Source organism: Zea mays, chromosome 8, assembly GCF_902167145.1.
Source record: "Zea mays cultivar B73 chromosome 8, Zm-B73-REFERENCE-NAM-5.0, whole genome shotgun sequence".
Lineage (NCBI taxonomy): Eukaryota > Viridiplantae > Streptophyta > Magnoliopsida > Poales > Poaceae > Zea > Zea mays.
The window spans coordinates 54,136,848-54,208,936 of NC_050103.1; positions in this window are offsets into that span (position 1 = coordinate 54,136,848).

Below are 72,089 nucleotides of genomic sequence, written 5' to 3' on the forward strand. Positions count from 1 at the left end.
TTGTTTTTCAGATATTTCCTGCGCTCTGATCTTCAATGTTTTACTGAACCGGCCTCCTTTCACCCACTCTATCTCCTAATTCTTGTTAAGAACAGGGTGATCTTCATTAATAAAATTTGTTCACCAAACAACAGTCTTCAAGTTTACTATAGGATTCATGGATCAATTCTGCTTAGATTCTCAGATTTGGTGCTCCCAAATCGACTGCATCTCACTGAGACCATGGTGTTCTGAATCTAGCTTTCAGTATTGCCCAGTTCGCATGGCTTGTTTCTGACAGAACAACTTCACACCACTAGTTCTTTGATTTTTGTACAGCAACATAGTAAGTCGACTGTACCAAAGTTACTCCCCTACAAAACAGCTTTAACTTTGTTACAGAGGTTTTAGTTAAACACCCATTAAATCGAGCTCCACATGGTCCTAAAGTTGGTCCTATACAACTGATTTCTCTGAACATCACAGAGTCTTAGTCTTGAGAGCACCTAGAGGGGGGTGAATAGGTGATCCTGTAAAAACTTGAAACTTAAAGCCACAAACTTGATTAAGTGTTAGCACAATGAAATCAAGTGGCTAAAGAGAGCTCTTGTGAACCACAATTGACACAGTGAGAGCAAGCACATGAGACACAAGGATTTATCCCATGGTTCGGCCAAGTACAATACTTGCCTAGTCCACGTTGTGGCGTCCCTAATGGACGAGAGTTGCACTCAACTCCTTTCAAGTGATCCAATGATCAACTTGAATACCACGGTGTTCTTCTTTCTTTACTCTTTCCCGTTTGCGAGGAATCTCCATAACTTGGAGCCTCTCGCCCTTACAATGTGTAAAGCCCAAAATCTGTGTAAGGTAAAAAATAACTAGATAAATAAATATATATATTTATATGTTAAGTGTTGTGGGAATTATTTGATTTTCTTTTCTTTGTGCATACTCAATTAAGGAAAAAAATAAGGGGAAATTTAATTTGTTTAAAATGGATAAATTAATCCCTTAAAAAATATGAAATCTAATCCTTTAAAAAAATATAGTATTTTTATTTGTACAGAAAACCTAGGGGCAGCTTTCAAATCGAATTTGAATTCAAGTATCAAATTTGAAACCTAGGAAGAAATTCAAATAAAATAAAAAAAAGACTAAACCTAACTGGGCTTTACTCGTCCCGCCAGCCCACTAACTCAGGCCGAGCGTCGTGCGGACCTATCGTGCGGGTCCCACCGTCCATTCACACGCGAGTCCACACCTGCCATCGGTCGCGCGCTGGTTTCCTGGTCCCACCGGTCAGTAGCTCGCCCGCGCCCCATCTCTCTACTGCATGAGCCGCTCTGTCAGACGCCTCCTCTCTCGTCACGCGCGGTCTCCATTTCACTAGACACTTCCGTGTGGGCCCGTCGCGTCAGCATTCCCTTCAACCTCCGGGTGCGGACCTGCCGCGCGGGGGACGCGCGCGCCGCACACACACCCATCTGTGCAGCAAGCTGCTATCACGTGGGGCCCACTCGCCAGCAAGTCTGCCCACGCTGCGCAACGAACTGATCGAGCGGGTCTTGCACCGTCTCTCCCTCGGCGTGGATGTCGCGGCCCCTAGATCCTCGCAACTAATCCACTCGATTCCGCGCGGTCCGGCGGGGGCACGTCTGCGCTCGGGCGAAATTCGCGGGCCACGTAACCACCACTTCCTCTGCGCATATAAGCGAGCACCGTCCTTTCCTCCTCCTCCATTTTTTCCAAGCCGTGCAGACGATTTACACCAGCGAACCCATCAGTTGTAGCCGGGACCCTCTGCTAGATTCATGCTACAACCAGGATTGGCTGTCGCTCGCATCGTCGACGCGATAATCCTTAAGCCTGCCGAAGTCCAGGCGCCCTTACTTACCATCTCCGCGGATCCGTGTACCACCAGGAGCTACGTCGCGGTGTCTGGAATTACTGGTGAGCCAATTTCTTGAACCTTATTCTTGGTCCTCGCGGCATATAGAACGGTTCAGGTTAGAGAGAAGGGGGGTATCTGGGAGCTGGTTAGTGTCATCGCGGCCATGGTCTGCTAGCTGAGAGAGTGCGATAGGGGTCGTGAGTTAGAAGATGGGATTTCGCCGCCTAATCGGGGCTCGAATGGCGAGCTCGAAACCGCTCGCTGCCGCGTCCATGCGTTCGGCCGTGATGGATTAGCGGAGGAAGGAAATAGAAGAGAGACAGAGAACCGGGGGGGAGAAGATACGCGCCGCCGCGCTTGGCTATCGGTAGGTGGATGACGGGTGCTCAGCGGTTGATTTTCGTGGCAACGGTCGGATTTGATCCTGAGTCTGGTATCGCGACGGCCGTCGATCCTCCATCGTGCGGTTGGGATTAGAGTAAAGGAAGTGTTTCGATGAATGTGATCCTCGCCGTTGGATGGTAATCCGAGGGATGCGATCGCGTTGCAGTTCGCGGGGCTTGGGATTTAAAATCTGGGGCGTTGACTTTTGATACAACGGCCGTGGCTAGCTCATAACCCTTCGCGGCGTCAATTTTACATACGAACCCCTTCCCTTTTGTTATATAAACCCGCCGTCCCTTACGGCAGAGTACTGAGTCTAGGGATTTATTGCACCAAGGCACCTGGACTTTCTGGTAATGGTACGCTCGGTCCAGATAATTAGAAAATCAAATAAATTCATTAGGAAAATACTTTTAGTGTAAAAATAAATGCTAGAACTTGTTTAATTTATATAAAATGCATACTTGGTCCAAATTGACCCATTTTAGTCTCTATAATTTTGTAATAATAGTATCTATCATTTAGTACCACTGTTTTAACATGAAAATGGAATTAAAATGTATTTCTTAATTAATCTTGTATCAAATACATGGAACCTTCGGAAATTCATAACATCTCCGTTTTAATTCCGAATTGGCTCGTTCTAGTTGCATTAGCTTCGTATGAATATTTACTACGCAGTAACAACATTTATCATACCATGTATTATTCTTTTGTAATTAGATCTTTATTTAACTTATATTGGTTAGTCTCGTTGAACTACTTATCATTATAATCTACTAGAATATAATCTATGGTCAATTTATAACTTATATTTAAGTTGAGATAATTATTTATAAAATAACCTCTCGTATGATTTATATTAACCAAATTATAATATAGTTTAATATTTTAATCACATAGATCTTTTATAAAATCATAACTCCTTAATCGTAACTCCGATCTTAGTAGTTCTCGATCCCGCGATCTCGTAGCGACGTGTAGATTATTACTATTCAGTTTGTTCTTATGTTTGGTGTGATGTTAATTTTATCCATACCATGTTTGCTTGTATTGCTACGACTAGCAGTGCGGTCACGAGGATTTGAAGAATCACCCTGGTAACTGGAATCTCAAGTGCCAGGCAAGTTATGCCCTTGATCACATTTGTTACCCAATAATATTCTTTATTATCATTTATCAATGCATAGGTTTAATTTTGATGGGACCCAATAGGTCATCCTAGACTGTTTATCTTTTTACCTTGTTTACCCCTGAATCACTTAGGTAGTTATGCTATTGCTCTATATGGTTTTGGGATTAATATTTCATTACATCCATGTTCCAATTATTCTGTTATGTTATTTATGTTCATGACAAGATCATTATATTTATTGGAACATGGAGCGACCACCCGGGAAAACAGTGCTACCACAAGGGTTTAATGGGACGCCCTTGGCTGATTAACTAGGAAAGCTAGTGGAGGTCTTCCTTACCTGAAAGGGGCAAGGGCAGTAGGGGAGTGGTCAGTGTAGGGAGGTCCTTAGGTTGTTTTTGCTGCGATGGCGGTCAGGCGAGGGATTCCTGCACTTGAGCTTCCTATAAACTGTAGCGGGATTTTTGAAGCTAGTGGAACTTTGTAAAGGCCTCGTAGTGTTACCCTACCTCGCTTCCTTGGTAGAGGTGTATGGGATTCATGACCCCTTGGCAGATGGGTAACACGGCTTGTGGGTAAAGATGCGCAACCTCTGCAGAGTGTAAAACTAGTATACTAGTCGTGCTCACGGTCATGAGCGGCTCGGACCCTCACATGATTAATTTATGGAACCTAAATTCAATTTGTCATGTGCATTTGCATGGGATTATTTATTAATTTTGTTCTATTATTATTATGGTTGGTATTTACTTACATCTAGTAATTGCTAATAAAATTTTGACCAACTTTAAAAGCAATGCTCAGCTTTAACCATTCCCTTTGGTAAGCCTTACACTTCATGAGCACACACCTTTTGTGAGTTCATGCACATTATTCCCCACAACTTGTTGAGCGATGAACATGTGTGAGCTCACTCTTGCTGTCTCACACCCCCCCACAGGAGAAGTACAGGTGGTTCAAGAGGAGCCGCACATCGAGGAGTTCGATTCGATCTAGGTGGCGTCTCCTAGTTGACTTTTTGGCGCCAAGGATGGATTTTAGATCCTGTTATATTTATCTTTTATTTTTGTAAGTCTTCCGCTATGTATTAAGTACTCTGATTATTGTGACATTTATCTCTATACACTCTGTGATTATATATGTTGTCTTCTTTGGTGCATGTATGAGATGCACCCGGCTTTGTCCCTTAAAACCGGGTGTTACAGAAGTGGTATCAGAGGAATGTTGACTGTAGGACGAAACCTAGATAGAAATGGACAAAACCCTTACCTACTTACCTTACTCTGACTCTTTCTATACTTTTCTTGATCCTGTCTCATCTTCTACTGTTCTACTCTGATTAGCCTTACCTTTGCTACTCTGATTCTTTTCTAAACTCATCTTAATCTTTTCTCATCTATTTCCACTTTACTCTGATTATTCTTACCTCTTCCTTCTAAAGACAACTGTGGATTTCACATTTTTGAAATCATGTGCCTAAAGTGACCTTTAGGAATTGGAGACCTACTCTTAGGAACAAAAAGAAAACTATTTTTATCGGTAACTATACGCTTGATTGTTTGTTCTTATGATATTTGTCTGATTTGGATCTTTGATTGAGTGTGATGAGTTGTGGAGTAACGTCCACAATTACGCCTACATATACGTATAGATATCAATAAATAAGATAACTAAACAACTTAGATTATCCTCCATTAAAGTGTACCAATTCTATATAGATCTCTCTTATCTTAAAAAAATCTTTCTTATCTTAACAGATCCATCTTATCTTAAAAGATTCTTTCTTATTTTAATAGATTCATCTTATCTTGAAAATATGTTACCTAATCCTAATAGATTTAACTAATCTCAAAAGATTCTACCATGATCTTAGAGACTCATCTTGACCTAACAAGCATACTTATCCCCACCACTTTTCTTATCTCATAATATCATAACAAACATGATCTATTCTAAAATAAAATAAGAAGACCCTACCTAATCTAATATGATCTGATCTAATGGGAGTTACTTAAACAAGTTAGTTAATGCTGGGAACACAGATTAGACCATCTTCATACGAATGGGTTCCAAACCTAAACTTGTGTCTTGGACCAACTTGTCCGAGAAACCACGACCCAGCCTATATTATAGGTTTCCCAACCCATTTATCTTACAAGCAAAAAAAACTCGGTTCAATCTACCTATCCCATCTACCCACACCTATTTCAACTATGTCCCTAGTTATGGTAACACCAATACCCATTATCCTTGATGATAACACCAAACTTGACGGATATAACAGGTTACATAACTTATCCAACCAATCTAGAAGCAAAACAACAAGACAGACTCTGCTTAAACTTATTTAACTCATAACCACCTATTAACCTATTTTGTTTACCTAAGAATCTACCTTCACTACATGTCCCAAATTCGGATGACAACTTCAAGAAAGAAGATTGAAGATGGTCGACCTCATCAAATCAAGGAAGGACAAGATTCAAGCCAGATCCTCAAAGGAATCAAGATCCACAATCTTGGATGGAGTATTTCCTTACCCTACCCTTTCTTGCCCAAACCTATCTATGCTTTAAAGGCATCTTCTAACCTACATAATAAAGTGGACATACATATATACACCCATGCTTTCCTAACCATCAGCTCCATCGAGCTACATAAACATATATATAAATTACTACTATTTGTAAGATCTAATTGTTACTTTAGTTAGTAGTCAGTGTGATACTATTGTAGGAGGAATAATAAGGTCTAATTGACCCCGTGTATAGCTAATAAAGTATGCATCATGCTGAGATTTTGTTTGTGCATATGTGTTGAGACAATATTAGTATATACCCTTTCCTTACAAATCTCGAGGACGAGATTTCTGTTAAGGGGGGTAGGATTTGTAAAGCCCAAAATCTGTGTAAGGTAAAATAACTAGATAAATAAATAAATATATTTATATGTTAAATATTGTGGGAATTATTTGATTTTCTTTTCTTTGTGCATACTCAATTAAGGAAAAAAATAAGGGGAAATTTAATTTGTTTAAAATGGATAAATTAATCCCTTAAAAAATATGAAATCTAATCCTTTAAAAAAATATAGTATTTTTATTTGTACAGAAAACCTAGGGGCAGCTTTCAAATCGAATTTGAATTCAAGTATCAAATTTGAAACCTAGGAAGAAATTCAAATAAAATAAAAAAGACTAAACCTAACTGGGCTTTACTCGTCCCGCCAGCCCACTAACTCAGGCCGAGCGTCGTGTGGACCTGTCGTGCGGGTCCCACCGTCCATTCACACGCGAGTCCACACCTGCCATCGGTCGCGCGCTGGTTTCCTGGTCCCACCGGTCAGTAGCTCGCCCGCGCCCCATCTCTCTGCTGCATGAGCCGCTCTGTCAGACGCCTCCTCTCTCGTCACGCGCGGTCTCCATTTTACTGGACACTTCCGTGTGGGCCCGTCGCGTCAGCATTCCCTTCAACCTCCGGGTGCGGACCTGCCGCGCGGGGGACGCGCGCGCCGCACACACACCCATCTGTGCAGCAAGCTGCTATCACGTGGGGCCCACTCGCCAGCAAGTCTGCCCACGCTGCGCGACGAACTGATCGCGCGAGTGTTGCGCCGTCTCTCCCTCGCCGTGGACGTCACGGCCCCTAGATCCTCGCAACTAATCCACTCGATTCCGCGCGGTCCGGCGGGGGCACGTCTGCGCTCGGGCGAAATTCGCGGGCCGCGTAACCACCACTTCCTCTGCGCATATAAGCGAGCACCGTCCTTTCCTCCTCCTCCATTTTTTCCAAGCCATGCGGACGATTTACACCAGCGAACCCATCAGTTGTAGCCGGGACCCTCTGCTAGATTCATGCTACAACCAGGATTGGCTGTCACTCGCATCGTCGGCGCGACAATCCTTAAGCACGCCGAAGTCCAGGCGCCCTTACTTACCATCTCCGCGGATCCGTGTACCACCGGGAGCTACGTCGCGGCGTCTGGAATTACTGGTGAGCCACCTTCTTGAACCTTATTCTTGGTCCTCGTGGCATATAGAACGGTTCAGGTTAGAGAGAAGGGGGGTATCTAGGAGCTGGTTAGTGTCATCGCGACCATGGTCTGCTAGCTGAGAGAGTGCGGTAGGGGTCGTGAGTTAGAAGATGGGATTTCGCCGCCTAATCGGGGCTCGAATGGCGAGCTCGAAACTGCTCGCTGCCGCGTCCATGCGTTCGGCCGTGATGGATTAGCGGAGGAAGGAAATAGACAGAGAACCGGGGGGAGAAGATACGCGCCGCCGCGCTTGGCTATCGGTAGGTGGATGACGGGTGCTCAGCGGTTGATTTTCGTGGCAACGGTCGGATTTGATCCTGAGTCTGGTATCGCGACGGCCGTCGATCCTCCATCGTGCGGTTGGGATTAGAGTAAAGGAAGTGTTTCGATGAATGTGATCCTCGCCGTTGGATGGTAATCCGAGGGATGCGATCGCGTTGCAGTTCGCGGGCCTTGGGATTTAAAATCTGGGGCGTTGGCTTTTGATCCAACGGCCGTGGCTAGCTCATAACCCTTCGCGGCGTCAATTTTACATACGAACCCCTTCCCTTTTGTTATATAAACCCGCCGTCCCTTATGACAGAGTACTGAGTCTAGGGATTTATTGCACCAAGGCACCTGGACTTTCTGGTAATGGTGCGCTCGGTCGAGATCATTAGAAAATCAAATAAATTCATTAGGAAAATACTTTTAGTGTAAAAATAAATGCTAGAACTTGTTTAATTTATATAAAATGCATACTTGGTCCAAATTGACCCATTTTGCTCTCTATAATTTTGTAATAATAGTATCTATCATTTAGTACCACTGTTTTAACATGAAAATGGAATTAAAATGTATTTCTTAATTAATCTTGTATCAAATACATGGAACCTTCGGAAATTCATAACATCTCCGTTTTAATTCCGAATTGGCTCGTTCTAGTTGCATTAGCTTCGTATGAATATTTACTACGCAGTAACAACATTTATCATACCATGTCTTATTCTTTTGTAATTAGATCTTTATTTAACTTATATTGGTTAGTCTCGTTGAACTACTTATCATTATAATCTACTAGAATATAATCTATGGTCAATTTATAACTTATATTTAAGTTGAGATAATTATTTATAAAATAACCTCTCGTATGATTTATATTAACCAAATTATAATATAATTTAATATTTTAATCACATAGATCTTTTATAAAATCATAACTCCTTAATCGTAACCCCGATCTTAGTAGTTCTCGATCCCGCGATCTCGTAGCGACGTGTAGATTATTACTATTCAGTTTGTTCTTATGTTTGGTGTGATGTTAATTTTATCCATACCATGTTTGCTTGTATTGCTACGACTAGCAGTGCGGTCACGAGGATTTGAAGAATCACCCTGGTAACTGGAATCTCAAGTGCCAGGCAAGTTATGCCCTTGATCACATTTGTTACCCAATAATATTCTTTATTATCATTTATCAATGCATAGGTTTAATTTTGATGGGACCCAATAGGTCATCCTAGATTGTTTATCTTTTTACCTTGTTTACCCCTGAATCACTTGGGTAGTTATGCTATTGCTCTATATGGTTTTGGGATTAATATTTCATTACATCCAGGTTCCAATTATTCTGTTATGTTATTTATGTTCATGATAAGATCATTATATTAATTGGAACATGGAGCGACCACCCGGGAAAATAGTGCTACCACAAGGGTTTAATGGGACGCCCTTGGCTGATTAACTAGGAAAGCTAGTGGAGGTCTTCCTTACCTGAAAGGGGCAAGGGCAGTAGGGGAGTGGTCAGTGTAGGGAGGTCCTTGGGTTGATTTTGCTGCGATGGCGGTCAGGCGAGGGATTCCTGCACTGGAGCTTCCTATAAACTGTAGTGGGATTTCTGAAGCTAGTGGAACTTTGTAAAGGCCTCGTAGTGTTACCCTGCCTCACTTCCTTGGTAGAGGTGTATGGGATTCATGACCCTTGGCAGATGGGTAACACGGCTTGTGGGTAAAGATGCGCAACCTCTGCAAAGTGTAAAACTAGTATACTAGCCGTGCTCACGGTCATGAGCGGCTCGGACCCTCACATGATTAATTTATGGAACCTAAATTCAATTTGTCATGTGCATTTGCATGGGATTATTTATTAATTTTGTTCTATTATTATTATGGTTGGTATTTACTTACATCTAGTAATTGCTAATAAAATTTTGACCAACTTTAAAAGCAATGCTCAGCTTTAACCATTCCCTTTGGTAAGCCTTACACTTCATGAGCACACACCTTTTGTGAGTTCATGCACATTGTTCCCCACAACTTGTTGAGCGATGAACATGTGTGAGCTCACTCTTGCTGTCTCACACCCCCCACAGGAGAAGTACAGGTGGTTCAAGAGGAGCCGCACATCGAGGAGTTCGATTCGATCTAGGTGGCGTCTCCCAGTTGACTTTTTGGCGCTAAGGATGGATTTTAGATCCTGTTATATTTATCTTTTATTTTTGTAAGTCTTCCGCTATGTATTAAGTACTCTGATTATTGTGACATTTATCTCTATACAGTCTGTGATTATATATGTTGTCTTCTTTGGCGCATGTATGAGATGCACCCGGCTTTGTCCCTTAAAACCGGGTGTTACACAATGAGATGATCACAAAGAAGCACAGATGTAAGAGTGGGAAGAGCAACACACACAAGCATCAAAGCACTAGCACAAACACGCACACAAGTGACAACTTGAGCTCTAAGATCACACACGGAGTTCTCAACTCAAGAGGAGCTCAAATGGCTATCACAACGAATCAAATGCGCTAGAGAGATGTCTTGGTGCTAAGAGATGATCAAAGAATGCTTGGTGTGCTCCTTCATGCGCCTAGGGGTCCCTTTTATAGCCCCAAGGCAGCTAGGAGCCGTTGAGAGCAATCTAGGAAGGCAATTATTGCCTTCTATCGACTGGTGCACCGAACAGTCCGATGCTGATTGCTTTCCTATTCTGGCATAGCCGACCGTTGAAGATTTGGAGCCGTTGGCGCACCGGACACTGTCCGGTGCACACCGGACAGTCCGGTGCCCCCATCAGACCGTTGGCTCGGCCATGCGTCACGCGCAGATTGCGCGGCCGACCGTTGGCTCGGCCGACCGTTGGCTCACCAGACAGTCTGGTGCACCACCGGACAGTCCGGTGATTTTTAGTCGTACGCCGCCGACGAAATCCCGAGAGCAGCATTTTCACCAGAGCCAGCCTAGCGCACCGGACACTGTCCGGTGCACCACCAGACACTGACCGGTGCACCCAAACTGAACAGCAGTTGGCTGTACACAACCAACTCTCTTTCCTTTTGTCTTTTCTCTGATTCTAGCACTTAGACAAATATGTTAGTACACAAAAACCAATGTACTAAGTCTAGAATCATACCTTTGTATTGATTTGCACTTTGTCCACCATTTGGCATAGTTTAACACATAACCATTTGTGTTGGACACTTAATCACCAAAATACTTAGAAATGGCCCAAGGGCACATTTCCCTTTCAATCTCCCCCTTTTTGGTGATTTATGCCAACACAACAAAAAGCAACATATAGAAGTGCAACATCAATGCAAATGAGAACAAGAATATGTTTTGATTCAAATTTGGCATATTTGGATCATTCTTTGCCACCACTTGGTTTGTTTTTGCAAATCAAACTCAATTTCCTATCTCTAAGTCAAATTCACTTGTTGAGGCATAGAGAAAGGTATTCCTAGAGAAATTGATCAAAGATTCAAAAACTCCCCCTTTTTCCTATAATCAAGCATTCTCCCCACAAGAGACCAACTTTTGACAAGAAGAGACATATGAGTATTTTGACAAATCAAAAGCTCTAACTCTACTATTTTCAAAAATCTCAAGTGGTAGCTGATCCATTTCTTGCTTTGGCCTTAATTTCTCCCCCTTTGGCATCAAGCACCAAAACGGAATTATTTTTGGCCCTTAAACCCCATTGCCTCACCAAAAATCTTCAAATAAGAATAAAAGGCAATAAGAGTATGGAGATGAACTTGGAGTAAGTTACCCTCTCATCGGAGTGCAGTGGAAGTCTTTCATGGTCCAAGTTCACATTTTCCTTTCAATCCACCATTGAGACTAAATCAAGTAAACTCAAGCACACGGTTAGTCTCAAAGGGTCAAGTTGTAGCACATCTCCCCCTAAATATGTGCATCACTCACACATGGACTTTTGAGGTCCGGGGAGTGCTTGTACAACTTGAACACCATAAATAAACAACAATATGCATAAAGGAACATGATCAAAGGCATAAGTCACATGTATGCTATAGATCAATCCAAGTTCCGCGAATCTAAGACATTTAGTTCACTACGCAGCTTGCAAAAGGTCTTCTCATCTAGAGGCTTGGTAAAGATATCGGCTAGCTGGTTCTCGGTGATAACATAAAACACTTCGATATCTCCCTTTTGCTGGTGGTCTCTCAAAAAGTGATGCCGGATGTCTATGTGCTTTGTGCGGCTGTGTTCAACAGGATTATCTGCCATGCGAATAGCACTCTCATTATCACATAGGAGTGGGACTTTGCTCAGGTTGTAGCCAAAGTCCCGGAGGGTTTGCCTCATCCAAAGTAGTTGCGCGCAACACTGTCCTGCGGCAACATACTCGGCCTCAGCGGTGGATAGGGCAACAGAAGTTTGTTTCTTAGAACTCCAAGACACCAGGGACCTTCCTAAGAATTGGCACATCCCTGATGTACTCTTCCTATCAATCTTACATCCAGCATAATCGGAGTCTGAATATCCAATTAAGTCAAAGGTAGACCCCTTTGGATACCAGATCCCGAAGCAAGGCGTAGCGACTAAATATCTAAGAATTCGCTTCACGGCCACTAAGTGACACTCCCTTGGATCGGATTGAACTCTAGCACACATGCATACACTAAGCATAATATCCGGTCTACTAGCACATAAGTAAAGCAAGGAACCTATCATAGACCGGTATGCTTTTTGATCAACGGACTTACCTCCTTTGTTGAGGTCGACGTGTCCGTCAGTTCCCATTGGAGTCTTTGCGGGCTTGGCGTCCTTCATCCCAAACTGCTTGATCAAATCTTGTGTGTACTTCGTTTGGGAGATGAAAGTCCCGTCCTTGAGTTGCTTCACTTGGAACCCAAGGAAGTAGTTTAACTCGCCCATCATTAACATCTCAAACTTTTGAGTCATCACCCTGCTAAACTCTTCACAAGACTTTTGATTAGTAGAACCAAATATTATGTCATCGACATAAATTTGGCACACGAATAAGTCACCATCACAAGTCTTAGTGAATAAAGTTGGATCGGCTTTCCCAACCTTGAAAGCATTAGCAATTAAAAAGTCTCTAAGACATTCATACCATGCTCTTGGGGCTTGCTTAAGTCTATAGAGCGCCTTAGAGAGCTTACACACGTGGTCGGGGTATCGTTCATCCTCAAAGCCAGGGGGTTGCTCTATGTACACCTCCTCCTTGATTGGCCCGTTGAGGAAAGCGCTCTTCACATCCATTTGGAACAACCTGAAAGAATGGTGAGTGGCATAGGCTAACAATATGAGAATTGACTCTAGCCTAGCCACAGGAGCAAAAGTCTCCTCAAAGTCCAAACCTGCGACTTGGGCATAACCTTTTGCCACAAGTCGTGCCTTGTTCCTTGTCACCACCCCGTGCTCATCCTGTTTGTTGCGGAACACCCACTTGGTTCCCACAACGTTTTGCTTGGGACGTGGCACCAATGTCCAAACTTCATTTCTCTTGAAATTGTTGAGCTCCTCCTGCATGGCCAACACCCAGTCCGGATCTAGCAAGGCCTCTTCTACCCTGAAAGGCTCAATAGAAGAGACAAAAGAGTAATGCTCACAAAAATTAACTAATCTAGAGCGAGTAGTTACTCCCTTGCTAATATCACCCAATATCTGGTTGACGGGATGATTCCTTTGAATCGTCGCTCGAACTTGAGTTGGAGGGGCATGTTGTGCTTCTTCCTCCATAACATGATCATCTTGTGCTCCCCCTTGATCACACGCCTCTTCTTGATGAATCTGTTCATCGTCTTGAGTTGGGGGTTGCACCATTGTTGAGGAAGAAGGTTGATCTTGCTCCTTTTGTTCCTCTGGCCGCACATCTCCAATTGCCATGGTGCGTATTGCGGTCGTTGGAACGTCTTCTTCATCTACATCATCAAGATCAACAACTTGCTCTCTTGGAGAGCCATTAGTCTCATCAAATACAATGCCACTAGAGACTTCAACCAAACCCGATGATTTGTTGAAGACCCTATACGCCTTTGTATTTGAGTCATAACCTAACAAAAACCCTTCTACATCTTTGGGAGCAAACTTAGAATTTCTACCTTTCTTCACTAGAATATAACATTTGCTCCCAAAAACACGAAAGTATGATACATTGGGTTTGTTACCGGTTAGGAGTTCGTACGACGTCTTCTTGAGGAGGTGATGAAGGTAGACCCGGTTTATGGCGTGGCAAGCCGTGTTCACGGCTTCCGACCAAAACCGCTCGGGGGTCTTGAACTCTCAAAGCATCGTCCTCGCCATGTCAATGAGCATCCTGTTCTTCCTCTCTACCACACCATTTTGCTATGGTGTGTAGGGAGCGGAGAACTCGTGCTTGATTCCTTCCTCCTCAAGGTACTCCTCCACTTGAAGGTTCTTGAACTCGGACCCGTTGTCGCTCCTTATCTTCTTCACCTTGAGCTCAAACTCATTTTGAGCTCTCCTTAGGAAGCGCTTGAGGGTCCCATGGGTTTCTATTTTATCCTGCAAAAAGAATACCCAAGTGAAGCTGGAAAAATCATCAACTATAACAAGACCATACTTACTTCCTCCTATGCTTAGGTAGGCGACAGGTCCGAAGAGGTCCATATGAAGTAACTCAAGAGGTCTTGATGTGGTCATTACATTCTTGCTGTGATGAGCACTTCCCACCTGTTTACCTGCTTGACAAGCTGCACAAGGTCTATCTTTTTCGAAGTCACATTTGTTAGTCCTAACACATGTTCTCCCTTTAGAAGTTTGTGAAGGTTCTTCATCCCCACATGTGCTAGACAGCGATGCCACAACCAGCCCATGCTAGTCTTAGCAATTAAACATGCATCTAGACCAGCCTCCTCCTTTGCAAAATCAACTAAATAGAGTTTGTCGTCTAGTACACCCTTAAAAGCTAATGAACCATCACTCCTTCTAAAGACAGACACATCTACATTTGTAAATAAGCAATTATACCCCATATTACATAATTGACTAACGGACAACAAGTTATATCCGAGCGATTCTACTAAAAACACATTAGAAATGGAATGCTCAGATGAAATTGCTATTTTTCCTAGTCCTTTAACCTTGCCTTGGTTCCCATCACCGAATATGATTGAATCTTGGGAATCCTTGTTCTTGACGTAGGAGGTGAACATCTTCTTCTCCCCCGTCATGTGGTTTGTGCATCTGCTGTCGATAATCCAGCTTGAGCTCCCGGATGCATAAACCTGCAAGACAAATTAGGCTTGGGTTTTAGGTACCCAACTCTTGTTGGGTCCTGCAAGGTTAGTGACAATAGCCTTAGGAACCCAAATGCAAGTTTTATCTCCCTTGCATTTTGCCCCTAATTTCCTAGCAATCACTTTCTTATCCTTTCTACAAATTGCAAAGGAAGCATTGCAAGCATGATAAATTGTAGAAGGTTCATTACTTGCTTTCCTAGGTACATGAACAACATTTCTCCTAGGCATATGATGAATAACATTTTTCCTAGGCATATCATGCACAATAGAAGAACTAGAAGCAGGCATAGCATATGAATCATAAGAATAATTCCTATAAGCATTTCTAGAGAATTTTCTATCACTATAAATGAAAGCATGATTCTTTAGAATACTATTAGCCATAGGGGCCTTCCCTTTCTCCTTGGCGGAGATGGGAGCCTTATGACTTGTTAAAATCTTGGCTTCCCTCTTAAAGCCAAGTCCATCCTTAATTGAGGGGTGTCTACCAACAGTGTAGGCATCCCTTGCAAATTTTAGTTTATCAAATTCATTTTTGCTAGTCTTAAGTTGGGCATTAAGACTAGCCACTTCACCATTTAGTTTTGCAATAGAAGTAAGGTGCTCAACAGATGCATCAACATTAAAGTCCTTACACCTATTGCAAATCACTACATGTTCTACACAAGAACTAGATCTATTTGCTACTTCTAGCTTAGCATTTAAATTATCATTAACACTTTTTAAACTAGAAATAGTCTCATGGCAAGTAGACAATTCACAAGAAAGCATTTCATTCCTTTTGACTTCTAAAGCAAGAGATTTTTGGACATCTACAAATTTATCATGCTCTTCATACAAAACATCCTCTTGCTTTTCTAACAATCTATTCTTGTCATTCAAAGCATCAATTAATTCATTGATTTTATCAATTTTAGTTCTATCTAAACCTTTGAATAAACTTGCATAGTCTATTTCATCATCGCTAGATTCATCATCACTTGAAAAAGCATATGTAATAGTATTCCTAGTGCATACCTTCTTTTCCTTTGCCATGAGGCTGTGTTCGTTGGGGAAGAGGGATGATTTGTTGAAGGCCGAGGCGGCAAGTCCTTCGTCATCGGATGAAGAGCAATCCAAGTCCCACTCTTTGCCAAGGTGTGCCTCGCCCTTCGCTTTCTTGTAAGTCTTCTTCTTTTCCCTCTTCTTTTCTTGATCTTGGTCACTATAATTATCAGGACAGTTAGCAATAAAGTGACCAACCTTACCACACTTGAAGCAGGAGCGCTTCCCCTTCGTCTTGCTCTTGTTGGGATGCTCCTTGCGACCTTTGAGCGTCGTCTTGAAGCGCTTGATGATGAGGGCCATTTCATCTTCATTCAGCCCGGCCGCCTCAACTTGCGCCACCTTGCTAGGTAGCGCCTCCCTGCTACTTGTTGCTTTTAGAGCAATGGTTTGAGGCTCGTGGATTAGGCCATTTAATGCCTCATCAACATATCTCGCCTCCTTGATCATCATTCGCCCGCTTACGAACTTTCCAAGTATCTCCTCGGGCATCATCTTGTTGTACCTAGGATTTTCACGAATAGAGTTTACAAGATGCGGATCAAGGATGGTGAAGGACCTTAGCATAAGCCTGACGACGTCGTGGTCCGTCCATCTCTTGCTTCCATAGCTCCTTATTTTGTTGACCAGGGTCTTAAGCCTGTTGTAGGTTTGAGTTGGCTCCTCCCCCCTGATCATCGCGAATCTTCCTAGTTCACCTTTCACCAACTTCATCTTGGTGAGCATGGTGACGTCGTTCCCCTCATGCGAGATCTTGAGGGTGTCCCAGATTTGCTTGGCATTATCCAAGCCGCTCACCTTATGATATTCTTCCCTGCACAATGATGCTAACAACACAGTAGTAGCTTGTGCATTTTTGTGAATTTGTTCATTGATAAATATGGGACTATCCGTACTATCAAATTGCATTCCATTTTCTACTATCTCCCATATGCTTGGATGGAGAGAGAACAAGTGACTACTCATTTTGTGACTCCAAAATCCGTAGTCCTCTCCATCAAAGTGAGGAGGTTTACCAAGTGGAATGGAAAGTAAATGAGCATTGGAACTTTGCGGAATACAAGAATAATCGAAAGAAAAGTTCGAGTTAACCGTTTTCTTTTTCTCCTCGTATTCGTCGTCCTTTTGGCAAGAGGAAGACTCATCGCTGTCATAGTAGACTATCTTCTTGATTCGCCTCTTCTTCTTCCCGTCCTTCTTCTTTTGACTCAAGTCAGAGTCAGTGGCTTTGTCGTCCCTCGGCTCGTTGAAGATGGACTCCTTCTCCTTATCGTTAACCACCATCCCCTTTCCCTTAGGATCCATCTCTTCGGGCGATTAGTCCCTTTCGTGAAGAGAACGGCTCCGATACCAATTAAGAGCACCTAGAGGGGGGTGAATAAGTGATCCTGTAAAAACTTGAAACTTAAAGCCACAAACTTGTTTAAGTGTTAGCACAATAAAATCAAGTGGCTAAAGAGAGCTCTTGTGAACCACAATTCACACAGTGAGAGCAAGCACAGGAGACACAAGGATTTATCCCGTGGTTCGGCCAAGTACAATACTTGCCTAGTCCACGTTGTGGCGTCCCTAATGGACGAGAGTTGCACTCAACTCCTTTCAAGTGATCCAATGATCAACTTGAATACCACGATGTTCTTCTTTCTTTACTCTTTCCCGTTTGCGAGGAATCTCCACAACTTGGAGCCTCTCGCCCTTACAATGAGATGATCACAAAGAAGCACAGATGTAAGAGTGGGAAGAGCAACACACACAAGCCTCAAAGCATGAGCACAAACACGCACACAAGTCACAACTTGAGCTCTAAGATCACACACGGAGTTCTCAACTCAAGAGGAGCTCAAATGGCTATCACAACGAATCAAATGCGCTAGAGAGATGTATTGGTGCTAAGATATGATCAAAGAATGCTTGGTGTGCTCCTTCATGCGCCTAGAGGTCCCTTTTATAGCCCTAAGGCAGCTAGGAGCCGTTGAGAGCAATCCAGGAAGGCAATTCTTGCCTTCTGTCGACTGGTGCACCGGACAGTCCGGTGCTGATTGCTTTCCTATTCTGACGTAGCCGACCGTTGAAGATTTGGAGCCGTTGGCGCACCGGACACTGTCCGGTGCACACCGGACAGTCCGGTGCCCCCATCAGATCGTTGGCTCGGCCACTCGTCACGCGCGGATTGCGCAGCCGACCGTTGGCTCGGCCGACCGTTGGCTCACCGGACAGTCCGGTGCACCACTGGACAGTCCGGTGATTTTTAGCCGTACGCCGCCGACGAAATCCCGAGAGCAGCCTTTTCACCAGAGCCAGCCTGGTGCACCCAGAGTGAACAGCAGTTGGCTGTACACAGCCAACTCTCTTTCCTTTTGTCTTTTCTCTGATTCTAGCACTTAGACAAATATGTTAGTACACAAAAACCAATGTACTAAGTCTAGAATCATACCTTTGTATTGATTTGCACTTTGTCCACCATTTGGCATAGTTTAAAACATAACCATTTGTGTTGGACACTTAATCACCAAAATACTTAGAAATGGCCCAAGGGCACATTTCCCTTTCAAGTCTGATAGCCAGACTTCAAACTTATTTATCTCTCATTTCTATGCAACACTAGTGCTTGGTCACTTAATCAAATTTGTTCTCCTTACATAGCTCTACAAATTTGATATACTGACCATTAGCAAAATCCTCAAGAATCCTGAGAGGTAGAGCTCCAAAGTCAGCCCTATTCAACTAATTTTGGACTTAGGCACATAAGAGGTATAGAGTGTCTTTTTGCACATTAGCCCAAATCTCATAATTTAATTTGCAAATCCTCAAATGTGTGAAACATATGATTTGAGGTGCCCTAATACCTTGGTTTTTGCACTTTGGTCCAAAAGTGCACCAATTTTACACTTAGCCCCATAGGGTTCCAATTTAGGGTTTTCCAGGGTCTTTTCAGGGTTTTTAGCACTCTAGGGTTTTGATGCCACTCAAGTCCTTCCAAGAGGGTATCTTAGGATCATTTCTCATATCTTTTAAAGTTTTCTCATGCTTGGGCTTCCCTTAAATCCATAAGCCTAGATTTAGGGTTGAGTACTTTGCACTAGAGTTAACCACACATCAAGTCATATCAGTACAACATATTTGAAATTTTTACCTAGTGAATGCACTCTAGGTGTGACAAACACATGATATGCTAATGCTCATGATGTTATGCTCAAGTTTTAGTGACAGTAACACCAGGGGTGTTACATCCTTCCCCCCATAAAAGAATCTCGTCCCGAGATTTAAATTCCTAGGGCAAGTAGTGGAAAAGGAAACGCATCATATTTTTATTTCCTTATTTCTTGTACAAGGCAGGGGGTGGTATGGGGTCTACTCCTCTTTTACAATAATTGTACATATCTCACAAATTACATGAAGCTAAAAAGTTTGGGAAATTCTTTTCTAAAAAGTCTTGGGTTTCCCATGTAGCTTCATCTCCCGTATGTTGGTTCCATTGGATCTTATAGAATTTGAGAACTCTTCTTCGGGTGATTTTGTCCTTTTGATCCAGGACTCGAATAGGATGTTCTGAATATGTTAAGTCTGGTTCCAAGGTAACATCCATCACTTATATGGTTTGATCTGGAACCCGAAGACATTTCTTCAATTGGGATACATGGAACACATTGTGCACTGCAGACAATGTTTCGGGTAGTTGGAGTCGGTATGCCACTGGCCCACATTGCTCAAGAATGGGGAACGGACCAATGTACCGGGGTGCAAGCTTTCCCTTTACACCGAAACGAGATACACCCTTCATTGGTGATACTTTCAGGTAGATATAATCTTCAACTTGAAAGTACAAGGGTTGGCGTCGTTTGTCTGCATAACTCTTTTGTCGAGCTTGTGCTTCTTTCAAATTATGTATAATTCGTTGAACTTTTTCTTCCATTTCTTTAACCATATCAGGCCTGAAAAACCACCTTTCTCCTGGTTTAGACCAATTTAATGGAGTACGGCACCGTCGTCCATATAAAGCTTCAAAGGGTGCCATCTTGATACTTTCTTGATAACTATTGTTATATGAAAACTCTGCCAGTGGTAAACAGTCATCCCATTTCTGCGGAAATTCTAGAACACATGCCCTAACATGTCCTCGAGTATTTGATTTACTCTTTCAGTCTGCCCACTGGTTTGAGGATGATAGGCCGAAATGTGGAGCAACTTAGTACCCAGAGCTTTGTGGAGTTCTTCCTAGAATTTGGATACAAATTGTGGTCCACGGTCTAACACAATTGTTTTTGGGACCCCGTGCAGACTGAGAATACGAGCAATTTAAAGTTCCGCATATGTGATTACTGGGTACTTTACTTTTACTGGAAGAAAGTGGGCGGTCTTTGTAAGTCGATCAATGATAACCCAGATAGAATCAAATCCTTTTGTCGTCTTGGGTAATCCCACAATGAAGTCCATGCTAATGTCCTCCCATTTCCAAGTTGGGATGGGCAAAGATTGCAGTGGACCAGCAGTCTTCATGTGTATGGCTTTGACACGTCTACAGGTGTCACATTTCGCCACATAGCATGCAATTTCAATCTTCATTTTTGTCCACCAATAATGTTGCTTTAAATCATGATACATCTTAGTGCTTCCGGGATGAATGGAATAGCGACTAAGATGAGCTTCATCCAAAATTTGCTGGCGGACATCATCATTCTTGGACACAACTATGCGGTTATTAAATCATACTATGCCTTGATCATCCTTTCTGAAATAGTTTGCTTTACCGGCTTTTATTTTCTCATGAATGTGTTTCATACCCTTATCATTTCTTTGTGCATCAATAATCTTTTGCAGAAGAACCGACTCAAGCTTCAATTGATTTAAGGTTCCATGTTGAATCATTCCCAGGTTTAATTTCTCCATTTCTTGGCATAATGTGATGTCAGAAGTCTTTACTGTAAGACAATGGCAGGAAGCCTTGCGACTTAGTGCATCTACCACCATGTTGGCCTTGCCTGGGTGATAGTGAATTTCTAATTCATAATCCTTAATTAGCTCAAGCCATCCCCTCTGCCTCATATTTAGTTCTGACTGGGTAAAAATGTACTTCAAACTTTTATGATCTGTATATATATGGCAGATATTTCCCAGCAGATAATGACACCATATTTTAAGGGCAAGAACCACAACAGGTAATTCTAAGTCATGAGTTGGATAATGTTCCTCATGCCGGCGCAACTGTCTTGAAGCATACGCTATAACTCATCCCTCTTGCATTAAGACACATCCGAGACCACTGCCCGATGCGTCACAATACACATCAAAAGGCTTTTTAATATCCGGGTGAGCCAATACCGGAGCAGTGGTCAATAATACCTTCAGCTGCTCGAACGCTTCGTTGCTTCTTGAGGACCAGTTAAATTTTGTATCATTCTTCAATAGACTTGTGATTGGCTTCACAAGATTGGAGAAATCTTGGACAAATCGGCGGTAATAGCCAGCCAGTCCAAGGAAACTTCGAACTTGATGCACAGTGGTTGGCGGTTTCCACTCTAGAATATCCTTGACATTGCTGGGATCAACCGCAATCCCCTTGGCAGACAATACGTGTCCCAGAAATTGGATTTCCTCCAGCCAAAACGCGCATTTGCTGAATTTAGCATATAATTGATGTTCCCTTAAGCACGTTAATATGATCTGTAGATGTTGAGCATGCTCCTCTTCATTCTTGGAATAAATCAAGATATCATCAATGAAGACCACCACAAATTTGTCCAACTCAGGCATAAATACTGAGTTCATTAGATATGTGAAGTGGGCAGGAGCATTCGTTAATCCAAAAGTAACCAAATATTCGAATAATCCATACCGCGTAGTAAAAGCGGTCTTGGGTATATCTTCGGGTCGGATACAGATCTCATGATAGCCCGACCTGAGGACAATTTTAGAGAATACCCGAGCTCCGGTAAGTTGATCGAACAGGATATCGATCCAGGGAAGAGGGTACTTGTTCTTGATTGTGACCTCATTAAGGGGTCTGTAGTCCACGCACATCCGAAGCGTTTGATCCTTCTTCTTGATAAAGATTGCGAGACATCCCCAAGGTGACGAACTGGGCCGAATGAACCCCTTCTCTAGTAGATCTTGTAATTGAGTCTTGAGCTCTGCCAACTCATTTGGAGGCATACGATACGACCTTCTAGAAATAGGAGCCGTATCGGGTTTCAATTCAAACACAAACTCTACATCTCTTTCTAGAGGTAATCCAGGCAGATCTTTCGGAAAGACATCCGGGAATTCACATACTACCGGAATATCTTAGATTTCTGGTATGATAGCTTCATAGACTCTGCCAAGTGGTTTAGCTAGAATAGCTACTGGGATGGACAAGAGAACCTCTTCATGGCCATAGCTCAACCTGATGGTTCTTAAATTAGTGTTGAGGATAGCTTTGTGCTGGGCTAACCAATTCATGCCCAGAATTAAATCTATATCTTGGCCTTTCAGCACAATCATATTGGTGGGAAAATCCCGTTCAGCCAATGTTACTGGCACATTGAAGGCCACTTCTTTAGTAAATATTTGTCCCCCAGGCGAATGAATAATAAACCCTTCCCTTGATTCAGTGCAAGGAATGCAATATTTCTCCACGAATTTCTTGCTTATGAATGTATGTGAAGCACTAGAATCAAAGAGAATGACTGCTGGGTGATTTGCCATAAGAAACATACCCATCATAACCGGCTCTCCTTCCGGTGTAGTGGCCACTTGAGTGTAATATATCCGCCCAGTCTTTTTGATATTCTTGCCCGCTGAATTAGTAGTCATGTTTCCCTTGCCTTGATTTGAGCTCCCTGAGTTCTGCTGATTGTTGGATTTATTCTGCCTCGGATATGGGCAGTCTTTGATGAAATGACCAGACTTCCCACAGTTGAACCAGTCAGTTGAGGAACTAGGGAGGGTGGGGAAACGAGCACCAGGGGCACTCGGCTGACTTGTAGAAGTGAAGGCAGTGGCAGGGCGAATGAACACAGGCTGTTTGAATGGGTAGGAGGGTGTGCGAGTTGAAGAACGATTTTGATTGAAAGGTCGGATTACCAACCTTGGTCGCTTTTCAGGTCCCTTATTGGACCTGTCACCTCCGAATCCCTTTGATTTTCCTGGGGCTGTATTCTTAGCTTCTACTGCCAGCGTTGTGCTGACAGCCCTGCTGTAAGTGAGATCTAGGCAGGTAGCCATTTTTCTTTGAAGTCGGTCGTTGAGGCCTCTCATGAAGCAATTCTTATTTTTCAGGTTAGTATTTACTTGATCAATTGCATATTGGGATAGACGATTGAATTTGTTGAGATACAGCATTACAGTATCTCCTCCTTGCTTGAGTCGGAAAAATTCCTCCTATTTCATGTGTAGCACTCCTTCTGGAATATAGTGCTCACGAAACGCTAACTTAAATTCATCCCACATGACCTGATGTCCGGCTTGTTGAATGGCCACAAAACTTCCCCACCAAGTACTGGCAGGGCCTCTTAATTGTTGAGCAGAGAACAACGACTTCTAGGTTTCGGTGCAGCGGATGAGTCCAAATTTCTGCTCCATAATCTGTACCCATTCATCGGCTTCCAGAGGGTCTTTAGCTTTAACGAAGAGTGGGGGACGGGTTTCAGAGAAGTCCAGGTATGAAGTCTCACGCGGTCCCTGTGGATAAGCCCTTCCGCCATATTGCTGGAATTGATTTCCCGCCATTTCTCGTAAATGAGGGTATTGTCGGCGGTCGCATTTACCAAGGCAGGGATAGCCTCGGCCAACGTTGGTGGTACAGGTGGTGGACTGGGCGTGTCTTCCCGACCACGAGAAGTACCCGCACTGTCATGCGCACGAGTCCTGGATGGCATCTGAGGCAAAGAAACATTTGGGAAAAATATAACATGTCGATATACACCATCATTTTACATTACCAAAATGTAATAATACAGACTCAAATGTACAACATAACTTTATTACCTATTTTACATTAATATTATATCTAAACTATACTACTCTAGTATTTATCGTTTTTGGTTGCTTCACTGTCTGTTGTATGGGACCGCTCGTCAGCCAGGTTCATAGAAGGAGGGGGCTTAAAAAGGTCCAATTCCCCACCAAGTCCTTCACCTGTTGTTCCGGAGGGTCCGGCTCCCATTGCAACAGGGTCGGCAGGTACGTCTGGGTGCAGTCGCGAATGCAGTACATGGACTTCCTCATGTAAAGTATTGCAGTACACCTGCAAGTTGTCAATGGTCGCACTAAGCTCTGCCACACGAGCACGAGCTTTGGCTTCCCGATCCTAAGCAATCGAACCTGAATTGACAGCCCAATCGATTGCCAAATCCCATTCAGCAAGCTCATCTTGCAGATGTCTGACGTCAGCTCTCAACTCAATCATACGCTGACCATCTTCTACCCACACCCTGTTTTGGTGATGTAGCTCCGTCCGAAGCTGCTCCACTTGGGCTTCTAGGTCTTCGATGGGGTCGTTACTGCCGCTGCTGCTCCCTTCATGTCTTGGAGCCAACTGATGTCGAGGTACGCCAATAGGTCCAGTGGACTTACGCGCGGTTTTCCTCGTGCGCGGTAGCATATCTCCATAAGGGGGAAAACTTTATTAGTATAGTTTTTAAACATGATGCATGCATAATTACGGAATCAACCTTCGTTGATTCCCAACCTCCTATACATAAAGTGGCAAGGTGAGAACGAAAGAAATTTTCTTGGATAAGTATTTGAAAATTGTTTTTGAAATGCCTCATAATATCTGAAGAGATGGGCTTCGCTCCGATACCAGCTGTGACGGAACCTCCCAAGTCATTAGGACCATCTACATTTGTCCTTGTCCAGCGGACCTCGGACAACCATGTAGATGCATTTAATCACTTGACAAATTCGGTATCTGTATCCTTTACCTTTCCCAAGAGCGTTTCACCCGTCACACAGATATTACAACACATCGGAGGAACAAATAAGCGGAAGCAGTTACAGTAACTTAATTTACATTAACATATAGAAAGAGTGTTAATATTACAGACCAGCGGTATATGAGTGCAGAAGTATTATTATTACAAACTCGGGAGGCAAAAACTCCTCCTGCATAAAAGTATAATGTTTTTAAAAGGAGGACAACATCCTCCCGAGGCTTCACTCTTGAGATTCTTCCTTTGGCACCACCTTGGAGCAAAAACAACAAAAGTTTGCTGCTTCCTCACCTACAACAACATGGGTTTGAAAACCCTGAGTACGAAGTGTACTTTCGCAAGTCTTACCCGTCAAAATAAAAGACTCTCAAGGATATGTTGGCTTGAGGGAGTCAAGGTAAGGCTTAATCAAGAATCAAGACTCTATTTGCAAAAATGCTTACTAATAGTGGATCCTTAAAAATTCAGTTTTATTAGCAAGTTTAGTCATTACCTGAGTCTAGAGTTCTTTCTACCCTAGTTCAAGCACTTGGCCTACACTAGCCATCTTTTTATCAACCCTTCTTGTTCACTGGAATGCTACGTGTAGGGCAGTGACCAAGTCTTCATGTTCGAGAAGTAACGGCGATCCGAATCGATTAATACCCAGCTGGGGATCTCCAATCACACGACATATATAGCACATAACCCTTGCATATGTCAACTCGCCACCAGGGTTCTTAAGACTAGATCAGGTTCAAGCCAACCGAGAGCACAGATACACCCCGTCTAGCCTCTTGCCACGGAGGGTACACGCTACTCTCGCCATCTCTCCACTCCCATTGTGTGTTGTCTTATTCTGGTATTAGTCTGCCCGAGGCAAAGCTTACCCATGATGAGGCATGTGACAAGTTAAAAGGTCCTCAATCATTAAGCCTACATCGACACGGTCCTTAATTGACGCAGATGGAGACACTACACCGAGACTCTCTTCTCGTGCAAGTCACCCGCCCGGTCTCAGCTTTATCGTTTAAAAACCCAAAGTTTGGTAGCTGGCAGAGGTACATCTTATCTGATGTTGAACCCATCACGGCCATGATGGATCCACCATCCAAATTTATTTTTGAAAATCATCCCTTCCCACTTGAAGCATCATCTTTTGTTGAAAACAAAACATTTTGTTTTTCTAGAGCAAGACTAAGCATCAGAAAAAAACATTTTCATAAAATAGGTGATCAAGGAAAAGTAATCAATTTTCCAAGGAAGGAAATGCATCAATTGTCTAGCACACAACTCCTATCATCTAATGCATCAAGCAAGTGAGAAAGATTTTAAAATAGCAAGGAGGTGGCAAATGCACCGGGGATCGCCTTGTGTTATAGGAGAGTCGGGCTCTGCTCCACAAAATCAAAATATAAGCAGTTCCTGGCAGGTGAGTCTTCAGGTGGTGGTGGTGCAACTTCTTCTTCTTCAAACACTACTTCTTCCTCGTTTTCTATATATAACCATATATAACCATGAATGCTCATGTAATGCTTATGAAATGCAGTAATAGAAAAGGTTTATCAAGTTGTATCTTAAATACAACTTTCCTTCACGGTACTCTAGGAAACTAGGGTTTTTTGAGTCAGTATTTTATTTCATAGGGCAGACACTACTTAGAAGATTACGGTTTTGAGGTTTAGGTATCAAACATTGTCCAAATCATGTCTAACTTCACTCATGAGTTCTAAATACAATATTAGGCTTATCCAAAAAGTTTAGTGATTTTTGGAGTTATTAGATAATTTCCAAAATCCAAGAGGTATAGGTTTAAGCCCTTTTAAATACTACATAATTTCTTGTTTGGACTAAAAATCCTAAAAGTATTTTTATTAAATACTATAGAAATTTAGAAGTCCAACAAAATTGGTCTCATATTTTTAGCATTTTTCTAGAATTTGCTATGGATTTCCAAAGTCTGGTAGAAAAAGAAAAAGAGAAAGGGTGAACAATGGTGGGCTGAAACTGGCTAGAGTCGGCCCCCGAACGAGGAAATATGTGCGCGCCTGCGCCCGTGTCGTCGGTCTTGCGAAAAGGCCCCTGGTTAATCAAATAACTAGTGAATAACCCCTAGCCACTATTCATTGTCTCACTAACAATTACACAGAGGTCCTTCGACTTCTGTTTCTTCTCTAACCTGACCCATGGCCACGGCGCGCTCGCCGTCGACCACCTTGTTGCTCGGACTGGCCATGACCGGCGTTGGTTGTCCAAATTAACTAATGGGCAAGCATTACTGACCCAAGGCGAACCTAGAACAAGCCTTAATTGAGTTAATACGGACCTAGATTGACCTGACCACGGCGACGGCGAATACCGAGTACAAATCAAAGTGTTCCGGTTGATTGAGTGTGGTCAAGCACAAAGGGTTGAGCCGATGAGTATCACGAGCATGTGTGGGTGCTAAAACATGACCAAGGAGAGCGGGAGCAGACCAGAGAACGGCTGGCCACGGAGCGCGGAGAATTCGTGCTCGCCGGTGTTTGAGAAGGGGGAAAACGTCGTCGCGACGAGCTCTGGTGGAATTAGGAGGTCATGTTGGGGCTATACGGACGCAAAGGGCTACTGATTCACCATGCACAACTAATTTGGGGAGAGGTGGAGAGGATCCCGCGAATTTTAGCTTCAACTGAGCTCGCTGGTGAAATGGTGAGAATCTCGTCGTGGTTCATGGCGCTATTTAAAGGCACGGGGGTCCGGCTAACGATCAGTGGCCACAAAACACCTCGCTCACGCATGGCGACCACGTAACAAAGGAGCACAGTGAGGTAGAATGGTGGAGTGAGTGACACGGCGATAAAAGAACCGAGTCACGGTGGCCGCCGGTGAAATATCTCCGGTCAGGCTCCGTCTAGGTCCGCGAAACCATGACACGGCCCGTAGTTATCTCACCGCGGTCGATCCCTCCCCCAATTCACTCGAACACATCCAAATCTACAGTGCCTCGGATCTTTTCGTTGTTCTTCAGATATTTCCTGTGCTCTGATCTTTAGTGTTTTACTGAACCGACCTCCTTTCACCCACTCTATCTCCTAATTCTTGTTAAGAACAGGGTGATCTTCATTAATAAAATTTGTTCACCAAACAACAGTCTTCAAGTTTACTATAGGATTGATGGATCAATTCTGCTTAGATTCTCAGATTTGGTGCTCCCAAATCGACTGCATCTCACTAAGACCATGGTGTTCTGAATCTGGCTTTCAGTATTGCCCAGTTCGCATGGCTTGTTTCTGACAGAACAACTTCACACCACTAGTTCTTTGATTTTTGTACAGCAACATAGTAAGTCGACTGTACCAAAGTTACTCCCCTACAAACCAGCTTTAACTTTGTTATAGAGGTTTTAGTTAAACACCCATTAAATCGAGCTCCACATGGTCCTAAAGTTGGTCCTATACAACTGATTTCTATGAACATCACAGAGTCTTAGTCTGACAGCCAGACTTCAAACTTATTTATCTCTCATTTCTGTGCAACACTAGTGCTTGGTCACTTAATCAAATTTGTTCTCCTTACATAGCTCTACAAATTTGATATACTGACCATTAGCAAAATCCTCAAGAATCCTGAGAGGTAGAGCTCCAAAGTCAGCCCTATTCAACTGATTTTGGACTTAGGCACATAAGAGGTATAGAGTGTCTTTTTGCAAATAAGCCCAAATCTCATAATTTGATTTGCAAATCCTCAAATGTGTGAAACATATGATTTGAGGTGCCCTAATACCTTGGTTTTTGCACTTTGGTCCAAAAGTGCACCAATTTTACACTTAGCCCCCTAGGTTCCAATTTAGGGTTTTCCAGGGTCTTTTCAGGGTTTTTAGCACTCTAGGGTTTTGATGCCACTCAAGTCCTTCCAAGAGGGTATCTTAGGATCATTTCTCATATCTTTAGAAGTTTTCTCATGCTTGGGCTTCCCTTAAATCTATAAGCCCAGATTTAGGGTTGAGTACTTTGCACTAGAGTTAACCACACATCAAGTCATATCAGTACAACATATTTGAAATTTTTACCTAGTGAATGCACTCTAGGTGTGACAAACACATGATATGCTAATGCTCATGATGTTATGCTCAAGTTTTAGTGACAGTAACACCAAGGGTGTTACATGCTCAACAGTAGATGTAGAAATATTGCAAGCATTCAATTCTTCTATCTTAGCATTTAAACTAGCATTTTTAGTTCTAAGATAGGAAATTGAATCATTGCAAATATCAAGCTCTTTAGATAAATTTGCACATTTTTCTACTTCAAGAGCATAAGAATTTTTTAGTTTAACAAACTTCTTATTTTCCTTAACGAGCAAGTCCTCTCAGCATTCCAAGCGATCATCCTTCTCGTTATTGGTTTCTATCAATTCATTTATCTTTTTATTTTGATCCTTGGTAAGGTTTGCAAAAAGAGAAGTTAAATCATCTTCATTATCACTAGAGCTACCCTCATCATTGGAAGTAGTATATTTGGGGGTATCTCTATAATGTACCTTCATCTTTTTGTCGTCCTTAGTCATGAGGCATTTGTGGCCGACATTAGGGAAGAGAACGCCCTTGTTGACGGCGATGTTGGCGGCGTCCTCGTCGGAGGAGGAGTCGGTGGAGCTCTCGTCGAAGTCCCATTCCCGCCCCATGTGTGCCTCACCATCCTTCTTCTTGTAGTATCTCTTATTCTCCATCTTCTTCTTCCCTTTCTTGTAGTCGTCCCTGTCACTGTCACTGGTATATGGACATTTTGCAATAAAGTGATCAGACTTACCACACCTATAGCACACCCTTTTGGAACGGGGTTTGTAGTCCTTCCCCTTCCTTTGCTTGAGGATTCGTTTAAAGCTTTGATGATAAGAGCCATCTCCTCATTGTCGAGCTAGGAGGCGTCGATTGTGAATCTACTTGGTGTAGACTCTTCCTTCTTCTATTCTGTTGCTTTGAATGAAATGGGTTGCACCTCGGGTGTGGAGGTGGCGCCTTACTCCAAGTTGACAATGTGTTTGGAGTCTTTGATCATAAGTTCAAAGCTCACAAACTTGCCAATAACTTCCTCGGGAGACATCTGTTTATATCTAGGATCTCCACGGATTAATTGCACTTGAGAGGGATTGCAAAAAACAAGAGATCTAAGAATAACCTTGACCATTTCATGGCCATCCCACTTGGTGCTCCCGAGGTTGCGCACTTGGTTGACCATCGTCTTGAGCCGATTGTACATTGCTTGTGGCTCCTCTCCTTTGTTGAGGACGAATCGATCGAGTTCTCCGTCGATTGTTTTGCGCTTGGTGATTTTGGTCACCTCGTCCCCTTTATGCGCCTTCTTGAGGACGTCCCAAATATCTTTGGCATTTTCAACCCTTGCACCTTGTTGTACTCCTCTCGACACAAGGAAGCGAGGAGTATAGAGGTTGCTTGGGAATTAAAATGCCTTATTTGGGTGGCCTCATCAGAATCATAGTCCTCATCGCCCACTTGTGGTGCCTGTGCTCCAAACTCAACAATATCCCATATGCTTTCGTGGAGTGAGGTTAGATGATGCCTTATTTTATCACTCCACATACAATAATCTTCACCATCAAAATATTGTGGTTTGCCTAGGGGTATGGAAAGTAATGGAGCACGTTTGGGAATGCGAGGATAGCGAAGAGGCATCTTACTATACTCCTTACGCTCTTGGCGTTTTGAAGTGGTAGACTTGGCGCCGGATGTGGAAGGTGATGAAGAGTCGGTCTCGTAGTAGACTACCTTCTTCATTTTTTTTCTTCTTGTCACCCTTCCTATGTGACTTGATGGAGCCAGCGGATTCCTCCATGTGCTTGTCACCGGCTTCCTTTGACAGAGTCCGTTCATCATTCTTCCTTCACGAGGCTTCGGGTTTTCGCCGGTGACCATCTCCCTCTTGGCGTGTTCTCCTGACATTTCTTCGAGTTGTTAGACTTTAATGAAGCACCGGGCTCTGATACCAATTGAAATTCGCCTAGATGGGGGTGAATAGGCAAAACCTGAAAGTTATGAAATTTGAACATGCACTATACTTGGGGTTAGGGTTAGAAATAAATTCGGAGTGCGGAAGATTGTTCCTCTTGCTATGAGTTGCTCAATCAATGCAGATAACCTTGGGAGCAAACTCAAAACAATATAAGCAAGGGAACTTTAGAGAGGAGGGGGATAAACAAATCGAGTGGAGATCAACACAAATGAACATGGTGATTTATTTACCGAGGTTCAGTTCCAAAGAACCTAGTCCCTGTTGAGGAGGCCACAAAGGCTGGGTCTATTCCAACTCTTTCCCTCTCTCTATCGGTCACTTAGACCGGTTGAGTGCTTCTTCTAATCACACGGGTCACTAACACCCCGCAAGGACCACCACACGATTAGGTGTCTTTTGCTAGCTTTACAAAGCACTAAGAGAAGTTTAGAGTGAGAAGAAGAAACTAATCCAAGCAACAAGAGCAACAAAAGAAACACAAATGATCCTCTCTCAAGTCACTAAGCACTTGAGTTGATTTTGGAACTTTGAGAGGATTTGATCTTTGATTGTGTCTTGCAATGTATGTCTTTGCTCTAGTATTGAATGTGAAGGTCTGAAAACTTGGATGATTTGAATGGTGGTGGTTGGGGGGTATTTATAGCCCCATCCACTATTCCAGCCATTGCTGTCGATGGGCACACCGGACAGTCCGGTGTTGCACCGGACATGGAACTGTGCACTATCCGGTGCATGCCACGTTAGCCGACCATTAGGGTTTGAATCGGTTGACCGTTGAAGTCCTTTGTCCTCTTGTGGCACCGGACAGTCCAGTGGCACACCGGACAGTCCGGTGCATTCTAACTTTGCAGTTCTGACTTCTGATTTCTGCTTTGTTCACTGTACCGTTGTCAGCGCAGTCGACCATTGGGCGTAGTTGATCCTTGCATTGTTGGCTCACCGAATAGTCTGGTGCACATTGGACAGTCTGGTGAATTATAGCGGAGTGACACTGAGAAAAGCCCGAGAGAGGCCAGTTTGCGATGTGCCTCGGCCTGGGCACCGTACATTGTCTGGTGTGCCACTTGCTGCACCAATACTTGTTTTTGCTCCAACCTTTGTAGAGTTCCCCAACTAATTTTCTTTGTTGGTTTATGTTGAACTTTATGCACCTCAGGTAAATGACAACTAGGCAAGCTAGTTAGTCCACGTAGTTTGTGATGGACGTCAAATACCAAAGTCGATTATAGGAAATGTATAAGCCCATTTCCCTTTCATTAACCAATCGTGGCTAGAGATGAATCCTCCACCAAACCCTCCTCCAGCCGGGGCAGATCTAGTAGCTGTCGCCTAGATGTATCTGCTGCAACAAATAGTGAACACCATGACTCAAATGCAAGCTCAGATGCGGCAAGAACGTCACGAGATGTGCTAGGAGCGGTAGGAAATGCGATATGAGATAAGACAAGAACGACTCGAACGGCAGCAACAACCACCACTACCTCCACCACCACCACCAGCTCCAGCCCGGGACAAGCACCAGGAATTCATGAGTGTTGGGGACCTTCGGCATCCGAAGGTCCTCAAAAACAGGATTTAATAGTATTTCTGGAGTATAATGTGTGAACAGGTATCTTCGGACTCAAGTCGGCATCACAGTAAACCAGAATAATACGAAGGTTGTTGCAGCGCCGAAGGTGTAAGCAGGAAAGCTTCGGCGTGACAGCAGAAGGGGGAACCGACTTAAAGATAAAAAGGCTATTTAGACCTCGACAGATTACTATAGAATTATTATCAAGTGTAAAGGGCATGAATGTAATTTTGTATGGGTTGTGTCCCGCGCCTATAAATAGGTGAACAGTACCCCCGTACTGGACACGCTGACTTGGCATTCGCTTTTTGCGTCACGCTTGTACTATCATCTCCTTCCAGTTGAAGGTACACTTGTAATTCAACAATATTTCTGTTTATGCTTAATAATAATACATAATTGTTCATGTTGTCATCTATATTCCTTACATTTCACCCTTCATCATTATATAACGAATTTATGAAGGTATACCCTTCATAACCTTCGTCCGAAAACCATTATACCCAAAGGGAAATAATGTTTCGAAGGACGAAGGACTTTAACGATTAACATTTTCTATGTTGCCTTGTTCTTAACTCATAGCATTTGAGAACAAGTCCCCAACATTGGCGCCCACCTCCGGTGAACTCACTTCCACTCTGAGTTTTTTTGAACACCTTCGGCGATCATAAACTTTCGTTATGGCGCCGAAGAAGGCTTCAGCGACTGGGGCTGCAGCTCTACAACCACTGGACCACAATCAGGAGACAGTCTCCCTGCGGGAGGCCCGAAGCCAGAAAAGGAAGGCTGTCAGCCCGACACCACCAGAGGACGAGTTAGATCAAGAAATCAGAGATATGGAGATGCTTCATCAACAAGTACAAAGGAAGAAAGAAAAGATGGCCAGGTTAGCTGAACTGCAGAGGCAGATAGACGAAGCCTCTGAAGAAGTTCGTCATCTTGCTCAGGATGAGCAACACCGAAGGCCTCAGCAACAAGACCTTCATCAGGAGGGTTTTCCCAACGAAGATGACTGGTATGACAATTTCCATCATGGGAATTTTGTTTTTGATGATGCTTCTCCTCTATCCGCTGAGCTGCAGGCTACACCTTGGCCCCCGTCCTACAAGCCGCCTCAGCTTCCCGTATTCGATGGCCACTCGGACCCGAAGCAGTTTTTAATGAGCTACGAAGCAACAGTATCTTCGTATGGTGGCAATGCTTCAGTCATGGCCAAATCTTTCGTTATGGCTGTCAGGAGTGTTGCTCAAACCTGGTATTCCTCCCTTCGACCAGGAACGATCACTTCATGGCAGAAGCTGAAGGACTTGTTGTTAACTAGTTTCCAAGGATTTTAGACGAAGCCGGTCACTGCTCAGGCTCTGTTCCAGTGCACCCAGGATCACGAAGAATACCTTCAGGCGTATGTCCGAAGGTTCTTGCGTTTGAGGGCACAGGCACCAACGGTGCCCAATGAAATTGTCATTGAGGCCATGATCAAGGGGCTTCGGCCAGGACCGTCAGCTCAGTACTTCGCTAGGAAGCCTCCTCAAACTTTGGAGAAGCTGCTCCAGAAGATGGACGAGTACATTCGGGCCGATAATGATTTTCGCCAAAGAAGGGAGGAGGCTTTCAGGTTTTCTGAAATGACCAGGGGCTTCGGAGGGAGGTTCTACCCGAGGCACGTGAGATCAATTCATAACTCTACACAAAATGATGATAGAGGAAGCCAACAGCAAAGGCCACAATGTTCCTCACAAGCTTCGGGGCAACAGCAAAGCTCCTTCCGGCCACCAGCTCCAAGAGGCAGAGGCGCCAGGGGCTTTGGAGGAAGATTTGGCGATCAACCGAGAAGAATCTTTTGCTTATTCTGCGATGAGAACAAAGGCCATACTACCAGAATGTGCCATGTTACTATTCAGAAGCAAAAGGAAATAGCTGAAGCAGCAGCACAACAAGCTCAGCCGAAGCAGGTCATGCATACAGCTTCGTATCATTCGCCCTACATCCCAGAATATGTGGGCAATCATCCTGTAGTTTCTGTTGCTTCGGCGAGTCAGCCTCAAGCTTCCTGGCAACAGCCTCCGCCTCCACCTCCGTTGCAACAAGGCCAGCAGCCAGAAGGGAGCCAGTATGCTCCACACCAGAGGGACTTCAGAGAGCAGTCCGAAGCCCGTACAGTCAATAGCACTGTGCCAGAATCAAAGCACATCTATTGACAAAGGCTTAAATTGATTGAAGTTCAAAGACTTGTGATAATAAAAAGGACCTTCGAACTATCGAAAATTCTTCGAAGCAACAAAAAGTCGTTCTAAAGAACGCAGAGTAAGTTTACCGAAGTCACAAGAAAGTCGTTCCAAAGGGAGCGCAGTGTAAGTTTTCTGCTCCAAAGTCGTTCCAAAGGGAATGCAGAGCATACAGCGAAAAGTCAACGCTGATACCGCCTAAGTAAAAGGCGAAGCGCGAAAAGTCAACGCGAATACCGCTGAAAGTAAAAGGCGAAGAAGCTCCTAAGGGAGGCTTACAGCGAAAAATAAACGCTGATTCCGCTGAAGTAAAAAGCGAAGAAGCTCCTAAGGGAGGCTTATAAAAGATTGTGTTTTATTGCAGGGATACGTATGTATCTTCGGAATAAACGTCATCTCACATAACATAACATCATCGCATCATTTCGCATAGCATAAGCATCATACATCATTTTGCATATGGCACAAGAGGTGGACACATTATTAATCTACAGAAGAACGCTTTGAAAAAAGGGAGAAATCATAGTCACAAAAAGATACACCATGGATCTTCGGAAGTGTAGCTTCGGAAAATATCTTCACGAAGCCTGGATATTATTCATCAGAACATTGGATATTGTTCTGACAAAGAAAAATTCTTCTTCACGACGCATGAAAAGAAGGGAAGGTGTTTTTTCGTCAAAGACTCAAAAGCGGTACGTATAAAGTTTCATGCATCGTAAAGAATTGACTAACAAAAATAGGTATATTACATTTGAGGTTACAAAATGTTACAGTATATTACATTTCCGAAGTTTTTTACAAAAATACTTAATCTTCTCTCAAAACGACTTCTGCAGCCTCGTTCAGGAGCCGATTGACGACTTCGTCCATAATATCTTCAGCCATCTTTTTAATTTCGTCGTCTCCTTTCGGCTGAGGGCCCGAAGACGCTTTAGCAGGATCTGAAGTAAGATAGGATACGGCTACAGTGCTATTACAAATCGCAAACAAATCTTAAAGCCTAAGATTACAACACAATAAAAACTGTTAGTTAATACCTAATTGACCTTCGGCCTCTGCGCTCTTTTCAGCAGCCTCAGCTACTTCTCTAGCATCATGAATCCCCTTTTCACTTCTTCTAATAATTTCTCCGGCCATTTCTCGGCCACCATTATCCCAAATATCGGTAAAAAATTTTCCACCAATTATACTAGCTTCGGCCGAAGGATCTCTTGCATCTTCAAAGGACAAAGCAGCTTCGGATTGTGCTAAAATTTTTACATGGTCGCAGCCCTTCTTCTCTAAGATGGTGGCAATTCCTCTGGCACCAGAGAAGGCACATATATCTTCACGGCTATTTAAAATTTCTTCGAAGGCTTCAGCTTCGTGGTCGATCCATTCGATGGGGCCTTCGGGATTGCCTCTCGTAAAGTTTTCCTCACTTGAAAATGCGCCGACCTTGGCGAAGCTAGCCTTCAGCTTTTTAACACATTCTATAGATTTGTTATAGCATCTCTTTTTGGACGACCGAAGCTCTTCAACAGTTCCTTCTAGGTGATCTGCCCATTGGTCGCTGAGTTCTCGCTTTGTCTCTTCAAGTATGCGTTCTTCCTTGGCTCTGGCCAGTTGTTTCCGAAGATCTTCAATTTCGCGCTTCTGAGCTTCAGCTTGACCTTTAAAAGCAGCTTCGTCTTCATTTATTTTATTTATCAATGAGTGTAATATTTTATCTTTCTCGAGACCTTCGTTCCTCAGTTCAATAACTTCGGAACGAAGGTTGCTCAGGGCTATAGAACACCCTTCGTCTTCAGCATCTTTCTGTGCCCTGAGGGCATTGCTAAGTATCAGGCCCTGCAAAGAGAAATATGTGTGTGTCAATAAGTTTAAACAAACGAAAAATTTTGGACTCAACAAAAATACAAGGATTTCATTTGTCGCACCTTTAAGCTATTGTACGCCAGGCTATCGGCCAGATCGTTCTTCGACAGCACCGAGAGCCCGTCTTCTAAAGTTGGGAATCCGAAGCTCTTGCTCATCTCCCGACAGACAGAAATCTCCTTGCTGTCGGGGAGACAATACAAGAAGTCTTCTTCTCCACTGCCATTGAATATTAACGCCCCCTTTGGATATTTCAGTTTTTGGGCGTAGTGCTGGGCCTCTTGCTCTTCTTTTTCTGATAGTTTTTTCCCCGAAGCATGACGAATAATATAATCACGAACTTTGAGGGATGCTTCGGGGGCAATAGCACCGGTTTCTTCAACCAAAGTTGGCTTTGTTATTTTTTCTGCCTCACTTTGCAAGGATTTTATCTTTGCGGGCTCTGAGGGCCCAGCTTCGGCTTCAGTCTCTTGCTCTGGAGCTTTAGAACCAGAAATTTCAGCTGTTGTTTCACGAATGACAGCAGCCTTCTTCGGAGGTGTGCTTGAAGATTTGATCGTTTCCAGTACATCTAGCACATTAGCCATTCTCTTTCTTTTCGGAGTCACTGCTGGCACTTTTTGATTTTTTACTGTCTCAATGTTTGCTGCAGGACTCAAAACTTCTGGTGTTTTGGATCCCTTAGTTGCTTCTTTTACCTCTTCCATTTTTTCTGTGGACGGCGCTTCGGCCTTCTCTTTCGTTTCTGATGACAAAATCTTTGATTGTTCCAATTCTATCTTTGTTGGCACTTCGGTCGTTTCTACGACTTCTGGCAGCAAGGTTGGCTCGGTTGGTTTTTCAGCTTCGGTGGCCGAAGAAGTTTCTCCGGTAAACTCAGGCACCGAAGCTGGTTCAATATAGCGCGGCCGATGTGTGAGGACCTTTATCTTTTTTCTTTTCGGTTCTGGCTCGCTAGGAGCAATTGCAGCTTCTTCTTTTGCAGAGGTTGTGTTTTTTCTCTTCTGCCTTCGAATGGGATAGCAATAGTCCGGGTAGACAAACCCGATTGCATCAAATACCCGATTCAGCCTCTTCTTTTTTCTGCCTCCGAAGGCTGCTGACATTGCAGTGTCTTCGGCCTTCGAATAAGCCCCAAGCAGTTCATCACTTAAATTTTCAATGTTTTTTAGCCAGTCGTCATCTGGCTCAACGAATTTATCTCCAAATTTAAAAGTGTATTTCAACCTGATAAGTCCACCTTTGTCGGCCTCTTTAACGGTTTCTTGTGGCATTTCCCATTTCTCTGCGAGTGGCCATACCCTGAAGGCAATATGCTCTTGTACTAAGTCTCTCGTTCCAATAAAAGAACAGATAACGCCGAAGGCCCTCTGGCATTCTTCGGCAGCTTCATTCATTTCAACCTTCGGCCTCCGAAGGCCGAAGCTTTGCCAAATAGGGCGCATGATTATACCTTTGATATCTTCTCGTACTGTCAGATCATTCTTCACATAAAACCATTCTGTCATCCAATCTCCGGGCCATCTCTTCCGAAAGGTTGGCACGGGGCAGCTTGACCCGGACCGGGAAACGAAACTGTAGCAGCCAAAATTATTGTGATACTGTTCCTTACCCCAAGGTTTTGTTTCATATGATAATTCATGTATATTACAGAAGCTTTTTGCGTCAGGCTTCAGACCTTGGCTTCTCACGGCCCACACGAAGATATTCAGCCTTATAATTGCCTCGGGGGTAAGTTGATGGAGATAGACTTCGAATATTTTCAGCACCTCTACAACGAAGCTGCTCAAAGGAAATCGCAGTCCAGCTTTCAAAAAGCTTCGGTATACTACGACTTCATTCTCTTCAGGGTGTGGGCAAGTTTTTTCCCCTTCGTCGGCCCTCACAATCGACAAATCCCGAAAATACCTTCCTCTCATGTTGACAAGATGACTCTCTTTAATAGTTGATTTACCATAAACTGAATGGCTTGGTCGCCAAGGACGATCTTCGGAGTCTTCACCACCACTGTCTACATCATCGTTGTCGCTGTCACCAGTATCTTCCGACAAACCTTCCAGAATCTCTTTGGTAATTTTTTCTGTGTTGGTCTTTGACATTGCTATGAGAAACCCCAAGTTTTTCTCTTCGTCAAGGCTCAGCTTCATCTCAGCAGCAGTCTTCTTATCTTCAGACATCTTCGGAGACACTAAAAACTATTTTCAAAGCCGAAGCTTCAAAACTAAAAGCTTAGCAAATCGTAGTGCACAAGAGCTAAAAATTGAGTCAGCGGGAGCAATTGGCCAGAGAGCGTGTCAAATGAGTTTGCGGTATCGCCCTATTTATACGCCAAGAGCGTTGAAAATTGAAAGACCCCGCTTGTCAGTGAATGTTGCTATTCTAGCAAAGGGAAGGTGTTTTTTCGGACCTTCGGCGTAAAGCCTTCGTCCATGTCGCAATCTAAATTTATTATTTTAAACAAATTTTTATTGCGAGGGGCTACTGTTGGGGACCTTCGGCATCCGAAGGTCCTCAAAAACAGGATTTAATAGTATTTCTGGAGTATAATGTGTGAACAGGTATCTTCGGACTCAAGTCGGCATCACAGTAAACCAGAATAATACGAAGGTTGTTGCAGCGCCGAAGGTGTAAGCAGGAAAGCTTCGGCGTGACAGCAGAAGGGGGAACCGACTTAAAGATAAAAAGGCTATTTAGACCTCGACAGATTACTATAGAATTATTATCAAGTGTAAAGGGCATGAATGTAATTTTGTATGGGTTGTGTCCCGCGCCTATAAATAGGTGAACAGTACCCCCGTACTGGACACGCTGACTTGGCATTCGCTTTTTGCGTCACGCTTGTACTATCATCTCCTTCCAGTTGAAGGTACACTTGTAATTCAACAATATTTCTGTTTATGCTTAATAATAATACATAATTGTTCATGTTGTCATCTATATTCCTTACATTTCACCCTTCATCATTATATAACGAATTTATGAAGGTATACCCTTCATAACCTTCGTCCGAAAACCATTATACCCAAAGGGAAATAATGTTTCGAAGGACGAAGGACTTTAACGATTAACATTTTCTATGTTGCCTTGTTCTTAACTCATAGCATTTGAGAACAAGTTCCCAACAATGAGTTACAAGCCACCCACATTCGCTAGCTCTCTAGATCCTCTACATGCTGATGATTGGCTGAAATCAGTGGAGAAGATGCTTAATATTGCTCAATGTACTAATTGGGAGAAGGTGCTCTATGAGTCGGGTCGTCTAACTGGCCCCGCTGCTGATTGGTGGGACTCCTACTGTGTTGCCCGTGCTGTTGTCAACACTATTACCTAGGCAGAATTTTCTACACAGTTCAGAAACTACCATATTCCTGCTGGCCAAATGAAAATAAAGAAGAAAGAATGCTTATCACTTAAGCAAGGCAATATGACAGTGAGTGAATATCATGATAAATTCATTCATATATCAAGATATGCTCTAGAGGAGGTGGCTAATGACAAAGGAAGCAGGAGCAGTTCATGGAGGGACTTATTGGGCCACTCTAGTGTCAGCTGGTATCTCACACCTTCTCATCTTTCTAGAGGCTTCTGAACAAGGCTATAGCCGTTGAACAAAAATGTGTTCAGCTGGGCGAGATGAAGAGGAAGGTTATCACCCAGGGGCAGGGAGTAGTAGCATCTGTCCTCGCAATGTTCCACCCAGGGTACACTAGCTCGTCTTGGAGGAGGACAGCAGTCCTACCAACGACCTGCTCAGTATACACCACAGGTGACTCCGCAGACTCTACATACTCATCAGGCTGCCCCCACTAGCACCCCGGCGAGACCTGCTGGTCAGGGTAGTGTGGTGAGGTTGGGCACTATGCCAACGCTTGTCCGAAGAGGAACCCCAACACACCCACTCTAAGCAACGTTCAGGGCAAGCAACAGACTCCAGCTTCCGGCAAGGGGTTCAGTATTGCCAGAGTCAACCAAGTGAGTGCTGATGCTACTACTGATGGTGCTGATATTGCTATCGATATGTTGTATATTAATTCAGTTTATGCAACTATATTATTTGATTCTGGAGCTACGCATTCATTCATTTATGCTCGCTATGTCAATACAAATGAGTTACCACTTCAAAATATGCGAAAAACCATGATAGTAATCACCCTAAAGGGTCTATTGAAGCAAATTATATGACCAACAGATTAACACTGACAATCATGGGGAGGAAATTCTAGTCTATGCCTAGAGTATTAGAAGAGAGCAGTATAGATCTGATTCTTGGTATGTCATGGTTACAGAAAGCAAAGGCAGTTATACACTGTGCTAGGGGAACCGTAGAACTCACCTGTCCAAAAGGAGAAAAAATTGAAGTCATGATTACCATAACCCCCTCTACCAGACCCGCCATATATCTAGTAGATGGTAAATTTGTGGGCAGAAACATCCGTGTGGTTACAGAGTTCCCAAATGTCTTTCCAGAGGAGTTACCCGGGATGCCACCGGATAGGGAAGTTGAGTTTGTTATTGATCTCTTACTTGAAACCTCTGCTATTTATGAAAGGCCATACAAGATGTCAGTGGAAGAAATAAAAGAACTTAAGAAACAACTAACAGAGGTACAAAAGGTAGGGTACATTCGTCTGAGTTCCTCACCTTGGCAGCGCCGGTTCTGTTTGTACAGAAGAAGGATGGATCGCAGAGTATGTGTGTTGATTATCGATCACTTAATGATGTCACAATTAAGAATAAGTATCCCTTACCTCGTATCGAAGACTTGTTTGATCAGATGAGAGGTGCTAGGGTATTCTCTAAGATTGATCTCAGGTCGGGTTATCATCAAATGAAAATCATGCCTTATGATATTCCCAAGACGACTTTCTCTACCCGATATGGTCTATATGACTTCACGATCATGTCGTTTGGCTTAAATAATGCACCGGCCTACTTCATGAATTTGTTGAACAAGGTGTTCATGGAGTATCTTGATAAGTTCGTCATGGTATTCATCGACGACATTCTAATTTATTCCAAGAATGATAGTGATCATGAGGAGCATCTGCGATTAGTACTACAGAAGTTAAGGGATAATCAACTCTATGACAAGTATAGCAAGTGTGGGTTTTGGCTTGATGAAGTACCATTTCTTGGACACATCATCTCTAACGGAGGAATATCAATGGATCTGGCTAAAGTAAGAGAGATAGTGGGATGGAAGATATCAAGCTCGGTCACTGAAATCCAGAGTTTTCTAGGACTCGCGGGTTACTACCGTCATTTTATCGAAGGATTCTCCAAGATAGCAAAGCCTAGGACCTCCCTACTAGAAAAAGGAAAGGAGTTTAAGTGGACTCGTGAATTTCAAGAGAGTTTCAATCAACTAAAGTTTAGATTGATGTCACCCCTAGTGTTGGTTATGCCTGATCTGCAGAAGGGATTTGGTATATATTGTTATGTGTGCCACCAGGTCTTGGGATGTGTTCTTATGCAATAAGGACATGTCATTGCCTACGCGTCTCGCCAATTGCGGAAACATGAGTTGAACTACCCCACTTATGACTTAGAACTGGCCGCTGTAGTGTATGCCCTTAAGATTTGGAGGCATTATATAATGGGAACTAAGTGCCAAGTCTATACTAATCACAAGAGCTTAAAGTATATCTTCACTCAGAAAGATCTCAACCTTAGGCAACACCATTGGTTGGAGCTCATCAAAGATTATGACTTAGAAATTCACTATCATCTGGGCAAGGCGAATTTAGTTGTGGATGCCTTGAGTCAGAAGGAACATGTTCATGCAGCTATAGTAGCCCAGTTACCTGATGAGTTTGTAGAAGACTTTGAAAGACTCAACCTGGGAATAGTTGCACATACTAAAGGGATCACTATAGAAGTGGAACCTACCTTGGAGCAAGAGATATGCAAGGGTCAGATTGATGATGCTAAAATTCAAGAAATCAAAGATCTGGTGGCAGAAGATAGAGGTCAAGAATTCGCAGAGGATGAACAAGGCACAATATGGTTCAAGAATAGGATATGTGTTCCTGAGATTGACAGCCTCAGTGAGACCATACTGAAGGAAGCCCATGACTCAGACTATTCTATTCATCCTGGTAGTACCAAGATGTATCAAGATCTAAAGCAGAAGTACTGGCGGTATGGGCTGAAAAGAGATGTAGCTGCACAAGTGGCTGTATGTGATGTATGTTAGAGTCAAAGCTGAACATCAGAGGCCAGCTGGACTGCTACACCCGTTAAAGGTGCCCGAAAGGAAGTGGGAAGAAATTGGTATGGACTTCATTGTCAGGTTGCCTCGCACCCCGAAAGGTTATGATTCCATATGGGTGATCGTGGATAGATTAACCAAAGTGGCTCACATTATCCCGGTCAAGAGTACTTACAAGGGTTCCCAGTTGGCAGAGTTATATATGTCTTGAATTGTGTGCTTACATGGGGTACCTAAGAAGATTGTTTCTGATCGAGGATCTCAGTTTACCTCAAGGTTTTGGAAGAGTCTCCATGAGAACATGGATACAAAGTTGAATTTCATCTCGGCTTATCATCCCCAAACTGATGGCTAGACTGAGAGAACCAACCAAGTGCTTGAGGATATGTTAAGAGCTTGTGCCCTTAAGCGTGGAGGTAGTTAGGACAAGAGTCTGCCATATGCAGAGTTCTCTTACAATAATAGTTATCAGGCCAGTCTGTAGATGTCTCCATTGAAGCTTTATATGGCAAAAAGTGTAGAACCCCTCTGTATTGGGATCAGACTGGTGAGAGGCAGTTCTTCGGGCCAGAAATTATTCAAGACGTAGAGGAACAAGTTCGGATGATCAGGGAGAAATTGAGGATAGCACAAACCTGACAGAAGAGTTATGCTGATAATCGAAGAAGACCACTGGAATTCGAAGAGGGTGATCACGTATACCTAAAGGTGTCACCAATTTGTGGTATGAGGAGATTTAAAGTTAAAGGTAAGCTATCCCCTCGCTTTATTGGACCCTTCAAAATCCTTAAGCGAGTTGGAGAGATGGCCTACCAGCTTGAGCTACCAGACCATCTATCTGATGTCCATGATGTGTTTCACATATCTCAACTTAAGAAGTGTCTCCGGGTTCCAGAGGAACATTTGCCTATGGAAGAAATTAGTGTGCAGGGTGATCTAACCTACACTGAGCATCCTATGAAGATCATTGACACCTTGAATCGGGTTATGCGAAACAAAGTGATCAAAATGTGCAAAGTGCAATGGAGTCATCATGGGGTAGATGAAGCTACTTGGGAGAGGGAAGAAGAATTACAAGTAGAGTTTCCCCACCTCTTTCCTAGCATGTAGTAATCTCGAGGTCGAGATTATTTTTAAGGGGGATAGGATTTGTAATACCCAACTTGTAGATAGTAAAAGAGAAGACTTAATCTCCTTATATGTATTGCCCTCTATTCATTAGAACATATGCATAATCATATTTAAAGTGAATAAATTAACTAATGAAACATAAATAATCTGGAGGTTATTTGTTTGTGCACTTAATAATAAAAATAATAAAAATAAAAATATACTAATGTTGAAATTTGAGTTTAATCTAAATTGAAATCGAGAATTTGAGAATGAAATAGAAAAGAAGAGAAGAGAAAAAGGAAAAAAACAATAAACTATAAAGAAAAATGTGTGGTATAGGAAAAATGATTCCTCGTGCTAGTATTTCTATTTGTGCATTTAATCTAGGTATGAGACTTACAAACAAATTTGAAATTCAAAGACTAGAATTTGAAATGGAGAAAGACATTCATACTAAAATAAGAAAAACAAAAGAAAACCCCGGCTGGGCCAACATCCTGAATTTGGCCCACCATCGCTTTTCAGCAACTCGGCCCAACTGGGCTGTGTGTCGCGCCGACAGGCGGGCCATGCCTGTCCGCGGCTGTCGCGCGCACCACTGGGCAGATTCCCTCACCGGGGTGCCAGCACCACTTGCCAGTGACCATATCGCGTGCGCCTCATCGCCTCTGATTCCGACCGGTGGGCCCTACTGTAGCCACTCGCGTTCTCGCGCCAACGCTGATCTTCGGGCCCCTGCTGCCAGTCACTGCACGGTGTAATCCCGACGGAAACCTTGCGCGCGGCGAAGCTCAGCCTGATCCAATCCCAGGAATCTCGATGGCAGTTTCAACTAACCGCTCCACCAGCTGGTGGCTCGATGACCCGTCCTTTAAGACCGTGACCCAGGCACCTGCGTAGGATCGTTGTTCCCGGTTGTGCGCGCCAAAAAAAGAGGAAAGGAGAGCAGAGCGCCGCCGTGAGAGAAATTCCATCCGACCGCCGATTTGACCCTGCGAACCAGACCAAAGAGGGAGCGTAGGGAGCGGGGGAAGAAGCGCGTTGGAGCCCCTCACCGTGGGAGGGCCTAGATAAACAACAATTTCTCGCCGGAGTTGTTCATCGTCGTGGAGCCGCCTCGCGCCGTTGGGCAACTCGACTTCGCTTCAATCACGGGTGAGGACCTCCTTCTCGGATCCGATATTGTCTAGGCTTCAATTAGCGCTTAGAATAAATTAGAATCGTGCGCCGTGTGCCGGGCATGCCGTGCGCCAGTGGTAGCGCCGCCGCGGGGCCATGTTCTCATCGTCCGATCGGGTGGAGGTGAGGGGTGAGCCAGGTACCGTGGATCCTTTATTTACGGCTAAGATTAGCGTAGCCTTACCCTTTCTTTCGCCCGAGACATGGCCATTGATCTGGTGATCCTCGGCCAATAATGGGTCGCTAGTGTTTTAAATCGTTGCTGTCGATCTCCGATCGGTCGGTCCAGGAGCGGTTTCTGTTACTTAAAAGCCCCATCTTAGATCTCGGATCCGACGGTCAGTTTTGTGTATCGGTTCGTTTGGGATTCTATCTAATCTGAGTCATTGGTGGGTGATCGGATGGCTGTGATTAGGGGATGCCTTGGGCCGTGAGAGTTTTGCGTATGAGCCCTCGGGGAAGATACAAACTAACCCGCCATCCACGGTTGTCTTAGAATCATTACCAAGAAGTCTTAGTTCTTATAAACCAACACCTGGATTTTCTAGGAATAGTGCCCGCCACCCAATGCTTTGAGGAAGCAATAAATAAATTAAAGAAATTGATTTTTAGCATAAAATTTATTCACCAACTTTAGGAAATTCATAACTTCTTTAATTTAGCGCCAAATTGATCCATTCCAGTTGCATTAGACTCATATTAATATTGTCTATCAGTTAGTAACCTTATTTTACCATGTAACATAGAGATTAAATCAAGCACTCATTTTGTTTTATATTTAGCACCTAAATATTCAGAAAATCATAACTCTTAAACCGTAACTCCGAATTTAGTGGTTCTTGAACCTAGGATCTCATTATGATGCGTAGAATATTATCATGCATCATGTTCTGATGTTTGGTGTGATGTTAATTTCTCCTCGCCATGTCTGTTTGTATTGTTGCGAGTAGACGAGCAAGCAATTGAGGAGCCCGGTACTCAACAGGTGGAAAATACTGAGCAAGAGCTCATTGAAGGCAAGTTGTGCCCTTGACCACTTTTATTTACCCAATAATGTTCTCTATAATCAATTTGGCATGCTTAGGCTTAATTTTGATGGGATCCAATAGGTCACCCTAGTTTGGTCATCTTTATACCTTGTTTACCACTGAACTTTTTGGGTACTATTTGCTATTACTATATGTGGTTTTGGGTATTAAGATAATTATTATTTATGATCATGCTTTATTATTGTTGTTTTATTCTATTCATGATAAGACTATTGTGTTAATTGGAACATATAGCTTAACTTGAGATAAACGTGCCACCACAAGGGTGGAATGGGACGCCTTGGCTGACTAATTAGGAAAGTTGGTGGAGGTCTACCTTACCCGAAAGGGGCTAGGGCGGTAGGGGAGTTGTTGGTGTAGGGAGGTTCTCGGGTTGATTGTGTTGCGATCGCTCTCCTCAGAAACCGTAGCGGGTTTTATGAAGCTAGTGGAACTTTGTGAAGGCCTCGTAGTGTTACCCTGCCTTGTCTCCTCGGTAGAGATGAATGGGACTTCTAGACCCCTTGGCAACTGGGTAGCATGATGACGGCGTTTTGACCCCGGGGGGGGGGTCCCTGGACCGACGAGTAAATTGTCGCTGCGTGTCCCAGCCCAGATGGGTTGGTGCGAGATGGATCACAAGGGGAAAACAGCAAGGGGAAACCGTGGCCTCGTGTTGTCCTGCGCCCAGGGCGGATGCGCTTGCAGTAGGGAGTTACAAGCGTTCGCGAGGGAGAGAGAGAGAGAGCGAGAGCCTCGTGCGTCAGCCCGTTCTCCCGCGTGGCCACCCTCTCATACGAGGGCCCTGGACCTTCCTTTTATAGTTGTAAGGAGAAGGCCCAGGTGTACAATGGGGGGTGTAGCAATGTGCTAACGTGTCTAGCAGAGGGAACCCAAAGTCCTATGTACAGGTCGACGTGGCTGTCGGAGAGGTTTTGGCGCCCTGTTCATGTGATGTCGTGGCCGTCGGAGGAGCGCTTGAGCCCTGTAGGAGCACAGCTGTCGGGTCCTTGCTGACGTCTCCTTGCTTCCGTAGGGGGTTGAGTACCGCCGTCGTCACGGAGCACGCGGGGTGCCATCATTACTTGTTTTACCGGGACGAGCCAGATGGGACATCGGTCTTGTTCCCCGTAGCCTGAGCTAGCTAGGGGTAGGGTAATGATGGCCCCCCTATGACGTGGTCGGTCTGAGCCCGAGGTCGGGCGAGGCAGTGACTCCTCCGAGGTCGAGGCTGAGTCCAAGCCCTAGGGTCGGGCGAGGCGGAGACCGTCTTCCAATGTCGAGGTTGAGTCCGAGCCTTGGGGTCGGGCGAGGCGGAGACCGTCTTCCGGAGACGAGGTTGAGTCTGAGCCCTAGGGTCGGGCGAGGCGGAGACCGTCTTCCGAGGTCGAGGTGGAGTCCGAGCCCTGGGGTTGAGCGAGGCGGAGACCGTCTTCCGGTGTCGAGGTTGAGTCCGAGCCCTAGGGTCGGGCGAGGCGGAGACCATCGTCCGAGGTCGAGGTTGAGTTCGAGCCCTAGGGTCGGGCGAGGCGGAGACCGTCGTCCGAGGTTGAGGTTGAGTCCGAGCCATGGTGTCGGGCGAGGCGGAGACCGTCGTTCGAGGTCGAGGTTGAGTCCGAGCCCTGGGGTCGAGCGAGGCGGAGACCGTCTTCCGGTGTCGAGGTGGAGTTCGAGCCCTGGGGTCGGGCGAGGCGGAGACCGTATTCCGGTGTCGAGGTTGAGTCCGAGCCCTGGGGTCGGGCGAGGCGGAGACTGTCTTCCGGTGTCGAGGTTGAGTCCGAGCCATGGGGTCGGGTGAGGCGGAGCTTCCTATGGCGCCTGAGGCCGGACTTGGCGGCTGTCAGCCTCACCCTGACGGGTGGCACAACAGTCGAAGCAGCGCAGGCGGCGCTATTTTCTTGTCAGGTCAGCCAATGGAGGGGCGAAGTGACTGCGGTCACTTCGGCTCTGTCGACTGAAGTGCGTGCGTCAGGATAAGGTGTCAAGTGATCCTTGCATTGAATGCTCCTGCGATCCGGTCGGTTGGCATAGCGATCTGGCCAAGGTTGCTTCTCCGCGAAGCCTGCCCGAGCTGGGCCTCGGGTGAGTCGAAGGTGCACCCGTTGCTTGAGGAGACCCTCGGGCGAGACGTGAATCCTCCTGGGTCGGCTATCTTTGCCCGAGGATGGGCTCGGGCGAGGCGAGATTGTGTCCCTTGAGTGGACGGAGCCTTGACCTGAATTGCGCCCATCAGGAGTCTTGGGGGTACCCCTAATTATGGTCCCCGACAGTAGCCCCCGAGCCTCAAAGGGAGTGTGGGTACTCGCTTGGAGGCTTTGTCGCACTTTTTTGCAAGGGGACTAGCATCTCTCGGTTGCATTTTGTTCCGGTGGGTGAGCGCGAGCGCACCCGCCGGGTGTAGCCCCCGAGGCCTCGGAGGAGTGGTTTGACTCCTCCGAGGTCTTAGCGCTTTTCGTGACGCCTCGGCCGGTCTGGTTGTTCCCTCATGCGAACTGGTCGTTGCCCGGGTGCATAGTCAGGTTCCGAGTTCTCGGGCCGGTATGTTGCTTTGTCAACGGTTTGGCCGGAGCCGGGTTTGCGAGAGCAGCCCCCGAGCCTCCGCACAGAGCGAGAGGACGGTCAAGGACTGACTCGGCTTTTATCATACGCCCCTTCGTCGCCTTTCCGTAAGGAGGAGGGGGGAAAGCGCCATGTTGCCCTCGGAGGGCACCGAACATGGTGTCTCCAGTGAGTTGCTAACGAGTGATCCGAGTGGACGCCCGTGCCCCGTTGGATAAGGGTCGGCTAGTGGCCCAGAGGCACGCTCCAAAAGTACCTGCAGGTGATTTGCCGGACCCGGTCCCGTTTGATAGGGTCATGCCTCCCTCTGATGGGATTCCGTTACATAATCGCTCCTGCTGGTCTCGGAAATGTCATAGGGTACCTCGGGAGCGTAGCCCGAGCCTCGGCCATGTATCGGACGTACCCAGAGTCATCCCTCGCTCTGCATGCTCTGAGGCGGCTGTCGAACCCTTCGGGGGCCAGCCTACGAACCCCTGATCAGTAGTGGGCGCGGAGCCCGAGTGGCTTGAGGCGGCCGTCGAACCCTTCCGAGGGGCCAGCCTTCGAACATCTGACCAGTAGTGGGCGCGGAGCTCGAGTGCTCTAAGGCGGCCGTCGAACCCTTCCGAGGGGCCAGCCTTCGAACCTCTGATTAGTAGCAGGGCTCGGGGCCCGCTTCCCTCGCGGAGAAGGATCCCTTTTGGAGTATCCCCTTTCCCGGTCCCTGTAGCAAGAGATAGAAAGGGGAAGGGGAAAAGGATACGAAATTGAACGACGTGGCGTACCTTTTTTGACGCGGTCATCATGGCGGAGGTGAAGCGTCGCCCGCTTTGCATGCCAAAGGTGTCGCGCGCCTTGCCGCGGAGTTAATGCGACGGGACGAGTGGTTCGCGGGGCAGCCATCGCGCGTGCCATTCGAGGAACGGGCGTTTCGCCTTCGAGTTTTGAATTTCACAGCGGGTTCGGGCGAAGTGTTGAACGGGTCTCGCCTGGGCCTTTATATATTTGGAAGAGGGACCAGTGGTGGTTCTTTACTCTGCTGCTCGCCTCCCGCTTAGGTTTCCGCAAACCTAAGGGAATAGCCAGAGAAATAAAACCGCGCACCTGTCCGCTCCGCCGCCATCTCCTTCGCTTGGGGATGGCCGACCGGGTAACCCTCGTTCCGCCGCGCGACCTGTGGCCTTTCTCCACCGTCACGGTGGATGATTTGGAGGCCCTTGTTGCCGATGGCTTGCTTCGTCCCCTCTCTGGTGATCCACAGCCGGAGTGGATGGCCCCTCTGAGCGGAGTCGCCCCGTCCCCGCCGTCGGGGTATGTGCTGAGTTTCGTCTCTTTCCATGAGCGGGGGATCAGAGTGCCAGCAAGTCGTTTCATGCGAGCGATTCTGCATTTCTACGGGGTGGAGCTGCACAATCTCAGCCCCAACTCCATCGCGCAAGCAGCCATCTTCGCGGCGGTTTGCGAAGGGTTTTTGGGGATTGACCCCCACTGGGATCTATGGACCCATCTCTTCTCCACAGAGCCTTTTGCCTTGACAACGAGGGAAAGGAGAGTTCGCATGGCGGTGCGGGCCGGTGGCTACATCCTCCAGTTGAGGCAGGCGCGTGCGCAACAGTACATCCCCGCCATCCTTGTATCTTCGAACAAGGGGTGGCAGCGCCGGTGGTTTTACCTTCGGAATGACGATAGGAGGCTCCCATCGTTTTCTCAACGAGTGGTGACCGCCGCCCGTAGCAACTGGCGCTATGGGGCCCCGCGCGACAGACAGAAGAATCTCCAGCCTCTTCTAGAGGCCTTGCAGGAGCTGTGAGACGGAGGGCTTACCGCCGTGGGGGTGGTCGCCGCCATCCATCGCCGGAGGGTGCTCCCCTTGACGGAGCGGTGGCTGCTGCTTTCGGAGATGACGCGGGGGGTCGACTTGGAGGGTTCGCAGATGTCCTCGGTCCCCTCCCCGCCGATGACCTCCACAGGCGAGTAGCCGGCACGGTAGGAAAGCTGGACGCCGGTGCCCTTACCCAGCCCTCGATGCGTCCCGAGCGCGGGTGCATATCCCTGGTGAGTGTCCGCTCCTTCTTCCTTCTTGTGTCAGATTGCCCTTGGTTCTCACAGCCGAGACTTTTCGTCCGTCTCCAGGAGGTGGGGTTTCACAAGCCTTTCCTGCCACCGATCCCGGAGGACGCGGTGGACTGAGCCGTGCGGAGGGTTGCTGCGGAGAAGAGGAAGGAGAAGAAGGACGCGAAGAAGGCTCGGGCCCGCGAGCGGACGTGGGCTCGGGATGCCTTGGAGAAGCGTCGTCGGCGGCAGGAGAGGGACGGGCTGCCGAGGGAGCCGTCGCCGGAGACGCCTGACGACGACAATGACGATGACGACGAGGACGACGACACGGCGGCCCGCCTCGGCCTCAGCCCAGATCTGCGGCTGGGCCCGGGGTCGTCGAGCAAGCCCCCGAGTGGGCTGGCGCCGTCAGTATCTAGGGCCGGGGCATCAGGGTCCCGGTCCGAAGAACAGGGGCAGGCCGAAGGTGTACTTGACCCCTTGGCCGAGGTGGTTGAGGTGACCCCGGGGAGTCAGGCCGACCCGCCTATCCCTGAAGAGTCGTTGCTCGTGCCGGCAGCACAGGAGGCTGATCCTTAGGTCGCCGTGTCTGCGCCTGGGCGGACCGTCCCTTCGACGCCCCGGGCGCCCGAGGCAGGGATGGTGCCGAAGCCGGCAGCGGAGCAAACCTTGGTGGTGCCCGCGGGGATCGAGGCTCGAGGGGCCTCCCCGCAGGCACGATTGGTCGTGGCCCAGAGTGGGTAAGTATCTGAGGATACCTCTATCCCGGTTCCTTCTTCGTATGTCCTGATCCTGCCTTTCCTTTTCCTCCCAGCAAACAGAGGCACGGCTCGACCGGTCTGGCTCCCCAGAAGGTCCTCAAGACGGTGTCGGCTTCTGCAGCCAGTGCCGCACCGGGCCTCGCCGGCCGGCTGACCTCCTCACAAGATGCCCCAAAGCGGGGGGCTCAGGCGACACGAGTTGTCGTGGGGTGGGCTCCTCAGGCCGACCCCTCTGCTGAGGCGGCCGTCATGCCGGGGGAGACTACCGGCGTGGCCGTGGCCTTCACACCACCTGTCGTGTTGCCTACGCCGGCACCAGCCTCGGCCGAGGCTGTTGCCGTTCTACCCGTGGGGCCATCCGTCGCTGTCGATGCTGAGATGGCTGAGGCGCTGCTACCCGAGGCTGGTGATCGGAGGCCTGCCCCCTTAGTCGAGGAGGTGCTTGATGCGTCGACCACAGGGGGTGACGACGCCTTGGAGGAGGGGGCGCAGAACCGCGGCCCGTCCTGGGGAGCGGCGACCTCATCCTCGCGCGGCGAGGTCCCAATGAACGGCGTGGGGAGAGGCTCCAGTTCTGGACCCGTGGTGCCTCGAAACCCCTCTTTGTTCTTGACGATGAGCGAGAGGAGCAGGCTTGGGATGAGCTTCGTGAGTGTGCCGAGGCAATGGTGGGGTCGCTTCGGTCGACCCTAGAGGTCCTTTCCAGGGACGTTCCCAGGATCCACTAGGTAAGGATGTCAGGCATACCTTTCATATGATCAAGGCATTCTTTGTGACTCCCCGCTTCCCTTCCTCAGGATCTGACGGATCTGAGCACCGCCAAGTCGTCGTTCGTCCGCCGCGAGGCCGACGTCTGGGGTTCGTTGCGGTTCCTGAGGACCACGCTTGCCGAGGCTACCGAGCGCCTCTCCCAACAGAGCGCCGAGGTGGCGGACCTTCAGTTGCTCTATGACGAGCTGGGGGCAGAGGCAGCGGCGGCGCGCGCAGAGGCGCAGCGGCGGCAGTTGGAGCTTGGCCAGGTCATCGGTGAGCGGGACCAATCTCAGGGCCGGGCCGCCGAGGCTGAAAGCCGGGCTGAGGCCCTTGGAGGCCAACTAGCCGAGGCGTCTGCTCGGTCCGGAGCCCTTGCGGCGGACCTGGCCGTGGCCGTCGGGTCTGCTCAGTCCGCCCAAGCTGCAGCCTCGGAGCAGCGTGCCCGGGCCGAAGGTATGTCTTGGCTGTTTTGAGATTTTGATTCAGCTTCATTCTTCAACTCGTGTTTGAAGACTTCTGCTTCGGCTGTTTGCAGAGCTCGAGTCTGCCCTCAACGAGTCCGCCAAGGCACTTGCCCAGGCGGCTGAGCAGAAGGAGGCCGACCGCGTGGCCATGTCCAAGGCTGTCTCGGCCTTCTGCCAGATCTTTGGTCTTGACGACGTCCCCTCGGGGAGCTCCCCCCAGAGTCGCCTGCAGGCCTTGGGTGACCACGCGCGTGGCAGACTCCGCGAGGCGCTGCGTTAAGGCGTTAGGCGGGCCTTCGCCGTGCTCGCTTCCCACTACGATGTGGATCTGGAGCGGGTCAGCGAGGGGTACTGCCTTCCCAACGAAGATGAAGCTGCCCTGGCCGAAGTTCAGAGGCTTGATGCGGCCGCCGCGGGCCCAAGCGTGGTGTTGGCGTCCACTTTCGAGGTGGAGATCCTTCCGCTTGCGCCGCCGTCCGAGGGCGGGGCGGATCTCGCTGAGGGTGGAAACGAAGCCGAGGGTGCAACTCCTCCCCCGGGCGATGCCTGATTCTGCCGGAGCAGTTTATTTTGAATATGTATGTGTCTTTCGCGGCCGCCGAGGCCTAAACACCTTGTCGTCGTGATATAAAGCTGTGTCTCTTTTCCTCCTGTTTCGCGTATCTGAACTTGTTCGTCAGTAGCAGGATCGCTTACCCAAGTAAGACTTATTTTTCGTGGTAGGTGACGAGTGAGGTATCCGTATCCCGGAGGCGTAGGAGTCCCTTGGCTCGGTCGACCTTGCCGTTTACATGCACTCTTATTCGTTTCTTGGGGTTCTGTTACTGATATAGCCGGAAAACACGAAAGTCGTTTTGGTGGAATACTTTTTCCGAGGAAAATTTTGACGCAGAGGGGGTTCCCCCCTTCTAGCCCCCGAGGGAGGGTCGGGCTTTGCCGAGGCAAGGCTGACCCTTCCTTGATGGTTAGGCTTTATTTGTGTATGTAAACAAGGTATATGAACGACTTGAAAACATCTTAAGGGTAGAAGCGACGTAGCTGTCGGATGTTCCAAGCGTTGCTGTAGACCTCGCCTTGACTGTTGGCCAGCTTGTATGTTCCGGGCTTCAAAATCTTGGCGATGATGAACGGCGCTTCCCAGGGAGGTGTGAGCTTGTGGTGCCCTCGGGCGTCTTGTCGTAGCCGGAGCACCAAGTCCCCCACCTGGAGGTCTCGGGACCGAACCCCTCGGGCGTGGTAACGTCGCAGGGACTGCTGATACAGTGCCGAGTGTAGTAAGGCTACGTCCCGAGCCTCTTCCAGCTGGTCCAGTGAGTCTTCTCGGTTGGTCCGGTTGCTTCGGTCATCGTACGCCCTCGTCCTCGGGGATCCGTATTCTAAGTCTGTGGGCAAGATAGCCTCGGCCCCATAGAGTAGAAAGAACGGCGTGAAACCCGTGGCTCGACTTGCCGTCGTTCTCAGACTCCAGACCACCGAGGGGAGTTCCTTCATCCATCGCCTGCCGAATTTGCTGAGGTCGTTGTAGATCCGTGGCTTGAGTCCTTGCAGAATCATGTCGTTGGCACGCTCTACCTGCCCATTCGTCATGGGGTGAGCTATGGCGGCCCAGTCCACCCGGATGTGGTGGTCCTCGTAGAAGTCCATGAACTTTCTGCTAGTGAACTGGGTGCCGTTGTCGGTGATGATGGAGTTCGGGACCCCAAAGCGATGGATGATATTGGTGAAGAACGCCATCGCCTATTCGGACCTGATGCTGTTTAGGGGTCGGACCTCAATCCACTTGGAGAATTTGTCGATAGCGACCAGCAGGTGCGTGTAGCCCCCGGGTGCCTTCCGCAAGGGACCGACAAGGTCCAGACCCCACACTGCAAACGACCAGGTGATGGGTATTGTTTGCAAGGCCTGAGCGGGTAGGTGTGTCTGCCTTGCGTAGAATTGACACCCTTGGCAGGTGCGTACAATCCTAGTGGCGTCGGCCACCGCGGTTGGCCAGTAGAAACCGTGTCGGAAGGCGTTTCCAACAAGGGCCCAGGGCGCTGCGTGATGACCGCAAGCCCCCGCGTGTATTTCTTGCAATAGTTCCTGACCTTCGGCGATGGATATGCATCGCTGGAGGATGCCTGAGGGGCTGCGGTGGTAGAGCTCCTTTCCGTCACCCAGCAAGATGAACGACTTGGCGCGCCGCGCCAGTCGCTGAGCTTCGGCTCTGTCGAGGGGTAGCTCTCCTCGGTGGAGATATTGCAGGTACGGGGTCTGCCAGTTTCGATTAGGCATGACCCCATTCCGCTCTTCCTCGACGCGCAGTGCCTCACCCTCGGGGGCCGAGGGTGCCTCGGGCTGAGCCGAGGGCGCCTCGGGCAGTGCCGAGACCTTCTCGGGCTCGGGCGTGTCGTCGGTCTTGACTGAGGGTTGATGTAGGTCTCGGGAGAAGACGTCCGGAGGAACCGTTGTCCGCCCCGAGGCTATCTTAGCCAGCTCGTCCGCAGTCTCGTTGTATCGTCGAGCGATGTGATTGAGCTCGAGCCCGTAGAACTTGTCCTCCAGGCGCCGAACCTCGTCGCAGTAGGCTTCCATCTTCGGGTCGTGGCAATGGGAGTTCTTCATGACTTGGTCGATGACAAGCTGCGAGTCGTCCCGAGCGTCGAGGCGCCGGACCCCTAGCTCGATGGCGATGCACAACCCGTTAACTAGAGCCTCGTACTCAGCCACGTTGTTGGACGCCGGGAAATGGAGGCGCAGCACGTAGCGGAGGTGCTTCCCGAGGGGTGAGATGAAGAGCAGGCCCGCACCCGCTCCTGTTTTCATCAACGACCCGTCGAAAAATATGGTCCAGAGTTCCGGTTGGATCGGAGCTGCTGGAAGCTGGGTGTCGACCCATTCAGCCACAAAGTCCACCAGGACTTGGGACTTGATGGCCTTCCGAGGGGCGAACGAGATTGTCTCGCCCATGATCTCCACCGCCCACTTTGCAATCCTACCCGAGGCCTCTCGGCAATGATCCCCCCAGGGGGAAGGATGACACCACAGTCACCGAATGAGACTCGAAGTAGTGTTGCAACTTTCACCGCGTCAGAATTACCACGTACAGTAGCTTCTGATTTTGCGGGTAGCGGATTTTGGTCTTGGACAGTACCTCACTGATGAAGTAGACCGGCCTCTGGACGGGCAATGCGTGCCCCTCTTCTCGTCTCTCGACCACGATCGCGGCGCTGACCACCTAAGTGGTAGCTGCGACGTAGATCAAGAGGACTTCTCCGGCAGCGGTGGGGGGCACCAGGATGGGCGCGCTTGTAAGGAGCGCCTTTAAGTTCCCGAGGGCTTCCTCGGCCTCGAGGGTCCAAGTGAAGCGCACAGTCTTCCTTAAGAGGCGGTACAGAGGTAGGCCTCTTTCGCCAAGGCGCAAGATGAAGCGGCTCAGAGCCGCAAGGCATCCCATGACCCTCTTTACTCCTTTCAAGTCCTTGATAGGCCCCAAGTTGGTGATGGCCGCGATTTTCTCCGGGTTGGCCTCGATGCCCCGCTCGGAGACGATGAACCCCAGGAGCATGCCCCGGGGGACTCCGAAGACACAATTCTCAGGATTGAGTTTTACGCCTTTCACCTTGAGACACTTGAATGTCGTTTCAAGGTCTGAGAGGAGGTCGGAGGCTTTCCTCGTCTTGACTATGATGTCATCGACGTAAGCCTCGACCGTTCGACCAATGTGCTCTCCGAACACGTGGTTCATGCACCTTTGGTATGTCGCACCCGCATTCCTCAAACCGAATGGCATAGTAATGTAGCAGTACATGCCAAAGGGTGTGATGAAAGAAGTCGCGAGCTGGTCGGACTCTTTCATCCTGATTTGGTGATACCCTGAGTAGGCATCGAGGAAAGACAGGGTTTCACACCCCAGCAGTGGAATCCACGATTTGATCGATGCGAGGCAGAGGGTAGGGAACTTTCGGACATGCTTTGTTTAGACCAGTGTAGTCTACACACATCCGCCATTTCCCGCCTTTCTTTCTCACAAGCACAGGGTTGGCTAGCCATTCGGGATGGAATACCTCTTTGATGAACCCTGCAGCCATCAGCTTGTGGATCTCCTCGCCTATGGCTCTGCGCTTTTTTTCGTCGAATCGGCGCAGATGCTGCTTCACGGGTCGGGCTCTAGCTCGGATATCCAGCGAGTGCTCGGCGACATCCCTCGGTATGCCAGGCATGTCCGAGGGACTCCACGCAAAAACCTCGACGTTCGTGCGGAGAAAGTCGACGAGCACTGCTTCCTATTTGGGGTCGAGCTCGGAGCCGATCCGGACTTGCTTGGAGGCGTCGTTGTTGGGGTCGAGAGGGACGGACTTAACCGCCTCTACTGGCTCGAAGTTGCCGGCGTGGCGCTTCGCATTTGGCGCCTCCTTGGAAAGGCTCTCCAGGTCGGCGATGAGGGCCTCGGATTCGGCGAGGGCCTCGGCGTACTCCACGCACTCCACGTCGCATTCGTATGCGTGTCGGTACGTGGAGCCGACGGTGATGACTCTGTTGGGGCCCGACATCTTGTGCTTGAGGTAGGTGTAGTTGGGGACGACCATGAACTTGGCGTAGCATGGTCTCCCCAGCACTGCGTGGTAGGTTCCTCGAAACCCGACCATCTCGAACGTGAGGGTTTCCTTTCGGAAGTTGGAGGGAGTCCCGAAGCAGACGGGCATATCGAGTTGCCCAAGGGGTTGGACGCATTTCCCGGGGATGATCCCGTGAAAGGGTGCCGCGCCGGCCCGGATCGAGGACAGATCGATCTGTAGGAGCCCGAGGGTCTCGGCGTAGATGATGTTGAGGCTGTTGCCTCCGTCCATGAGGACCTTGGTAAGCCTGACGTTGCCGATGACGGGGTCGACAACGAGCGGGTACTTTCCCGGGCTCGGCACGCGGTCGGGATGGTCGCCTTGGTCGAAGGTGATGGGGTGTCGGACCAGTCTAGGTAGACTGGCGCCGCCACCTTCACCGAGCAGACCTCCCGGTGCTCTTGCTTGCGGTGCCGAGCCGAGGCGTTCGCCACTTGCCCACCGTAGATCATGAAGCAGTCGTGGACCTCGGGGAACTCTTCTGCCTTGTGGCCCTCCTTCTTGTCGTTGTCGTGGGCTCTGCCACCTTCCGCCGGTGGCCCGGCCTTATGGAAGTAGCGCCGAAGCATGACACACTCCTCAAGGGTGTGCTTGACGGGACCCTGATGATAGGGGCACGACTCCTTGAACATCTTGTCGAACAGGTTGGCGCCTCCAGGAGGCTTCCGAGGGTTCCTATGCTCGGCGGTGGTGACAAGGTCTGCGTCGGCGGCATCGCGTTTCGCTTGACTTCTTCTTGCCCTTCTTCTTGGTGCCGCACTGAGCGGACGCCTCGGGGACGTCTTCCGGCTGGCGCCCCTGAGGCTGCTTGTCCTTTCGAAAGATGACCTCGACCGCCTCCTGACCAGAGGCGAACTTGGTGGCGATGTCCATCAACTCGCTCGCCCTGGTGGGAGTCTTGCGACCCAGCTTGCTCACCAGGTCGTGACAAGTGGTGCCGGCGAGGAACGCGCCGATGACGTCCGAGTCGATGATGTTGGGCAGCTCGGAGCGCTGCTTCGAAAATCGCCGGATGTAGTCCCGTAGAGACTCTCCCGGCTGCTGGTGGCAGCTTCGGAGATCCCAGGAGTTCCCAGGGCGCACGTATGTGCCCTGGAAGTTGCCGGTGAAGGCTTTGACCAGGTCGTCCCAGCTGGAGATCTACGCAGGAGGCAGATGCTCCAGCTAGGCTTAGGCGGCGTCGGAGAGAAACCGGGGGAGGTTGCGGATGATGAGGTTGTCATCGTCCATTCCACCCAGCTGGCAAGCTAGCCAGTAGTCCACGAGCCATAGTTCCGGCCTTGTCTCCCCCGAGTACTTGGTGATGGTAGTCGGGGTTCGGAACCGGGTCGGGAACGGCGCCCGTCGTATGGCCCGGCTGAAAGCTTGCGGACCGGGTGGTTCGGGCGAGGGGCTCCAATCCTCCCCGCTGTCGTAGCGTCCCCCACGCCTGGGGTGGTAGCCTCGGCACACCTTATTGTCGAGGTGGGCTCGACGGTCCCGGCGATGGTGCTCGCTGCCGAGGCGACCCGGGGCCGCAGGCGCTGTGTCCCGCGTGCGCCCGGTGTGGACCGAGGCTTCCCGCATGAATCGGGAAGTCGCGGCGCGATGCTCCGGGGGGTATCCCTGCCTTCGGGAGGCAGAGCTTTCAGCCCGTCGGACCGCGGCATCTTCCAGGAGATTCTTGAGCTCTCCCTGGATACGCCGCCCCTCGGTGGTGGATGGTTCCGGCATCGCTCGGAGTAGTATTGCTGCTGCAGCCAGGTTCTGGCCGACCCCACTGGAAGCTGGGGGCAGCCTTGCCCTGGCATCGTCGGCGATGCGGTGCTGGACGTCCTGGGCCAGATGACGCGCTTCTCCGGCCAATGCTCGGCCTGCCCACTCCTGCCCAATGTTTTGCCGGAGCTGCACAAGTTGTCTTGCTTCCTCGTCGAGCCTGGCCTGCATCTCGCGGATTTGCTCGAGCTGTGCGTCCTGACCCCCCGCAGGGACTGGGACCACAACTAGCTCCCGAAGGATGTCAACGCGAGGCATAGGCCTAGGGGGATCGCCATCCTCCGGCATACCAAGGTGGTTTCCTTCGTCGATACCCCCTAGATCGACGTGGAAACATTCGCGACTTGGGCCACAGTCCTCGTCGCCGAGGCTGTGGCTACTATTGGAGCAATCAGAGAGGCAGTAGTCACATGCGGCCATGAAGTCCCGCATGGCACTAGGGTTACCGAGCCCAGAGAAATCCCAACCATAGTCGGGCTCGTCATCTTCCTCGGAACCCGGGGGCCCGTAGGTCGAGACGACCATCAGTTGGTCCCAGGTTGACCGCATATGATACCCCGGAAGGCTCGGATATGCCTTTATGAAAGCATCCACCGAAGCGGGGTCGCTTGGTGGGTCGAAGCTGAATCTAAAAGGCACAGGATGGAAAACGGACGGTACCTCTTGATCGACGGATGGTGACGAAGTCGCGTCAGGGACGGACTGCACCGTCATCTCAGGTACGAGGCTAACGCCCAGCAAGTCCTTCGCGAGCGTGCTGGCGTCATCCGTCTGCTTGAGGTTGGCGTGTTGCAGGGAAACGACCCTCGTCTTCGTCGCATACGCGAGGTCAATGCCCGACGTGTCCCCCATTGGGGCGCCGGCGCCGTCGACTCGCTCGACAGCCGACGAGGTGCCGCCTCCTGCTTGGCCATGCCCGCCCCGCCTCCTCCTCCATCGGCGGGGAAGGTGACGGGACAGACCCGGATGTTGCTCTTCCGCCACGCGGGGAAGACGTCGTCGATTCCGCCGCCGCCGGGCAGGCTGACGGCCGCCATTGTCGTTGTCGCGCGGTGGAGGAAGGAGTATCATGTCGTAGCTGCCGTCAAGGGACATGAACTCAAGACTCCCGAAACGGAGCATTGTCCCGGGTTGGAGAGGTTGCTGGAGACTACCCATCTGGAGCTTGACGAGAAGCTGTTCGTCAACACGCAGCAGGCCCCTACCTGGCGCGCCAACTGTCGGTGTTTCGACCCCGGGGGGTCCCTGGACCGACGAGTAAATTGTCGCTGCGTGTCCCAGCCCAGATGGGTCGGCGCGAGACGGAACACAAGGGGGAAAATAGTAAGGGGAAACCGCGGCCACGTGTTGTCCTGCGCCCAGGATGGATGCGCTTGCAGTAGGGGGTTACAAGCGTTCGCGAGGGAGAGAGAGAGCGAGAGCCTCGTGTGTCAGCCCGTTCTCCCGTGCGGCCACCCTCTCGTACGAGGGCCCTAGACCTTCCTTTTATAGTTGTAAGGAGAAGGCCCAGGTGTACAATGGGGGGTGTAGCAATGTGCTAACGTGTCTAGCAGAGGGAAGCCAGAGTCCTATGTACAGGCCGACGTGGCTGTCGAAGAGGTTTTGGCGCCCTGTTCATGTGATGTCGTGGCCGTCGGAGGAGCGCTTGAGCCCTGTAGGAGCACAGCTGTCGGAGCTGTCGGGTCCTTGCTGACGTCTCCTTGCTTCCGTAGGGGGCTGAGAACCGCCGTCGTCATGGAGCACGCGGGGTGCCATCATTACTTGTTTTACCGGGACGAGCCAGATGGGACGCCGGTCTTGTTCCCCGTAGCCTGAGCTAGCTAGGGGTAGGGTAATGATGGCCCCCTGTGACATGGTCGATCTGAGCCCGAGGTCGGGCGAGGCAGTGACTCCTCCGAGGTCGAGGCTGAGTCCAAGCCCTGGGGCCGGGCGAGGCGGAGACCGTCTTCCGGTGTCGAGGTTGAGTCCGAGCCCTAGGGTCGGGCGAGGCGGAGACCGTCTTCCGGAGTCGAGGTTGAGTCCGAGCCCTGGGGTCGGGCGAGGCGGAGACCGTCTTCTGAGGTCGATTGTGGAGTCCGAGCCCTGGGGTCGAGCGAGGCGGACACCGTCTTCCGGTGTCGAGGTTGAGTCGGAGCCCTGGGGTCGGGCGAGGCGGAGACTGTCGTCCGAGGTCGAGGTTGAGTCCGAGCCCTAGGGTCGGGCGAGGCGGAGACCGTCGTCCGAGGTCGAGGTTGAGTCCGAGCCCTGGGGTCGGGCGAGGAGGAGACCGTCGTCCGGTGTCGAGGTGGAGTTCGAGCCCTGGAGTCGGGCGAGGCGGAGACCGTCTTCCGGTGTCGAGGTTGAGTCCGAGCCCTGGGGTCGGGCGAGGCGGAGACCGTCTTCCGGTGTCGAGGTTGAGTCCGAGCCCTGGGGTCGGCGAGGCGGAGCTTCCTATGGCGCCTGAGGCCGGACTTGGCGGCTGTCAGCCTCACCCTGACGGGTGGCACAGGAGTCGAAGCAGCGCAGGCGAGGCTGTTTTCCTGTCAGGTCAGCCAGTGGAGGGGCAAAGTGACTGCAGTCACTTCGGCTCTGTCGACCGAAGAGCGTGCATCAGGATAAGGTGTCAGGCGATCCTTGCATTGAATGCTCCTGCGATCCGGTCGGTTGGCGTGGCGATCTGGCCAAGGTTGCTTCTCTGCGAAGCCTGCCCGAGCTGGGCCTCGGGCGAGTCGAAGGTGCGCCCGTTGCTTGAGGAGACCCTCGGGCGAGACGTGAATCCTCCTGGGTCGGCTATCTTTGCCCGAGGCTGGGCTCGGGCGAGGCGAGATCGTGTCCCTTGAGTGGACGGAGCCTTGACCTGAATTGCGCCCATCAGGCCTTTGCAGCTTTGTGCTGATGGGGGTTACCAGCTGAGATTAGGAGTCTTGGGGGTACCCCTAATTATGGTCCCCGACACATGTCTTGTGGGTAAAGGTTACAACCTCTACAGAGTGTAAAACTGGACTTGGTATTTACTTACATCTAGTAATTGCTAATAAAATTTGACCAACTTATTAAAAGCAATGGTCAGTTTTAACCCCTAATATTGATCAGCCTTACACTTCACATGAACTCCCACCTTTGGTGAGTTCATGCACATTATTCCCCACAACTTGTTAAGCTATGATCTTTTGTGAGCTCACCCTTGCGATATATAAACCCCCCCATAGGTGAAGAGCAGGTATCCCAGGAGGAAGACTACTACGAGGAATAATTATTAGTTCGCTTTATTGTTATCATTTATTTTTGTAAGACACTTCCACAATGTTATAATGTTTGTGACATTTAACTCTATACACTTGGTCATTATATGTGTTATTCTTCTTTGGCGCACATATGAGACTTACCTGATTTTACCCCTTAAATTCGGGTGTGACAGAGAGAATATTAAGACAGTGCAGTCTAGATAGTGAAGCTATGCTAACACTAGAAGAAGAGAGCTAGGTTTTGAAGTGGGAGATTATGTTTACCTGACAGTGTCACCATTCAGAGGAATCAAAAGGTTTGGAGTCAAGGGCAAGCTAGCACCTCAATACATCGGACTGTACCAGATTCAGGCAAGACATGGAGAAGTGGCATACCAACTTAGGGTGTGTTTGGTTTGGCTTTTGGCTTTGGCTTTTACCCCCTAAAAGCCAAAAGCCAAACCAAAGGGCTGGATCTAGGAAGCAGCTTTTTCTAAAAGCCGACGTTCTTGTAGTGCAAAACTGAAAGCACCTCTGGACCTGCTTTTAGCGGCTTTTGGATGGAACTGTGAAAATATATATGGAAAAACTTTTAGCGACTTTTAGTGGTTTCCACCAAACACTTTTTAGCTTTTAACAGCTCACAACCCACAGCAGCTTTTCTCACAGCTCATAGCTCACAGCAGCTTTTTTCACAGCCACAGCCCAACCAAACAGACTCTTAGCCTACCAGAAAGTCTTTCAGCCGTGCATGATGTGTTCCATGTGTCCCATCTGAAGAAGTGTTTGCGAGTACTAGAAGAGCAATTGCCAACTGAGGATCTCGAGGTTCAAGAAGACTTAACATACATCGAGAAGCCAACTCAGATTCTAGAGACAGCAGACAGAGTCACTCGAAGAAACACCATCAGGATGTGTAAAGTCAAGTGGGGCCATCATTCAGAGGAAAAAGTAACTAGGGAAAGAGAAAATGATCTGAAAGCTAAATATCCCGAGCTCTTTGCTAGCCAACCCTAAATCTCGAGGGTGAGATTCTTTTTAAGGTGGATAGGTTTGTAACGCATTGAATTTGGGGGTATAAAATTTCTTCTCTAATGCCTACCAAATTCAGGAATAATTATTAGTTCGCTTTATTGTTATCATTTATTTTTGTAAGACACTTCCACAATGTTATAATGTTTGTGACATTTATCTCTATACACTCAGATTCTAGAGACAGCAGACAGAGTCACTTGAAGAAGCACCATCAGGATGTGTAAAGTCAAGTGGGGCCATCATTCAGAGGAAGAAGTAACTAGGGAAAGAGAAGATGATCTGAAAGCTAAATATCCCGGGCTCTTTGCCAGGCAACCCTGAATCTCGATGGCGAGATTCTTTTTATGGGGAATAGGTTTGTAACACCCTGAATTTGGGGGTATATAATTTCTTCTCTAATAATTATTCCTTTTGTTAGAATTATGTCTACTAAGTGGGAGATTAATTATTTCTTTACTTTATCAAAACCTATGGGAGTCATGAAATGTTGCATTATGCTCTGCCTAGATTATTCCTTTTTGTTTGGTGCACATGTTTGAATTGTTTGAATTTGAATTATGGTTGAATTTGATTTGAATTCCATAGAGAAAAAAAAGGAAAAAGCATTTAGAAATTCAGGAAAATAGAAAAAACCGTTTTCGGCCCAGATCAGCCCAGCCCGCTCTCCCTAACAGGTGGGCCCCGCTTGTCAGCGTCAGTCGCGCATGCGCGCTCTCACCCTCTGCCTGGTGGGGCCAGCCTGTCAGCGCCAACTTCCCCTCCCTCACGCGCCCGCTTCCTCCCTCTGTCCGGTCGGTTTGCCCTGTCAGAGCTAACCGCCCGTTCATGAGTTCTCTCTCGCTGGCCCGCGGACCCCACCCGTAAGCCCCCTCCGCTTCCCTAATCTCCTACCCGCACACCTCGACGTGGACGTGCCCACGTCGTGCTTCTCCCAGCCACCTCCCACGTGCCCGGCCCTTTTTGAGTCCGCACCCCCACTCACTCACTCCCCTCGCCCAGTAGCGCCCCTCTGCAGAGCTCTCACACCTCTCCCTCGCACAGCGCACGCCCGAGGAGCGCCATAGCCGTCCGCCGTGACCTCGGGTCCGTTCCGCGGTTGTCGTCGAGCCTCTGCCGTGTTCGTTGCTCCGGTGAGCTCCGTGTCCTCGCCATCAACTTAGGACACCTCTTGGTTTGCCCCTAACCCCTCTATCCCTCTTTGCTCGCGCTCACCTGACTCTTTGCCATGCAGACGTGTCACCGCCAGCGTCGACTCGGGGCCCCACTCTGTTCTCGCCGTCGCTCAAGAGCTCCAGAGCCGTCTCTCGAGGTAACCCAACTCCCCATGCCCCTGATTTCCCATTCCCTACCTTGTTCCTCGCGCAATCGCTAGCCAGAGTAGGCTAGCGCCACCGCCGGTCCACTCTGCCGCAGACCAGTACCCTCCGGTGCCTCTGTGCCAATGTCGTGCCCACGTCCACGTTCGCCGTATCACCCTAAAACTGTCCAGGACCCCCGGCTTGGTCGCGCCCTCACCTCCGGTGAAACTCCGTAGTCGAGTCGGGCGGCGCGGCCGCTGGCAGCCCAGCAAATCTGCCCAGGCTCATCATTAGATCTCGGGCGTCCATCTGAGATCTAATGGCCTGGCTTTAAATAAACCAAATATGATCCTAGTCATCCGATGGAGATCTAGCCGCTTGGGCGTGCGCCCCGCCCACGCCCCTACACCTAGGCCCAGCCGGTCAGCCAGTCCCGCCCCAGCGCCGCTGACAACCCTGGACCGCCTGTCAGCGCTCGTCCGCGCGCTCGCGCTCAGATCTGACCTCAGTTGTTTGTCTGCAATGGCTGAGAACACTTCGTACCCCTTCACGTGGTCTTTTTGTTAAAGAGACCCTCAGCTTTTTAGAAATCAACCCACTGTCCCTTGTTTTCGTGCTCAAGCCCCTGAGTTTGTAGAGAAGCCCCTGGACTTTATTTTTATCACGGAAATAGGCCTAGTTTTGTATTTTCAATTCCAAAACTTGTTTATTTCATATCTTTTGCATATGAACTCCAAATTGGGTGGTTCAAATTGCAAAATGTTCATAAGATTATTCTCGATCTGTTTAAGTTATAATCTTTCACTGTCTGCATGTATTAATTTTTTGTCTAGGTTATAGGTGCATGTAAAGTAATGGTTTATTTATTAAAAAGGGAAAACACTAGTGATAATTAAGTGATTAACTTTGTGAAGTTAATATCATGTAACATATGGTCTCATCTCTAGAATAACTTCAATTTTGTAATTAAGTCATTAAGGTAAATGAGGTTAAGTTATGTAATCTATTGAGATAAGCAGTACTTAGAGAACCACAAACCTCTAGGTGTATTAGTCCACCCTTGGACCTAGACTTCACTTTTGTATTTATACTTTTCTTTTGAACTTGTGTTCACTTGGTTGGGCATGTTTGATGTATTGTTTCTTTGTCATTATCTAAATGTGTTGAATGGATGATCGCTTTGTGTAGACAATGAGCAATCCATGATTCCTGAGTGTGTTGTCGGAGACTTCCCTAAGCAGCAACCTGGTGAAGGCAAGTGTCCTCTGACCCATTATGTCCTACTTACTTTATAATTCATTGTCCTGCATTACTTAATTGAAACCTAAGGATTGACTAGTTTATATTCACCTTGTCCTTGATTACCTTTTGGGTTATTATAGTTAGCTTCATGCTATTACTCTACTTTAATCAACGAACATGATGTGAATATTTATGATACGATGTTGTTATCTTGATTATAATGATGAATTTGTGATACCTTAGGGGACTTAGGCTGTTTCTTGAGTACCTCTCCATAAGGACCTGTTCGTTGAGAGACCACCCAGGATAACAATACAACCATGAGGGTGGAATGGGACACCCTTGGTTGATTAATAGAGAAACTTGAGGTGTAGTCGGCTTCATCGTAGGGCCGTCAAAGGAGTCCGGGCATAGTACTTGCTCTGCCGAGGCTAGTTGACGAGGTTCTTTCAATTTGGTTTTGTTAGTCACCCTTCCTGTGGGGAGAAGTAGTGTGTTTATCAAACTAGAGAAACCTAACGAGCGGCTACGACCTCTAGGAAATCTTTGTAAAGGCTGCATAGTGAATCCTTGGCCATTCACCTCGGTAGTGAAGATCGGGTCTGTACAACCCAGGCTAGAAAGGGATCACGACTCGTGGGTAAAGTGTGCAACCTCTGCAGAGTGTTAGAAACCGGTATATCAGTCGTGCTCATGGTTAAGAGCAACTATGGGATCCTCTTTGATTAGAATAATTTTTGGATACTTTTATGTTGATGGTAAATGGTGATGATTATAGCTATGGTTTCTTGTATTTCCTCTAGGAGGGAGTACTTTTGGGTAATAACTAGGTTTATTACTAAAACTTGGCTTTCTACTAGTAATAAATACCTGGCCAACTAAAAGCAACTACTTTAACCTTAACTCCACATACAGCTAGTCCACTTTAGCCAAACAGGACATTTGCTGAGTACATTGATGTGTACTCACCCTTGCTTTAAACCCCCCCAACCCAGGATGTCCCCACTGTAATCAGTGCTCATGAAGAGATGAAGGCAACACGAAGGACTTTGAGGAGTTTCAGGACTACGATGAGTTCTAGTTGTGTTTAGTGGCAACCCCTAGTCAGCTGCCTGTGAAAGCCTTATATTTTATGTTTCGTATCCGTACTTTGATTATGTTAATGACTATGTTAAGTTAATGACTCTGTGGATGTCATGGACATCTTGATGTAATAAAGTACTATTTCCGCTATTTATTTTTAGCAATGTGTGATGATGTCCAACTATGTAAATGTTGTGTACGTGAGTTTCTGATCCTAGCACGCACATGGTTCGCATTCGGTTTGCCTTCCAAAAACCAGGTGTGGGAAGCCCCTTGACCATGGCTTCGATGATGATGTCATCTTGGACTGCTGGTGCCTGGGCCCAAAGATAATGGAACCTTTAGACAGATGACTGAAGGTATTCATTTGGATCCTGGGTGCACTGGAATAGGGCTTGTGCAGTAATGAGCTTTGACTGGAAACCCTGGAAGCTAGTGAGAAGGTATTCATTGGGATCCTGGGTGCCACCAAATGATAGTTCTTGGCCGAAGCAATGAGTACCAAGTCCGGGCCACATTTCTGATCGCCATGACGAAGGATTTTGCCATTACTCCTGAGTTGCCACCTTATGAGGATATGGTAGATTCGTAACTCATGAGGAACTACTTTGAGTACATTAGCAGTGTTGGAGGTCTGTACAATGGTGGCCAAGGTGTTGCTTGCAGTTCTGGTGTCAGTGGTGAAGCTTCGTCATAAAGGAAATCTTGGAGGTTGAATGGTTCAAGACGAAAGTTGTCATGATTATGGCCCTCATAGTTCTGGTTCTTGTAGTTGTACTGATCTTCTTGCACTTGAATGTTACGCATCTCTTTAGCTGCTTTGTTAATATTATTCTGAAGCTCAGAGAGACGAAGCACCTTCTCCCTGCGCTTCTCTAATTGTTGGTGGATTTCTTCGAGTTGTTGATCCCACAGTCAAGCTCATCGTCTTGGTTCTAGGTTGATGGCCTTCCTCTTTTGGTTCCTTGCCTCCCTAACGAGAGCTTCGTCCCCTTTATTGGGGTCCAAGGTGCTGAGGACAGCCGGTTTCCATTGCGTTTTTCGGTGGCATCATGTTAGTTTGTTGTGGTCGTTGAATCATCGGAGGTGGGTGCCAATGTTGGACACTTGTTTTCAATTGCTACATGGCCTCAAAAACAAGGCAACACAAGTCAAGAAGTTTGGACCTTCTTACTTAAGTTATCACTTTTTCGAAGTGTTGGCTTGAGGATAAAGGTCTTTAAAAGGAGATGCGAATAAAACATTATCAAACAATATGATAATGGACGATGATGTATGGAACTCCCCCCTGAGCCTTAGAATTATTTATTCCATCCTCCTTTGTATTACATAGGTTTAGAAACATATTGTCGTGGTTTTGGAAACCGGGGGGCAATTGATTTGTGTTCGGTGGGGGCTGCAAGCATGGACTCACTTAGAATGGTGAATCATGAGGATCTGAGCTAAGGAACTGAGGCATAAGGGGTTATATTGGTTTAGGTTGTGGCGCTAGTCCAGTGTAGTGCTGATCGATATATTTCTCAGGAGCGTGTTACAACAAGTGTGCTTGTGTCTGGAACGAGGGAGAGAAACCCCTTTTATACCTCAAGGGATGGGTGTTGGGGGTATGCTTCGTAGCCGAAGATCTTGAAGAAAGAAACACCTTCAGCGGATTTTCTCAAAAGCAATGCCGAAGCTATCACCTATAAAGCTTCAGCATAGTGACATGTCTCAAGACGAAGGAGTGAACTGATCTAAAGATGAAATGACCAATAAACCTATGATAGCTTGTGTCATGATTGTAATCGATTGTGAAAGGCATAAATGTAATTTCACACAGGCTGCGCCCTGTGCCTATAAATAGATGAACACTATCCCTGTACTGTTCACACTATCTTGTAATCGCTCGCGCGCAACACTTGGATTCTTGCCTTCTATCAAACCGAAGGTATAAATGTAATTAAATATTGTATTTAGATATCCAAGTTCGTATAATGATAATATATGAATAATATTATTATGTGCTTATCTATCATGTTTTATATGTTTCATCTTTCATTTTCCTATAACCGCGATGATGAAGGTACGTCCTTCATGACCTTCGTCCGAAGATCGTTATATCCTAAGGGAAATAATGCTTCGAAGAACAAAGAACATTAACATTTAGTACTTTGTGTTGCCTTGTTCTTGACTCTTAGCATTTGAGAACAAGTCCCCAACATTGGCGCCCACCTCCGGTGAACTCACTTCCACTTTCTGAGCTGATGGCTTCGTTCAACAACCAAGATGAAGCTGCTTCGGCTACGAAGCTGGTGCTCCCAATAACAGGCAGTTCATGCTCAGAGCCATCCAACAAGAAGCAGAAAAAGGAGGCTCAGAGAAGGGTACAACATGTTGGGGTGCAGGGACCCTTCATCAAGTCAAAATGGTCCCACATCCCAATCACCTTCTCTCAGGAGGACCTTCAGCTCAAGGATTACCCTCACAATGATGCTATGGTCATTTCTTGTGTCATCAAGGGATTTCCGGTCCACAATGTTCTGGTTGATATAGGCAGTGCAGCAGATATTATATTTGTCAAGGCCTTCAGACAGATGCAAGAGCCAGAGGATACGATTCATGATGCTACACACCCTCTTTGTGGCTTCGAAGGAAGGCAGATTGTAGCACTTGGCAAGATCACGATGCCAGTGACCTTCGGATTTGTCAACAATACAAGGACTGAGCAAGTTGTGTTTGATATTGTCGACATGGAGTATCCTTACAATGCAATCATTGATCATGGGACACTCAATGCTTTTGAATCAATTCTTCATCCAGCATATCTATGCATGAAGATACCTTCGGATCAAGAGCCTATTGCTATTCATGGAAGTCAGGAAGCTGCCAGAAAGGCTAAAGGAAACTGGACAGATTCAAAAGCAATCCATAATATAGATGGAGCCGAAGCCTGTGAACAGTATAAGTACAGAAGGGAGAAGGTTGCTTCGGCTGATCAGCCGAAGCCCATGCTTCTATGTGAAGACATAGCAGAGTAGAAGGTATTGCTGGGATCTCAACTATCTGAAGAGCAGGAGAAAACCTTGTTAAGGTTTTTATTCAACAACAAAGATGTTTTTGCATGGTCAGCCAATGATCTCTGTGGTGTCAACAGGGACGTCATTGAACATTCGCTCAATGTCGATCCATCCTTCATACCCAGAAAACAGAGGCTTCGGAAAATGTCTGATGACAAGGCCGAAGGTGCTCGGAATGAAGTGAAAAGACTTCTTAGTGCTGGAGTCATCAGAGAAGTAAAATACCTGGAATGGCTAGCTAACACTGTTATGGTGAAGAAGGCCAACGGTAAATGGAGAATGTGCATTGATTTTACTGATCTCAATAAGGCTTGTCCAAAGGATGAGTTCCCATTACCAAGAATAGATTCTCTAGTGGATGCAGCAGCTTCGTCAGAGCTCATGAGTCTACTAGATTGTTATTCAGGCTACCATCAAATCTGGATGAAGAAGGAAGATGAGCCAAAAACTAGCTTCATAACCTCCAGTGGTACATATTGTTACCTTCGGATGCCTGAGGGGCTCAAGAATGCTAAAGGAAGCTTCAGTAGAATGACAGCCAAAGTCCTTCATTCTCAGGCAGAAATGTACTAACATATGTTGATGATATCATAGTAAAGAGTACGAAATAGGAAAATCACATTGCTGACCTATAGGAAACATTTGCTAATTTTTGGCAAGCTGGCCTTAAATTAAATCCAGAAAAATGTGTCTTCAGAGTAAAGAAAGGAAAATTCCTTGGTTGTCTAGTTTCAACGAAGGGGATCGGAGCTAATCCGAACAAAATCGAAGCTATTCTTCGGATGGAGCCGCCAAGCACAAAGAAGGGGGCTCAACGGCTGACAGGAAGATTGGCATCTTTGAATCGATTCATATCTAGATCAGCAGAGAGAAATTTACCATTCTTTGAAGTGCTAAAATCAGCTGAAGTCTTTCAATGGGGATCAGCTCAGCAGAAAGCCTTCGAAGAGCTGAAGCAATACCTGATAGATCTAACAACGTTAACTCCACCCACGCCAGGGGCTCCTTTGCTATTGTATGTGGCAGCTTCGCACTCTGCAGTAAGTGCGGCGCTTGTACAGGAGAAGCTGGAAGGACAAACTAAAAAGCAAGTCCCAGTATATTTTGTCTCCGAAGTATTAAGCTTATCAAAGAAAAATTACACAGATTTGGAGAAAGTGTTGTATGCTGTGTTAATGGCATTCAGGAAGCTTCAGCATTATTTTCAAGCTTACCATATAATTGTTCCCTCGTCACAACCTCTGAAGGATATTATGAGGAACAGAGAAGCTACTGGAAGGGTTGGAAAGTGGGCCGCAGAGCTCAATGAATTCACCATCGACTACGTGCACAGATCTTCAATTCAATCTCAGGCGCTAGCAGACTTCATAGCTGACTGGACACCAGGGGCTCACGAAGAAGGGATAAGCAAAGATACCGAAGCTTGGACGGTGTTCTGTGATGGTTCTTGGGGAACCTTCGGTGCAGGAGCAGCTGCAGTCCTAGTGGCACCCTCAAAAGTCAAAACATGTTTTGCAGTCAAACTGGATTTCAGTTGCACAAATAATATTACTGAGTACGAAGCACTTCTTTTGGGGCTTCGGAAACTAAGGGCAATGGGAATAAGAAGGGCCATCCTAAAGACTGATTCTCAAGTCATTGCTGGCCATGTGGATAAGAGCAGCAAGACACGAGATCCGAAGCTTGAAAAGTATCTGGATGCAGTCCGAAGGATGGAAGCTTCCTTCGAAGGTTTTTCCGTCAAAAATATTCCAAGAGGTGAAAATGAGCATGCAGATTTGCTAGCCAAATCAGCGGCTCAGGGGCTCCCCCTACCTTCTGAAGTATTTTTTGAAGCAATAAAAGCACCTTTGGTTGAGCTTATGGAGAGAGCAGTGCTTACTATTTCTCCAGTACACAGTGAAGACTGGAGAATTGAAATAATATCTTTCCTTCAAGGAAATTGTCTTTCAAGTGACGAAGCTTATAACAAAAGAATGGAGGCAAGAACAAGACCATATGTGATGATAGAAGGGGAATTGTATAAACATGGAGTTTGTTCACCACTCCTCAAATGTTTATCAAGAACCAAAGGTATGGAATTGATGAAAGAGATACATGCAGGTCTGTGTGGATCACACATTGGATCTAGGCCCTTGTTGGGAAAAGTTTTTTGACAAGGATTTTATTGGCCGAAGGC